We start from the raw sequence: 72,089 nt of genomic DNA, 5'->3' as shown, positions 1-72,089 counted from the left end.
GTGCTATTCTGAATATACTGTATCCTGAATCAGGATTCCTGGTGCTATTGACGTACGATTAAACAGAGACGTGGAATGTATTCTTTTAAACTTTACTACTTCTTTCTTCAGTTCTTTGTTGAGCACCTGCTTTATTTCAGCCCCCTATTTTCTCCATGGTACTTTCTTTCCAGCTTCCTTATTTGCTATTTCTAGTCCATAATTTGTAATTATTTTACAAGCCTAAACTGATCCCCCACCCACATCATGATTAACAAAATAAATGACTGAGAAAGGTGCTATTATCAGTTATCTTCGTCTCGAAAACACTACCGACTCTCAAAAGAAGGAAAATCCATCCAACTGTCATGTTTAAAAAGAAAGACAACTCACACTCGTAGGATTTGAGGAGGCCCCTGTCTATCAGTGACTGTCTGTCTGCCCGTACGGATAGTCTGTACTCCAACTCTGAAAATATCCGAATATGAGAATATGTGATGAGTAACTTAACGTTATAATATTGATATTTATTCAAACCAACAATTAAATATATCTATAACAGTGCTCTAATAAATATGGGAGGGGATTTTATTGATTCTCTGTGCAAAAAAAGGTGCAGTAGAACTTTATATGGACGATCCGTGAAAGAATATCGCCTGGTAGCATGCTATCCCTTAACTTTCAAGTGAGCCATCTCATACGTGTAATTTACGAAACTATTCGAACTATGTCTAGCTCGTAACTAATTGGACATATTATACGTCACACCTTGCGCAGACTTTTGCTTTTCCTTTAACAAATAAAGGAAACTGCAGGTTGACAGCATAGTACACATTCAATATGTAAAAATGTAATTTAATTGATAATTAAAACTTGCAACACTGCTAAATGACAAATGATGCGAGTGGCAGGGTTGATTACTGAGGGTAAATGTTGAAGTGAAATGAATGAGTCCCAACTCCCTTTGACCAACTTGGAACTTGTAAAGTTCTTTATATACAATTCTTTTATTACAATAATAACCACGGAGCATTTAAAGCATGCCGAGACAGTCGTTATAGAATGGTTATAAAATAATGGTCACAACTTAAATGACAACCTGCGTCCGGTGTGAAAACTCAGAGTATTTACGCAAGGTTCACATCTAAATTCTTTACAAAGTTTTAGAAGTAATGTCTCTTCAAATAAGAGGATATATCCAGATATCAGTAATGTCTCTTCCTTTAAAAAACGTTGATCTAAAAGAAAGGATGATAAAGAATCATGAGTGAATTCTTGTAGTGTCCAGAGAAAACTATTAATCCCCCACATTTTTATGAATTGTAAGTCATAATAAGGGTTTATTCATTGATTTTATTGAATTTTTTGCCTAGAAATCTATATGTTACTTATTTAATTAATCAAAAATATACTTCATTTAGTCCGAGTCTTGACATCTTCAAACCACTGCACTAGCCGTGCTAAATTAATCTATTTACTGAGTAATAAACCCCCTCTCTGCTTCAGACAGTTTAGGTTAAATACTTTAGCAGTGTCTCACAATTCAATAAAACTTCGTTGTTATCATTTCTTTGGAACGATTTCTACTACTGAGTACAGAGGGCTGGATATAACGAAGAAATGAAGAAACGAAAGATTTACAATGCATAACAAATGTTCGTCATACTTGGCTAGTTAACTTTAAACCCTTTAAAGCAATTATGTCAATGTAGCCAGCTAATTTATTAACGCGCTGGTAAGGGGCCAGCTACCCTATCTTCATTTTCTTATCTTATTATCTTGGAAAGTTATCAAAGCATTTTGATAACATTGTCTGAGACAATATCATAATTAAGTGAGATAATTTGTCTCGCTAAGATATGATATATCTTTACCAACCACGCTGGTAGTGCATTGCATCATAGCGCAAGATTCGCTGGTAGAGGTGATATGAATCTTATCTTACCTTATCGAATATCAGACCTTATCATTTTATATTACATAGTTGAAACCACGATATTGTCAGTGGACACATACCATCGTAATAAAGTCTACCTTCTGTGGTTACAAGGAGCCATCCATAATGATTAACACCTGTATTTGGGGATTAGCTACCAAGTAGTTGAACACTGACAGTAGATTAGGATAAAGTAAACTATATTAATTCAGTACACAGTCGGGTAACATTGTTGTTCATCTCGTGAATAAAAATATGTACTGGTGAAGAGTGGTGCTCATGCGAAGCACTAAATTATCGAATCTGACGTTCATTACATTTACTATTTTCAGTTATCATTCTACCATGAACATAATTACTGAAGGAACATTTTTAGTATGTTTTTATTTGAAAAACAGCTGCATAGTCTTTTTAAGACGTGTAAATTACAGCTGAATGAAGTTCAGTGAAGAAGGAAGAACAAGAGTAGCTAGTCAGTTAACCCTCTTTCAAGGAACAAGAGTAGCTAGTCAGTTAACCCTCGGTTAACCCTCAGTTAACCTTCAGTTAACCCTCAGTTAACCCTCAGTTAACCCTCAGTTAACCCTCAGTTAACCCTCAGTTAACCCTCAGTTAACCCTCAGTTAACCCTCAGTTAACCCTCGGTTAACCATCAGTTAACCATCAGTTAACCCTCAGTTAACCCTCAGTTAACCATCAGTTAACCCTCAGTTAACCCTCAGTTAACCATCAGTTAACCCTCAGTTAACCCTCAGTTAACCATCAGTTAACCCTCAGTTAACACTCAGTTAACCCTCAGTTAACCCTCAGTTAACCCTCAGTTAACCATCAGTTAACCTTCAGTTAACCCTCAGTTAACCCTCAGTTAACCCTCAGTTAACCCTCTGTCAACCTCCCCGTAATGGGACAGTATTTAGAGAGGTACATTGTACAAACACATATTCCAGCTAACTACTTCCTTTGTAAAGGAAGTGGGAAACATCAAGGTAAAGACGGGATAATTGTTAAATATGGAGGTAATGATCAATTTATACCGGGGGACGGGGGTGCAAATTTACAAAAAGTTACAAACATGTGACTTACTTATCAAGGACATATTCATCTGACTCTTGAATCCTGATATGGATTTATTTATTTACATCAAATTGAGTTGGGAGGTGCAATGTCCCTAATGTGCAGCGACAATAGGGGGGACTTGAAACAAAGTAAAGGTAAAGGTAAAGGTAACTTCCTTTAACTTTTGTTTGCGAGCATTGTTATGTTTAGTTTCTCTCAGCAAGCTGGAGAGCTGCTTTATTACTGTTTATTATTGGTGTCACACCAGCTCTGATCTTACTTTCTCCTGTTGTTATCTTCTCCTCAACTTGTTATTGATACGTACTCGTAATTGATACTTTACTAGTGAGATAACAGCTAATTTGTAATCGGTATGTCACTATTAGTAGTTTCTAACCGATATAAAAATATTTGACAAAGTAAACTTTACTTTTATCCCCAACAAGCCCTCACTCGTGGGCTGAATGAGTGAAAATGTATAATTACTCGAACCATCGAGCTCCTAATGTTCGTATATCGGCTTCATTTCTTTCCTAAGAAACCCAAATCTATCCCACATTACATCCTACATTACAGTCAATTCTATACAGATTTTCTCATTAGTGATTACTCCTCTCAAATCCAGCCAGCTGGCCCCAAAGTGATATATTACCGGTATACAATGTACTACTTTCATCAAACACACATTGCACCATTATATGTTAAAAAAACATACGTACACCACATTTTGAGATTTTTGCCATTTTAGACATCTCCGTAAGCCATTTTACACTAAGCTATTGTGTAGAAACTACAGGGGGAAGGGGCTAAAATCAGTACACATTTTGGTTTTGGTTTTGGTTTAGGGAGCAAACTCGCCACATAAGTAAACAGTCCCTAGTAACACAATAGGGCAGGGGGATTGGTTGGTATTTAGCTTTAACCAGTAAAGCAGTAATATTTAGTTATGCACACGTTTGTAGATTTGTATGTCTTCGTGAGTGTGAACCTTTTTTATGTACATAATTATCATCGATAAAACCTGCATAATCTATTATATCATACTGTCGTATTTATTACAAAAGGCTAAAGAGTGGGCTATACTAAAACAACAGTCTTTACTACAGGCTAGGCTATACTTTAGACTTTACTACAGGCTAGGCTATAATATAGACTTCACTAGGCTATAGTCTATACTGTTGACTTTACTACGCTTAAGGATATACTGTAGGTTATATGGTGGACTTTACTGTAAGCAAATGTTGCAATGAAATGCTAGTAATCATATAGAGGACTAATATAATACTTTAAGGTTCAATAAAACCGGCGCAAACTCTGAGAGTGGTTACGTTATTACACAATTTACCGTCGAGACTCTAAATGAGAATTAGAGAATTAACACATTTTGTTTGAAAGCTTGTGAACCAAACAATCAGTATTTTTCGCAGCTTTCTAAACAGATTCTGACTCTGATTGCATGAGACTGTGGATTCAGAGTTTTTAAAAACAAAATCCCATTTTCTCCTTCGCTAATGTCTCGAAGGGCAAAACTTAATGGCATGGAGAATATTTCTATGATATCATATTGTTCACACCATGAACAGTGCCAGCATTCCAAATTGAAGAGATTTGGTTCAAGAATAGGTATTTTTATACCATTAGTGACGACTGACGGACTAGGTCAAACATGCCGGGTCTGTATCGGATAGTACGCCAAAGAAGCATATTATGAGATACAAGAGAACCCCCACTTAAGGATAACTCCTCTGATTGTTCACAAGGTCCTTACACACCCCCCGGTCCCCCCGGCCCCCCCTCTCTCTCTCTCTCTCTATCTCTCTCTCTCTCTCTCTCTCTCTCTCTCTCTCTCTCTCTCTCTCTCTCTCTCTCTCTCTCTCTCTCTCTCTCTCTCTCTCTCTCTCTCTCTCTCTCTCTCTCTCTCTCTCTCTCTCTCTCTCTCTCTCTCTCTCTCTCTTTCTCTCTCCTCCTCTAGCCTGATAACACTAGAAGTACATCGAACCTCCAGTACATCGAAATTTAGTGTAAAAACACCCACAATTTGACACGTTTCACTTCACGGAGGTTACAATTTCAAGTTTTTAACAGGTAATTAAAGTAGTTATTATGGGGTACCTCAAGTAATGATAAACAGTATACCACTAGTTATATGTACACAGGGAACACTATCTCATGAGGTCGTCACAACACAGAACCTCCAACTCAAACTGTGCGGCATAGTGGAGCAGAGTTCCTTTCCTTCGTGTACAGTTGCTGCATGTGTGTGCGTTCGTGTGTGTATTACCTTCTATCTGTTTAATGCTTATCCACTTTCGCTTTTGGTGAACCATCAGCGCAGTACCCGCTCCGGTAAGATCGAGTCAACTATTTACAACTGCCGACAGTTCTACAGACATTTCCACCTTAGTTTCATAACCTCCGATAGTTGTTTAACTAGTGGCACACTTGTGAACTCAATATTGACTCATAATATGCACTTAGTTTGTCTTCAGTCTACATACTACATTGTTTGTACGGGATAAGTTAGAGTATCGAGCGTTTGTGTTCAGTTTTGTGCGTGTTTTGTATTCTTTGTCATGTTCTGATCAAAGTACGTGTGTCCCGAGTTTGTTTATATCCAGAAGATCTAATATATCCGATATATGTCATCAGACAACTGTTGTGTTACCCACATATTCTAATGTGTGCGTGGTTTGTGTGTGTGTAGGGCGCTAACTTTCCCTCTCCGTTTGGTCAGAGAGGTCACCTCCAAAAATAAGCTAACGTCTGTGACTCTATTATAGGAGTGTGGTTTGTGTGCTTACTACAGCGTTAAACCTTTAAATAGATGAATTTTTAACACATCTGTTTGTATTAGAGCTAGTAATTGTGGATCTGTTAAACATAGATTGGTTCCTGTTATTCATCGCTCGTCTCGTCGTTATATTTCTGTTGCTGATATCATTGTTGATCCTGACTGGCCATTTATATTTTATATGCTCGGCCCTGTTAGACTGACGAAAGCGGTGCAATTTTGGATTACAGTTTTGTCATATTATTGTGAAATTGGAATTTTATTTTGGTGTGAACGCTAATGTATCGATAATCTAATGCAACCAAAATAGAGTTAGACAAAAGAGTCACAAATTTAAAATGATTTTCAGAGATCTCTGAAGTCAACTCTATTTGACAACACTTTGTGTCACGTGCAAGGCCCCCCTAAAAGTAATTGCACGTGCAAGGCCCCTTAAAAGTAATAGCACGTGCAAGGCCCCTTAAAAGTAATGACAACTTGTACCAGTACCAGTACAGCTGTCATGTCTCAGAATTATTGCAATCTTTTGCCGGACCGTTTTAAATATCCTATGATAAAATTGCCTTTCTTAAAATGATGTAACCTTCAAACGCACATGTCACAATATTTCCATCACGAGAAGCCGTGGAAAGGTCCCAATAAACCCCTACACTGACACAATTTCCCTCACCAATAAACAACGTTACATGCCTCGGAAACTAGGTGACAATCTTTACTAATATAGGTCTGGGTATTATAAGTGGGCTACACCCCCCTGTTGAATGTTTAACTGTGTAATCGGCGAACTGTCGAGCAAGGCTACACGAATTTCTCAGGCTTGTGAAGTTCATCCCCTGCCTTGTTGCTGTCAGAGGTAGAGAATTACGAGTTTTGGGAATATTGAGTTGATTTTAAGTAGCCTCTACCTTTCGCAAACCATCTCAGTGTTATCATCGGAGTTTTAAAATTATTCCATGTAATGGAATAATGGGTAATATGTTAATACATTAATTAATAAATTAATTATTATTAATATGTTAATATGTTGATTCCATAGGTAATATGTCACAGTTGTCACGATATCAGATACGACCATGTAAAGTTTGAAGACTATTCAACACAGTTATCTCGTATTAAATCTTGGGAAGAGTTCAGCACACCCAAACAGTGTTTTGTAAAGAGTTAACAGAAATAAAATGGCGAGAATAAACGTGTCAACCCCAAGAACCGCCCTCCTACTTCTCATACTTATTGTAAGTAAATAACTTATTAAATAAAGTAAATTACTTATAGTAAGTAAATAATATAAGAGTAAGTGAATGATATAATGATATAATATAACGAGGTAAGTCGAGTATAAAAGCTGTTTCTATGTTGTTCATCCTGAGAAAAAACCTTCATAAATTATAATAATAAGAGAAGTCCTGATGACACCAGGAGTCATCACACAATTGTGACGTCATCACGTGTTAGAAATGACGTCATCACACATTTGTGACGTCATCACACCTCAGGTAGGTTGTGGTCTGATCCTGTCCCTGATCCGGATGAGTGAGATGCCGACCACCGCTTATTATACCTCCACCAGACAACATATTGCACACGTCCTGGACGAAGCAGAAGCTGAACTCAACACTGACCCGCTTCGTGCAGACGATGGTCCCACCAGATTTCAGGGTTAGTTCCCTTCTTCTTTCCTGTTTCCTTTTTCTTTCCTGTTTTGTTTTCTTTCCTTTTTCCCCTGCTTTTTTCAAGCTCCTTTTTGATTGTCGACGAATGACGGCTTTAAAGGAAAATATTTTAAATCCTGGTTTGAAAGATTTAAAATACTGTTAAACGGTTATAGTCTGGATTTTCTTATTGTCATACGTTAATTCTGTAACTGACACAAGGTTCCATCCAGATGACTCTATAATGAAGATGTACCAAGAGGATGAGAGCAGAGGAGAACATCATCGCCCTGAAGTTTCCGGATCAACTGTAGAGTCAGGAACTGAACAAGCCGCTGAACAGAGTACAGAACCACCTCCAACAGAAGAACAAAGTACAGAACCACCAACAACAGAAGAACAGAGTACAGAACCACCTCCAACAGAAGAACAAAGTTCAGAACCACCAACAACAGAAGAAGACAATTCTGAACAATCGGTAGAACCGAGCTCAGAGCAGACAACAGAAGAAGGAAATTCTGAGGAACCTCAATCAGAGGAGGAAAGTTCAGAACAATACGTAGAAGAACAAAGTTCAGAACAATCTGTCGAACAAGGGACTGAGCAAGAAACAGAAGAAAAAGTAACAGTAGAAGCAGGATCATCAGCCCTACCTTCCTCGTCTCCAGCACCAAGCTCATCTGAAGCACCAAGCTCATCTGAAGTACCAAGCTCATCTGACAAACCCACAGAGCCTTCAAATCCAGGGATAGAAATCGAAACAGAAACAAACAGGAAAAGGTTAAATTATTAATGATATTGAAACAGTTGACCTTACTAAATTATCTAGCAACTTTACATCGTCTACACTATACAGCTCTCTAAGTCTAAAACAGACGTCGATTCTCTTTATAAATCTGAATCTCAAATGAATCCTAATCTTATATTCCAACACCAGTTCCCGTCCAGTACACGTCCTCCTGCTGACAGAGGGCCGGTCAGGCTCCACTTGGCTCAGCTCGTACTTCTGGCACCGGGATGAAGCCTACTATACATTCGAGCCTCTCTATCAGACTGGCCCCTGGAAAAGGAACAGCTGCTCTGAAACTGAGGTCAGTTTCAGTAGGTTGGAGTTTTTCAATCAACCCTGCTCCTCCCAAAAATTATGTCTTCTTTTGACTGATCATTTTAGAATTTTGATTAGTCATCAAAATTATAGTTTCATATTTTCAAGATTTGAGGGGGTCTATTCCTGCTGTGATATAAACTTCTAAATTGAGCAGCCAGCTATACTAGTTACAAGTGATTTTATTCAATGGTATACAACAAGCTAATCGAGTTTGATCTACAGGAGAGGAAGAAGGAATGCGAAGTGGAGATACTGTCTAAGTTTTGGAAGTGCGACTTCCACTCCAGTGATCTTACCGTTTTAGGTAAGATACATAGTATAGAGGAAGTACTGAAATTAAAACACTTAGCAAGTTGTCAATTTAATAATAAATCATTTTATTGCAAAACAATAGGAACTCATTTCGCTGGATTCCACAGAAAAGGAGCCCAGCCCCCCCCCCCCCCCCCCCCCCCTCCCCGCCCCCCCCCTCCTCAGCAGTCTCTCTCCAATAAGTAATAACTCTGACAGAATATCTCACAGGACGGTACCCCACTTACCACCTAGACTGCAAACCTCACGAAGAACGATGTAGTGTTCTAGGAAAGGAGAACATGTGCAATACTGCTACTCACAGAGTCGCTAAAACGATAAGACTCTGGGATCTTACTCATATAGAGGAGATTGTAAGTCTGGAGCCGGATTATTTCTCTGAGTTTATAAATTATAATGTTCTATTAAGTTCTGTCAAATTCTATAATGTTCTTGTGATTACACGAAATTCTCAAATGTGCCTGTAATAAAAAGATTTAAACCTTTTGTAGTTTTATATTACATTACATAATGCAAGGCTACAAAGGAATAAAAGATCAAAGTACTAGAACAGAAGTTTGTAGTTCCAGTTCCATTTTAAATTAATTTATGACGTGGCGTCTTCAGACCGCCTAACAACCGACAAAATGCAGGTAATTATGGAGTATTGTGCCCCATATTAGGGGGTATTTTGGAGATACATTTACCAGGCATTATAGTTGAAGTCCAGTATAATAGCTACTGGTTACTGGTAACCAAGTCACCAACTTCCTCGAACTCGCACCTAACGAATACCTACTTCATTAATTCTTGCCCAAAATTGGAAATTTGCAACTCCTAAGATTCATGAGAATGTACACGTCATATTTGACATGAATTCAAGGGTAATGTTTAACCGTATGCCAACCCCCAGGCGAAGGACACAGCACACTACGATGTCAGGGTGATACACCTTGTCCGGGACCCACGTCCTCTGCTTAAGTCACGGAGCAAACCTGGCTTTGGTAGTCTGGACGGAACACACAAAACTAACGACTTCTCGGAAGAGGTATTGACTATCGAGGTAGAAAACTATCAGCACCGGTCTTTTTTTGTATTTCTGCTTTATTACTTAACCCTGGAGGCAATTACGCAATGATGGTTGCGAATGGTTATATAATAATGTTTTGACTTGTTTGTGTTTTGACTCAATATGACTTTAGATTGATGACAAAATACTCTTTAACGATCTGATAACCCTAGCAGAGTTTTGAAGAGCAATGTGCTACAGTTTGTAAGAGAATGTTAGAGACTTCTCAACTTGGGGACAATCCTCCAGACTGGCTTAAAAACAGGTGACCATCACGTGACCATCAAGTGACCATCACGTGACCATCACGTGATCAAGCCATTCATTAAACCAACTGGCTGTTCTGTAAATCACCATTACTAGAAATCCTTCATACTAAATGTGTTAGAGAGCATGTCTTAGAATTTCCTCAATCATAACCCCCCCCCCCCCCCCCCACCATAAACGTACCGCTGCAAAGCAACCCTCGTCTCATGATTTTACCAAAATATCATTGCTTAGTCCTACACATTCCCTTGCGTCAGGTACGTGCGGATATCACATGAGCAAATGTCGCTGCACCCAGTGGAGACCGCTAAAATGCTGTACAAGTTTACAGACCTCTCCTGGACTGCCGAGACTGAGGATTACATTTACAAAACTGCAACAGGTAAAGATTTCATAAAAACCGTGTGAAAAGTTGAAGATTATGAAGATTCCAGCTGTTTATTGACCATTTATTCTCATTATTAAATTCAAATTCACAGGTGGGATAGGTAAAGGTGGTATGTTTGGTATCGCTAAAATCTCAACCAAAGTGATTAACCAGTGGAAGATGATGAAGGAGGAACAGATAACTAAGATAACTAACACGTGCTTTGAGACTCTTAAATATTTGGGATATGAAACGGACCTGGAAACGATAAGACAATGGAAGTTAGATAATGTAGAATTGTTTACTGATGATGAATTAGTTGAGTTAGATGATAATAGTAAACTTCGGTAGTGCATGATTCAGTTTTAATTGATGTTATGTTATAATATTGATGGGAAGTTATTTAATTTTTCAAAATATGTCATCTTATTTAATGACGTTATTTTTGAGTAAAGTTTTAATTTAAGGGAAATTTGCAAGACTTTTTATTTGATAATTTGTTACCTAAGAATTCATTAATATATTATTTATCGTAGAATGCTACGAATTTTTAACTGTTTGACAATAATTGTACTTCTTTTTTCCAATTATGCTATCACAGTCAAACCATAATATGAACCCTAATTTACTGGCACCATTCGGGTAAAGTCCCTTTTAAAAATTGTGGAATGCAATGCCTTACCATCTGAATTGCATCAGCGACCGGGAGCATTTCAAATCGCAGCTTACCGAGTTTATGCTATCTCTTCCCAATACACCGCCCGTCAGGGCTACACTCCTCAGAACTCAAACTCACTGCTTTGCTGGAGGAATGCCGAATGACACAGAGATCTCCTCTCTGTGGGGTGGTCACACAATGTGATGGCCCTGTTTAACGAAAGCTTAACGAATCTCAGCATCGGTAACAAGGTAACTAATATCAGACTATTCTGCTCTGATATAGGTTTATGGTTTCACTACTACTGGTCACACCACCAGCACACACATGGCTGCTACTTGTGTGGCCACCATAAAGTGCAGTTACAAAACAGATTAATTAGTAACTCATACACACTGACAGATTCTGCGTGTGGGATTAATGAAGCGAATAAAATGTTGACATTCTGTGAGATGTTGAGGAGATGATGTTATTATATCCAGGGTGTGTAGATATTGTTCAACTGTGAATTTTCAAGCAGTGTTCAATAATGTTCAACAGTGTTCAATAATGTTCAACAGTGTTCAATAATGTTCAGCAGTGTTCAATAATGTTCAACAGTGTTCAATAATGTTCAGCAGTGTTCAATAATGTTCAACAGTGTTCAATAATGTTCAACAGTGTTCAATAATGTTCAACAGTGTTCAATAATGTTCAACAGTGAACTTTCAAGACAGTGTTGACTGCTCAACAATGTTCAACAATGAGCTTTCCAATATTCTACAGATTATTCTGTGCAAGAATAAACATTATCGACAACAAGTGCAGTTAATTAATTACCGTAGCAGTTTAATTTTAATTCAACAGTATTTGTGTCCATATCCTTATATCCTAGCAATCAGCATCTTGTCTTAACGATCGTTATATTTTTATTCTAAGACTTGGTATTATCTGTTAGGTAGGCACAAGGTCTGAGTCCCATCGTAAAATTACATAATTTAGCCACATAATTACATAATTTAGCCACTTAATTACATAATTTAGCCACATAATTACATAATTTAGCCACTTAATTACATAATTTAGCCACATCTCCCGAATCTGATCTAAAAATGTGAAGATAACGTGCTACAAAAGTGATATATTTCCAACCACATTTGGTAAAACCACATCTGGTAAAAGCTTCATTACACGAGGCAATGACCCCGTCCCACTGTTGTAACGTAATACTCGGTTAATGAATGGTAGGGTTGAATAACCTGTTCATTACATTTTACCATTGTTGGTTGATTAGTGACGTTCAACAATCACAAAAGCTATTTTATGAGATATCAAAACACAATGCAACCGCTTATTGGGACCGGAACTAAGATTGGAGTTTTGCCAAAAAACTGTAAACAAGCGAGTAAATGTATGAAATAAAGAATGCTTACTTTTTTGAGTAGCCTCAAAATGTTCACTCTTCTTCTTCCGCTTCCATTTCCAGGGCTTCATCATGTGCAGCAAGGACTTCTTCTTCTTCTTCTCCTGCGGAGAGCTACTACCCGTCGACTGAAACAAAAGCAACATTTCAGAACAAAATCTCTTAACATGATCACCAGCGATGGTAGTTAAAGTTACCATTACAATGTTAATAATTACTCCCACCAGTCCGTGGTAAACACATCATCTCCGACGTCTTTAAACAACCAGACCTATATTACGTAAGTACTCACACTCACACACATCACTTGGAGACCGTTCTAAAATCTTAAAAGTAGTCTGTAAAGACCCATTAACTGGCCTGTAAAAAACCTTACCGTCTCCGGACAGTCACATGACCACTAGAATGAGCATTCAGTGTTTTCAACTTGTACCATGACTTGACGTGTATTTGATGCTCGCCATCCCCAAACTCCATATTAGATGCGAATATGTCAGGTTAAAGTTTACCCTAGTTGGTATAATCGATTTAACTGATCGCCAAACGACACCGCAGTAACTCTCTTTTGAGTTTTAATAAGTTGATAACCTCAAGTCGCCGAGTATAAAGTGTCAAAATTTTGACGGGTAAAGACGAAGAAAATATTTATATAACCGCTTGAAGTGTTCGAGGTGTGTTAAAAATCATGGATTATTTGTGTTAAATGAGAAAACCTGTCAAGTTATATTAAAGGTTTAATATTAAAGAATTGTAATAATTTGAGACACGCCTGACGAATCAGGATAATGATTTTAGAAGATTATCATTTACAGTTTACATGCGACAGAACATTCATTTTAGACGACTGAGTAAAATATTTTGGACGGTGGACAAAATTTATTATCCTCAATCTGTTCTTTACATTATCAAATATTCTTCAATGTCAATGTACATCTATTAATTTAGAAAGTATAAGTTACTTGGTAAAGTATATCATATATTGTTAAAAGTATACCCATTAATATAAATACATTAAGTATTAATATTTAACAGTGTTGTAGTAGTGTAACTGTACAGTTGTGATAGTGTACTGTTGCCAATTCTTAAGCTGTTTGCAATTAGTTGATACTATCAGTTCCTCTAGTCCATCAGTTTCTTAACTAGCATCCTCGATGTGACACACCTTACTTATTACTATTGGTGTTTTCTCTTGTTCTAAAACGCAAGATCAACTCAGGAGAAATAATCACTCAGTTCTCATTTTCTAGCAGAGTAATTAGCTGGATATCTTGATAACAATATATAATTATAATATAATAATGTGTTAAGATGAAGAGGGCCCCTGGGATCAGTGCAGACTACACCCCCTTCCCTCGCTTATACTTTTGAGTGCAGCACAGCTGCAAGAATCATTACACCACTTCATCTGGTAACACTACAGTACTAATTGTATCCCAAATGTACTGTAAGCTATTACCCTGCAGCAGTACACTGCGTGTCCCACACTGTACTGCAATTCTTCTGTGCAGCTGTTCACAATTATAATGGAAACGTCTTTGATAGCGCAGTAATTTGCGTGATATGTTGTTAGCTTCTAGGCCAAGGAATAAAACAACTGTACGATTATAATTAAATAGTTGATTATATGAGTTGATTAAGCAACATTGTGCAATGGTCTTGTTGAATGAATTGAAGATTCAGTGAAATTACTAATTCGCTATGATTATAGTTGAGATGTGGACAAAATGTGGTCCATTGTCGAGAGTAATTAAATCTAATGTACGTTTTCGTGCATAACGCACACTGCGCACATGTTCACATGAATAGTTTATTTATGTTCATGAAATGGAAAAGTAGAAACAGTCATATAGTGGTTAAATACATTCATTTTAAATGGAGATGATTGGCGATTATTTTAGATTGAAGATCTAAAAATTGGGGTATTACTATCATTGGGAATCACTGCATCGTGTAACGAAACTACCAAATAAGGTTTATGGACACGTTCATTGAAGTTTGAGGAAATTGGTAAATTTCTAAAACAGCGTTTTTGACGATAGTGGTTTAATTTTAACATATATTAATCTAGCGTGTTCATAAGTTCTGAACATTAGCCACGTGACCCATACTCCCATATGCACTGCTCAAAAATAAAATGTATTGCTTTTAGGCACTATTATGTAAAAAATGTCACATTTTTGTGACATTGTTTACCATAGCTGCCCAATTAGCATTTTTTGGTCTTAGATATAGTAGATTAGGTGAATCTAACAATTATGATACAATGTAGGCCTAAAGGGCAGTGATCGAACGGCTTTAAGGCAACATTTCGTAAACTTTGTCACACTCAGAATACGAGACCTCTTTTCTACTGTGAGGTGTCCATAAAACCCTTTCAACTCATTATTTGATAGTTCTTCTGCTAATCATAGCCCTAAAATATGTTGTTTTGAAAAGTTAACTTGAAATACATGCACTTGGCTATTGGTAAATGATGTAAATTCTGTCACATTATATGGAATTTGAAATTCTGGGTGAATTTCCGAAATCATTTATATCTGATTTTGGTTTGGAAGGCGGGAAAACTCTATATAATGAGGACGATACACGGATACAGTTGATTGAAGTATAGCCCGGCAGTTGATGTAAACATCGTCACAAAATGATACAAAATCGTAAATGGACACGTTCATGTTGAAGTTTAAGGGTATTGGTAAACCAAAAAAAATAGCGTGTTCAGAAGTTCTGTACATTAGCCACGTGACCCATACTTCCATATACACGGCTCATGTCAGAAATACAATTTATTGTTTTTAGGCACTATAATGTAAAAAATGTCACATTTTTGTGACTGTGTTAACCATAGCTGCCCAATTAGCATTTTTTGGTTTAAAATATAGTAGATTAGGTCATTCTAACAATTATGATACAACATTTGGCTAAAGGGCAGGGATCGAACGGTTTTAAGGCAATATTCCGTAAACTTTGTCACACTCAGAATACGATACCTCTTTTCTACTGTGAGGTGTCCTCAAAACCCTTTCAACTCATTATTTGATGGTTTTTCTACTAATCATAGCCCTAAAATATGTTGTTTTGAAAAGTTAGCAAATACATGCACTTATTGGGAAATGATGTAAATTCTGTCACATTATATGGAATTTAAAATTTTGGGTGAATTGCCGAAATCATTTATATCTGATTTTGGTTTGGAAGGCGGGAAAACTGTATATAAGGACGATGCACGGATAGAGCTGATTCAAGTTAAGGGCAGTTGATGTAAAAATTGTCACAATAATAATAAGGGCAGTTGATATGAAAGAAAATCTATCTAACTAATGCAATGGCTGATGTGACGAAATTTACATTTCTTGACCCTATTTTGAAGAAACATGCCTCGATTAGAATTCAATATTCTTCCAGGAATTATTAGTAGGTTATTATTCAGCAAATCAGAACTCAAGTTTAACAATTCTGAGTTTAATTTTACTGAGTTACCGAAATGTGACGAAATTCACTTTTCCTGCCCCAACAGTATAATTTCAATGTGATGAAAAATGGGCATGGGTTTCTATATTTCCTTATCTCATTTCAAACTATAATTAGGACTGTTGATGTGAAAGAACGTGTATCTAAATTTTACAATGACGTATGTGACAAAATTTACATTTCTTGACCCTATTTTGAAGAACCATACCCCGATTAGAATTCAATATTCTTCCAGGAATTATTAGTAGGTTATTATTCAGCAGATCATCAGAACTCAAGTTTGACAATTCTGAGTTTAATTATACTAAGTTACCGAAATGTGACGAAATTTACTTTTCCTGCCCCAACAGTATAATTTCAATGTGATGAAAAATGGGCATGGGTTTCTATATTTCTTGTATAAATCCATTCCAACTATAATAAGGGCAATTGATATGAAAGAAAATCTATCTAACTAATGCAATGGCTGATGTGACGAAATTTACATTTCTTGCCCCTATTTTGAAGAATCATACCTCAATTAGTATATAATGTTACTTTATTACCATCACTATGTCGATAAATTAGTTATTTTGCCAACACGGAGCAAATAAAGTTATAATATTTTTTGTGACGAAATTTACAAATTTTTACCCTGTTCAGGTGTTGAAATTTATCCAATGTTAACATATCACTGCCATATAATAATTTATATGACCGGCGTATGGTTGAAATATTGTTAATTGATCCATAGTACGTAATATAGGGTGTTTAAGTTGGTACACTAATATTTACTCAATTTCACACATGTTGAGATATCATACAAATTTATGTGACTAAATTTACCTATTTCTGCCTTCTGTATTTGTATTTGCGTATAACAATGAAATATGTGAACAATTCCAAACACATTCAGCTCACAAAATAATGCTAGACTATTCGGCATTTCTTGTCAGGATGTCATAAACATCCCTCATATAAATTTATTAAATGTGTGACGGAGTTTACATGGTGCTACCATTTAAGAAAAAAAGTCGCTAAATATGTAGATAATAGTCATATACAGCTATTCTATGAATTGAAAATTCGAAAATTTGGTCAAACACGGCAACAAGGGGTCCATATAAACTCCGTCACGTTTTTATAGTGTGACAAAGTTTACAACTCACTGCCGGCCGCATTTAAGCGATATCTTATCGTCTGATAAAGATATCGTTATGCGACAAAGTTTATCTAAAGGATGAAACGATTATCTTAGGGTTAGAGGGTTTATATAGTTTCATAGTGTGACACATTTTACATCATCGTGCCATTCAGTAGGGTCACTAATATTTACCAATATCCTCAAACTTCAATGAACGTGTCCTTATATAGAAGGAGATGGTTTTGTAAATCAATCAACTTGTCCGGCAGTTTATTTATTACACTGTATGTCATTCAGTCACCAAATAAGGTGGCAAATCACATTTTTAAATTGTTAGAGCGACGTCGCAGAGTTGATCCAGTGGAGCAGTTCCGTACTATCAATAAAATCATTGATGTAATGAAATCAGACTGAATTATCAACAGACGATATCGCCTCCATCCAATTATTTTTCAATTTCTTCTTTTATCAATTTACTATTCTTCAGATTATAGAGCTTTAACAATAATTGGCTTTGAACATTACAAAAAATAGCATTACAAAAAAGTTTAATGTAAAACTAACACTGTCATGGTTTCTGTTGTGTAATCCCCCCTCTGAGTCGCTGACACTCCTTCGTAGGATTACCGAATCATTGATGTCAATCCTCTGGCGAAACTGTGGACTTGATGTCATAAACCTGTTTAAGAAATAATATTAAAAGTAATTTGATAAATTTATGAGACAAGTATTGCACGGAGAAACCATGTCATCTGGCAGGAACTCAAAGACCAAAACCCTAATTTTCAGTACACCTTGTAGCGCAATGTGCATTTATAAATATATAAAGTGGTATGGCGCGCTTTAAACAATTATTTTATCATGATCAACAAAACCTATATTTTAATCTGAAAAACAAATGACGGTACCTACATAATATATTATATAATAAAACAAAAGTTAATAAAACAAAAGTTAAATTTATTACCAATTATTCAATCAATACATATCATAAATTCTAATATTGGAAACACAATGCAAAATGGATGTCTTAAACTATAATTTTGTTGTGACTAATAATCTATTGACTTTCAAAGTTGAATTTTAGTTAAGTATGAAATGCCACCACATCATAGTTAGGGTAAAATGTTATTTTTAAATTTTAAAATTGAGAAGATTGCTCTATGGCTTACAATTTAAAATTCTAGCAAAAGATATCTTATTTTTAAATAGTTGGTTACAGTTTATGACAGTACTGGCATGACTAGTTTAATTGTGGCTGGTAAAAGGACCCAGTTGCCTGTAAGGGCTTTACCGAACCCCTGGGGACCACAATGTGATAAGATCAGGCCAGATGTTTCTATGTAGAGCAATTTAGTTATTTCGGAGCTATGGTTATATGATATTGCTGGTGGTCATGTTTAAAGGTCAGTTTATCCTTGTGTGTTAATTATCCATCCAGATGCTTGGTGGTGTGCGTAAATCATGCCCTTCTACGATATATAATGTTTAACCATAAATTTGTTTTTACCACAGAAACTGTGGCACTAATGTCAATTAACAATATTTACATTCATTGATATTTAAAGCGTGTTTTTCCCCAGCACTACTACACAACAAAAACCTGTCGGCCCACCGAGGAAACACGGTCGCAGAACAAAGAGCCCAATTGTGCTCTTCTATTCTGTGATCGTGTGTATCTACTATAAACTAGCTAAATGTACTAAGAAAATTTAATGGAATCATTACAGTCGTTTGATAAGTTCACGTGTCAAAGTAATGTTCATGGTGATCAAATTTTTGGATCCCCGGTGGGCAAACACCCGTCCCAAAGGTTAAGGCATACCTGTCGATGTTTCACCATACGAAGTAAGGCGATTTGAACATATACTCAGCTTACAACTCAACCCATGGGACGAGACGTCGTGAGCCTCAAAATTCTCCAAAATATATAGCACATACCTAGTTAGCAAACACTAAACACAACATACATAGGATACCAAATAATGTATAATGCCATTACTACATTCGCGTTCGAAAGAAAATATATCTGCTATCTAATTTAAAAAATTGAAGAATAAACCTGAAGAAAGGAGAAGGAGAGAGGGGTTTGGGAGAGGCAGAGTAGGAAAACAACAGGATCCTGTGCCGCAGGATTTTAAAATTTGTTGTATGATGATTCGTTTTGTTTCGTCTCTTAGATTAATATAGGTCTGATACCCTTGTCATGGTTCTTTGCAATAACACCGTGGTTTACTTATATGATTAAGTTTACTTAATTAACCTATTTCAATGATAATTCATTTGCATCAAAGTTGTAACTGCACCATAGTTGACTGTCATATTTAGATTGTAGTTCTAACAAAGCTTTCTTAATATTATTCTTGAATATACTGATAGGAGTGGAGAAGTCTATTTCACTCGTTGACTTACGGCAGTGATTCCAAATACTGGTTGATTGGTAGATGAATAGTGAGGATGGAGTGGGTGGGATGAAGTAGTTGTCTCGTCTTGGTGACCTGTTGAATAAAGAGAACATTGAGACTGGTGATTGGAACTTATTAATTTTAAACATTTCCAGTAAACAGTGCAACTTATGAAGATTGTGGACAGTCAGGAAGTTATACTCGTTACAGATTGGTTTACTGTGTTCTAGTTCAAAGAAATCTTTGCCTAACATCTGCTTGATAACTTTACCGGTCTTATCCCTAGTGATAGGCCTTACTCTGGCACATGTTTTGAACTTATTGAAGTACGCATCATTATCACCAAAGAGAATTCTTATGCATTTCTTTTGTGTTTTAAATATGGCTTCTAGTTTATTATTTGATACACCTCCCCAAACAGATATTCCATAACATAGGTGTGATTCAAAAAGGGTGTGGTACAGGTCCTTATATAGTTTTTTAGGTACACAGCGTCTAATTCCACATAGTCTACCAATCTCACATTTCAATTTACGATTTAACGCTCTTAAGTGAGCATCCCAGTTCAGTTTTTGGTCAATAATGACTCCAAGAAACTTAGTTTCCTCTACCTTTTTAATTATTATATTATTCAGTGTCAGTTCTAATTCATTGGTGTTTGAATCTGGTTCATTTCTACAGTTCGGTTTAAAGTGGATATAACAACATTTCTTTGTGTTGATATGCAGCAAGTTACTCTTCATATACTGATGAACAAGTTTAAGAATTTTGTTAGCTTTGCAGTAAAGTGTTTTTATACATTTATCTACAACAAATATGTTGGTGTCATCGGCAAAAAGTATAAACTTGCCTAGGTCTGATACTCTATATATTTCATTGATGTAGATAATGAAAAGCAAGGGACCTAATACTGACCCCTGAGGCACACCAAATATAACAGACAGTTTTTCGGATTCTTCTCCAAGTACTGAAACATATTGCTGTCTATAGCTATCGATGCATTATTATTGAAACAAAGAAGACAGTGAAGAATCATCAGCTCACATCTATGTACTCTCTCTAAAAGTTTGAGCTAAGAGATGACCAATTTGTAAAGGGGCAAATGGTATGATGCATACCACACAACGATCACGATGTCGCATGTATACCATTCAAAACAGTGAGGACCTAAAATTGGTATATTTTTTTGTGATTTGGTGATCAAATAAAATTTTCTTACCCATCTTTGTCTTAAACTCTTGTATTAGAAATAATAGCAAATAAATAATCCAGAACTCACTGTAGCTACTATAAGTGAAAATCCCATGGCACATTATCTTCCTAATATGACATTTTATACAAAAGTTTTTAGGATACAAATATTGGTAGAGTTTAATAATAGGAAATAAAGTCGCAACAATCCAAATGTCACTGTAGCTACTATAAGTAAGATTCTCACAGTGCATTATCTTCGTCAGAGATAATTTGATACAAAAGAGCAAGTTTTCTAGTATTTTTCCGCAGTTCATTTCGGATTGTATAGTTATGACTACCACAAACTCGCCTCTCAGTACCTCCATTGTTATTGACGGTCATTGGTTTGGCTTTCAGTATATATCCCCGATCAATATTTGCTCTTTATATCATTATCCAGAACTCTGTGATTGCAGCATGTTTAGAGATAGGACGAGGCTCAATATCACTACTGTGCTTGAAGGACCTTTCTATGAGGATGCATCCTTGGACATTTCTGGTCGTTCAAAAGTTTGGTGTACTCTGCTACGTTACTTCACGTCTTGTGTTCTTGTGCTAACGGTTGTGAGATAAAGAATCAACATGTGCACGATCTAGACAATAAGGCATGCAAAGATTAGGCCATAAACACTTTGAAATGGAGCATACAAAACCCATTTTTGATAGACTAAAATTTCTAACGGTCCAAAACTTGTTCAAGTACCACTGCATTTCAGAATTCTCTAAGATTAGCAAGTATCACTGCCCATACTCCCTTTATGTGGCCATCAACATTTCAAACCGTGCAACGAGTCTTAACAGTTATTCTTCTAAATGAATCAAAAATCAGGTTCCTCATATTAAGAAATCTGATTTTGGTAAATGTGTGCTGACTCCACCACATTTAACCTAATATTTAGTGTATTACAGGTTAGCTGCCTTTGACACTGTATCATGTAGGGACCTCCTTCTGCACAAAGTTACATGCCTTGGAATAACCGGTAACTTCTTCAACTGCTTAAGTGATATGTACAGAAACTCAATTGCCATATAAAACATCTCCAAACTCCTGTCCCCTAAAATTGATATTGGAAAACAAGGAGGTGTTCTTGCTCCGTTCCTTTGCCAATATCAATTTTAGGGGATTTTAAAAAGGTCTGGTGATAGTATAGGGGGTCCCCTTATGACCCACAGGGGGGGGGGGGCTGAAACCAGGTTTTCGATCAACCGCTGCCATTTATAGTCAAACTTCGCCAAAAGCAATTAACCTCATGATACAGTTGCTCTCGTCCAATGAAATTGCTGCATTTTTCAAGTCATTAAAGTAAGTAAGTAAAGATTATGACATAACATCATCACAAGTGTCTACAAAATAACATTGCACTAATTAAAAAAATAATTTAAAAAAATATATTTTTCCATCAACATTAATAATTTATCAAATTCAATTTTATTAATTAATTAATTTATTATTAAAGTGTCAGCTAACATAAATCAAATTGGCAAGGAAAGTAAAGAGATATTGGTGCTAGATAGTCCCTTTCCTTCTGCTGATATTTCATCTGCTCCAGATGTTCTATCTGAGTTGCTCTATGACACACGATTGATTGCTATGAAAACTAGCCTACTAGATTCACACAAGAAGATAACGCTAGTTTTTCCATCTTCATCTGATAGGCTGAAGGCTAAAAGTCTTATTGAAAACTCTGATGTCATTAAATTACTTGGTTTTCACATCACTCTTTCCCAGAAAGCTCTCCCTAAAGTCACTGTGTCTAATATTCCCAGTCAGATATTCGAAACCATTGAACGCTCTGGTTTGCCCGCTGAAGATTTCCGGTTACAGACTAAAAAAGCTCTTCTAGATATTATTCCCTTGAAAAATCCTGGACTTAAACACTTGCTAGATAATGCGCATTTCTTTGAAATTGTGTACATAAATGTTGGACTAAGGTACACTACTGCTGGGATCAAGGTCTCTCCTCAGATTAGGAACCTATTGACAGGAGACGGCAAAATCTTCATTCTGAATAGTGCTTGTCCTGTAAAGGATAGATTCATCATCAAGCAGTGCTATAATTGTCAGAAGCTCCACCATATTTCCCAAAATTGTCCTGAGAAAGAAACTCTGGTTTGTATGTATTGCAGCGGTAGGCATAGAACATCAGACTGTCATTACAAGGAAGACCCTAGCAGACATAGATGTCGCAATTGCAGTCTGTCAAAAGATCCAAGAGTCTCATCTCATTGTAACACTCACCATTCCAGCTCAGAGCAGTGCCCCATCATGCAACAGGCATTGAATCGGTATAAACAAAACATCCTTACTTCAAAAAACTAGCTACAAACTCTAAGTCAGAATGTCAGAGTATGAACTTTGCCCTGTTCAATTGCAGATCCATATGCAATAAAACTGCTGGAGTCATGCAATTGCTTGAAGACTTTGATACTGATATTTGCTGTGCTACAGAAACTTGGCTGAGAAAAGATGACAATGCTAAGTTTTCTGAGATGAAAGAACTTGGATATTCCATTCATAGCCAGCCAAGAGCTGGGCGGGGAGGAGGTGTTGCTGTTCTATATAAGAAAAGTCTTAAAGTGACTCCTCAGAAGTGCAAGCGATTCAAAACGTTTGAGTCTTGTGAATGTACCTTCAAATCATCTTCTGGAGATATACTACGAATTGTTTCAATTTACCGTTCTGGCACCTCCACATCTCAGAGTGCTAACATCCCCCAATTTCTAACTGACTTTGAGCAACTCTTGGTTGATTTAGTAGACAAACCTGGAAAGCCCTTGATCATGGGTGATTTTAATATCCACATTGAAGACGAAAATGATTCAGTTGCACAAAGGTTTAATTCACTACTTAAGTCTTGTGGGTGGGTGCAACAAATTTCAGCTGCAACACACAGAGATGGGGGCATATTAGATCTTGTAATTACCAGGGATGGTTCTTTTACTCACGATTGCATTGAAGTTCTAGATCCTGTCATTACTGATTCTGGCACATCGTCTGACCACTACTTTGTTGCTTTTAATTGCAATGTATCTCCAGCACCCATAGGCACTCTAGAACCAATTACTTACAGAAACATTGCTTGCATAGACCTAGATGCTTTTGTTGAGGACATTCTTAAGTCAAAACTATGTGACACTGATTGCTTCAATGACCTCGATAGTGCAGTTGATATCTATGAGTCTGAGTTGAGCAGTATTTTGGACAAGCATGCTAAAGAAAAAACTTTCATCCCAAGAAAAGATCATAACGCTGAATGGTGGTCTACACACTGTCAACAAGCAAAAGCAATGAGAAGAAAGATTGAGAGACTGTATCAAAAGAATCATGATTGCCCAGATTATAAACGACTGTACAGGAAAGCATCAGAGAGAGCATCCTCAGTCATTGTATCCACAAGAGATCACTTCTACAAAACAAGGTTACAAGATAGTGCAGGTGATGCTAAAAAGACTTATTCCATCGTTAATAAGTTGCTCAATAAAGAAAAAGTTAGTACTACTACACCTTCTTGCTCTTCAAATCTTGAGAGTGCTAACAACTTTGCACAGTTCTTTAAATCAAAGGTCGACAACATATACAACAACATTTATTTAGAACAACAATCCCTTGAAGATTCTCCTAACTCAGATGAATCTGTTCCTCTTTCTAATAGCCCAAAGATAGTACAATTCCGTCATGTGTCTGATGAGGAACTAGTAAGCATCATAAAGAATATGTCTAACAAATTCTGTGATCTTGACCCCATACCTACAAAGATTCTCATCAAGTGTCTCCCAGAACTCCTTCCTCTGATCTCATTTATAGTCAATGAATCATTAGTTAAAGGTGAGTTTCCTATAAAACTTAAGGAGGCTCTCATTCGTCCAAGTTTGAAGAAACGTGGCCTTGACGGTGAATTACTATCTAACTATAGGCCTATTAGCAATCTCTCATTCTTGTCAAAAATCATTGAGAAGTGTGTATCTATACAGCTCACCAGTTATCTTGAGGATAACAACTTGCTTTCTAAAGTTCAGTCCGGCTATAGGAAGTTTCATAGCTGTGAAACTGCAACAACCAGAATCCATAACGACATCTTGATAACTATTGACAAGAAAACTAAAGTTGTTCTTTTACTTCTAGATTTGAGTGCTGCCTTTGATACTGTCAATCACCCAAGATTAATCAAGAAGCTAAGATCTGCTTATGGCATTACAGGCATTGCTCTTACATGGATCAGGTCCTACTTGGCTAACCGTTCATTTTGTGTCAAAGTCAAGGATTCGTCTTCCTCATCAACTGTTCTTGAGATAGGTGTGCCACAAGGTTCAATCCTTGGCCCCCTGCTATTCATATTGTACACCAAAGATCTTGAGAACATTGCAAGTATGCATGGGTGCTGTATTCATTTGTATGCTGATGACACCCAGCTGTATTTCACTCTTGATTCTGATGACCCATCACAGCTAGAGCACAATATGGAACACTGTATGTCTGATATCAAGAAATGGATGACAAACAATTTCCTTCAACTGAATTCTTCTAAGACTGAAGTCATCGTTATATCCTCTAAATTTGACTCAAAAAATATCCCAGCCTCTCTACAGATTGTTAAGGATCAAGAGCCACATGTTGTTAGTGGAACTGTGAAGAGTCTTGGGCTGTATTTGGACAGTTATCTTTCAATGAGTGATCAGATTACGTCAGTGGTTCAAGCATGTAATATTCAGATCAGAAATATGTGGTTTATTGCATCAAAACTGTCTTTTAACCTTAAGATTCGGCTTGTTCATGCTCTAGTACTCTCTAGAATTGATTATTGCAATAGCGTATATTTTGGACTGAGCTCTTATGATTTAAGTCGTTTACAGAAGGTGCAAAATTCTGCTGTAAGATTTATTTTCGGGAGAGGAAGAAAGGCACACACTACTCCACTACTTAAGAAAGTTCATTTTCTACCAGTTAGATTTAGAATAGATTTTAAGATTGCCCTACTTGCCTACAAGTGTTTAAATAATATAGCTCCTCCTTACTTAAAAGAGTTGATATCTCCTAGGCAGCAAAGTTTTAAAAATGTACGTCTTGATAATGATTATTTTTACCTTAGTTTTCCGCCCTCTCCTAACTATGTAAACACAGAGAAAGCTTTTAGTCACTGTGCAGTTAAAGTATTTAATTCCTTGCCATACGACATAAGATCAGCTGAGTCAGTTACATCTTTCAAGACCAAACTTAAAACATACTTCTTTTCTCTAGCATTTGATTGATTTTGCATTTACATAGGTAAAATGAACTTGTCATGTCTAATTTTCAATTAAACTAAGCTCAGTTAATGTAAGAGCCGCTTTAGAAAGCACTGGAGTTTATCTCCAGGATTAAATTATATCGAGTTATATGATTTAGCTATAAGGCGGTTTATAAAAGTTGTATTTATTTATTTATTTATTATTATTAAAATCTAATACATTATCTATAAATAATTCATTAATACTTCCCAGTGGAATAAAGATTTATAAAACGCTTCTTTGCCACAAAAGGATGAAACCAAAGATATTCATTATGTGTCTCCTTATTGCTTAAATAACTGGGTCCTTCAATTTTCCCTAAAACTTCATTCAAAACATTCCAAAAATAAAATCATTTACACTGTTTTTAGAAATCATTTCTTTCTTAAATCCTTCCAATCTAACTTTAAAGCTTAAAACTGTCGAGCAGTTCTTGACATCTGAAGGGAGTTTGTTCCAGTAAGGAATGACTCGCTCCAAAGAGTAAAGTAGGTTTCCATTCAGTCAGTAGTAAACAGTGTCTAGCACTGGTCGTCCTAAGAGGGACTCCCCATTTATTACAGGCCTGGGTAAGGCCGCGTACATACCAATGGATAGAGCATTGGCCGTCTAATGTAGGGACTAGACTCCCCAGCTAGGCGTGGGTGGGCCCTGTAGAAATACAGATTTTCCTTCTTAGCTTGAGGTCATCATTATTCACACATTCACTGCAGAAGAGAGATTGGAGATTCTTAACTTTAGTTACACTCTTATTACACCTATTGGTTGAAACTAGATTAAGACCAGATCTGCTCATTCTGAACAAACTCGATCCATATTCAGTCAAACCACTAATTACTTTAAAAGCTTCGATAAGGTCCCCACGTAATCGCCGCTCTGCCAGCGTTGTCAAATTCAAGAAAACAACAATTTCAAGAAAACAACAATTTTATTTAGTATCAGTTAAAGCAGACAAAAACATATTTTATATATATAACTAGTGCAAACTTTAGACCATATATCTTAGGGGACTTGGAGTAGCAAGAGAGTGACCAGAAAGTATATGTATACTTTTACCAAAAATACGTCGAAATGAATCCAGGGTGATACAGGATCTGAGAGTGCAGACCATAAAGTTTACGCACCCACCCTTGCCTCCTGAATTCTTGGTTGGAAAGACAATTATGCAAAATTGGTCGTTTATACTCCAAGTCCCTTTGTTAATAGAAGTAGTATTATTTATGTCTGGAGTTAGCTTCATTCAATAATAACAATATCAATATAATCAATATTAATATCAATATCAGACTAAACTATCAAATAAATAAATTATCAAATATCAATTATTAATTCACTCTGATTAAAAAGTTATAAATTAGGATATCTAATATTTAAGAATTACAACTACAAGTTGTTAAAAACGCCCAAAATAGATCTGAGAATTGAGGATATCCAGTCTACGGCTGTTATGTATGGAAGAGTACCCACCTCATCAATATAATAATAAGACGGGTAAACCGCCTCTGGACGCTCTCCAGCTCCAAAACAGTCCCCCAACTTCCATGAGCCGCAACTGGATTCCACAATTGGACACAATACTCAAGATGAGGTCTTATCAAAGCTTTATAAATAGCTATCATTACAACCTTTTCTCTAATAACTGAGTTCCTTACAACATACAATCCAGCAGATCATACGATTTGCTTTAAAAATACATACTTTTATCTGTTCATTCCAAAGCAAGGAGCTATGGGTAATAACCCCCAAATCTTTTTCCTGTGCAGATACTTCTAGTTCTACTCCATTTGCAATATAATTCGAGTTAGGATTATTGTTCAGATTAATATGGACTACTTCGCAAGCCTGGGACCACTACTAGCATTGTCACAACATCTACAAAGCTGCCATATAGCCTGACTGACAATTTTCTCGACTGACTGACAATGTTTCTTCTTTTCCCCATTTAGAATACAAAGATTAGTACATTTTAGCTTATGATTAATATTATATTTTTACCTATAGTTTACCTAGATTACACTTGGCAGGATTGAAGTTTAAGTGCCAAATACTCTCCCAAATTTCTTGTATCACGTTGTGACACCCGGTCGTTTCACTTTATCGTCCTGACGATACAGGGGGAGCCGCGCTCTTCGTGCGCGGCGGGTCATACAACGTATGACAACAAATTTCTAGTTCTAAAATATCATCAGATACACTTTTATGGTTAGCTGCATTACAAACTAACTTGAGATCATCTGCAAATAAGTTAATCTTATTTTTAACATTATGCATAATTGAATTGCATATATTTGTATGCGGCGCTTGGTTTACATAATGCAGAAATTTCATTGGACGAAAGCAACTTTTATGGACGCTTGACTAATTATACATATGGCAGCGTTTGATCGGAAACCTGGTTTTCAGCCCCCCCCCCCCCCCCCCCCCCCAGCACCACACACCAGACCTTTTAAAAATCTATATTAATAACTTTTTATCCCTCCTGAACTCTGTTGGTGACTATCCGGTTCTTGTTAATGTTTTAATACCACATCTACTCTGGGCTGACTATTTTATCCTTTTTGCTCTAAGTCCCAAGGCCTTGTAAGTCAATATTAATATTTTATTTGATTTCTGTAACTCTAAAATCTTCATAATCAGATTTGGCTTTCCGTCTAACTGACTAGGCCATGAGATCACCACGTACTGCAATGTAATATTTATATATCCAGCACAAAAAGTAGCGCGGTAGAAGTAGCGGCTAAAAATAACTGGCTACTTTAAATTCTTATTGACAATGACCATTGTTTATGGTTTGGCCCGGCGCGCTACTAATTCGTAGTACTTGCCATTGAGTGAAAGTGGCGGCACTACTTCGAAGAAATTTAGACGAGTAACATCCGTCAACCGCGCCGCGCATCCAAAATGCTTTTCGTTAGATCGGCCACAGGGAGAATAATTATCAAGAAAACAACAAATTTTCAAGAAAACAACAAATTTTTATTTAAATCAATTATAGCAACAATTTGAAAAACTTTAAAGCTCTTCTATTACCATGGAATATACTACGGGTATGGTGACTTGGGCTATTGAGTTGTTAAGTAGATTAAGATTAGTAAACCTGCACTTGCATTGTATATTTTATAAAAACTAGAAATTAGGCTTCACGGTAAAATGAGGAAGCATGCTGATCTTGGAGAGAGCAGACCGTAAAGTTTACGCACCCACCAGGGCTACCTACCTACCCCAGTTGTTCTTTTTGGTTTATCAGCTTGTATTGTTATATTTATGGACCCCAAGTCACCACACAAAGAAGGAGTATGTAAAAAAAAAATAATAATAATAAATTAAATTAATATCATCATATCTGTTTAAATAGTAAAAGTCAAGTTGAGGATTGACTTTCCTAGTTAATTTAAAGGTTCAAACGTTTGGGAATATAATAATGTTGGTATTTGTATCTGCTGCAGCAATAATATCGAAATATCATTTGTCTAGAAAATTTTCGCCACTTCAATAGATATTGGGTCGGCAATTTGGTTGTATCACGTTGCGACCCCCACGGTCGTTTCACTATGTGAAAACGACCGTAGCGTCTTCGACGCTACAGGGGGAGCCGCGCACTTCGTGCGCGGCGGGTCATACAACGTATGACAACAATTTGGTGAGTGAGTGATGAGATGGTTTGGTCTGTGATTGAGTGAGGGGCGATGTGAAAGTTGTGGTAAGTCCAGGTGTTATTATTGTTGATGGATTGAGATCCCAGGATGATACTTTTACAGCGTAATTTAACCAAAGATACAGAAGTAGTGAGGATTTCCCCATTCTCATTTAGAATCCGTTTATGTATGCTATTCCACAATTTGGAGGCTATATAAAGAAAAGTGTTGGTTTTTCTTGGGAGGATTATGACATTGCTTGTATCACGTTTTGATGAGTCTATAGTACAATACAACGAGTATGGAGTGCGAAATTTCATAATTCGAAATATTTCGAAATATCTCAGATATACAGTGGTATTTGTACAAGTTTTGAACAGTAAGCAATTTTAGTCGATTAAAAATGGGCTTGGTGTGCTCTTTTTCGAAAAAAGCAGCTCCTAACCTCTGTTTTGTATAAGGTCTGGCTCGTGCACAAGTGGCATGTTTGTCGAGGTATGCATTTAGGTCTCCAAAAAGGATTCTTATACAACGTTTCTGAGTTATGAACAGCTTATCGTTTGGTTGGTCTTTGAGAGCTGAGCCCCAAACACTTATTCCGTAAGCAAGATGTGATTCCAATAATGCAGAGTATATTTTTTGGTAGTGTTCCCCTGGAACTGAATGTTTAATCCTGTTAAGTGCTCCTGTAGTGGATCTAATTTTTTTTCTTAGATATTCTATATGTGGGCCCCAGCTAAGTTTTTCATCAATTACTACACCAAGAAATTTGGTGTTGCTAACCTTGACAATTTTGTGTCCATTTATAAATATTCCTTGTGATTTGTCATGTTCATTGGCATACGGCCTAACCCTGGCGCAGGTTTCATCAGATTCGTATGCAGGTAGAAAATGTATGTAGCAGCATTTAGACATATTTATATGTAAGAGATTACTTCTCATGAATTTGCATACATAATCAAGAACTTTATTGGCCTTCAAGTATGTTGCTTCTTTGGACGGTCCAGTGATAAATATATTTGTGTCATCAGCATAGAGCACAAATTTGCATTCATCGCCTTTGTAACAGTTTATTATGTCGTTCATATATAATAAGAAAAGTAGAGGGCCTAGTATGGAACCTTGGGGAACTCCATATTTTACATTCATAGTCTCTGATGTAGTGTTGAGAAATGAAACATACTGTGATCTATCGGATAAATAGCTTTTTAGAAGTCCTAGAGCTAGACCTCTAACCCCATAATTTTCCAGTTTCCTCAGGAGAATGCCATGGTCAAGAGTATCAAAAGCTTTGTTTCGGTTCTAAATTATTTTAGGATTGTTGACATTTGTAAGATTGACATGTTTGATAATAATTTTTTCGGTATAGTGCCAACAAAAATATGAGGAAGCCAAATGGTAAAGGTTTTTAATCAGTCGGTGGTAAGTGGTTTTATTGATAGTTTTGTACCACAAATGTTACATAAAATGGCTCACATTTTCTCCCTCCTCGCTCGCTCTCCAATTACTGCATATTATGTAGATTGCTCCAAGTTCAAAATCAAAGATGTAATAATAATTGGTGACTTCAACAGTAGGCACATCTCCTGGGGAGATATCATCACAACCGACCGTGGAAGACAGCTGGATTCATTCATCGCTCAGCATAATCTGACATGCATCACTCCGAACACCAATACATTCGTCTCCCATAATGGTGGGAGTATCATTGACCTTGCTTTGTTGAAGGGTAAAGTATGTAGGCTATACCAATCGTCCAGCATTGACAGTGAAAGTGAACTCTTCACAGGTGCTCCAAATAGAGGTCACTTACCAATCATCCACCAATTCTGTCATGCACAAACTGCTCAATCTGCATCTCCTCTTCTTTACTGGGACATTGATAAAACAGACTGGAATGCTTGGTGTGGATCACTTAACAGGGCTCTTCTCCTTGGCATAACTGGCAGGATCAACTCTTACATAGACCCTCTAAAGCTGTGGCAAGACTTTAAAAACATTTTATCTGCGATTGGTAATGAATGGATTCCTCTCAAGAAAGTCAGTACCCACTCAAAACCTTTCTGGAACTCTCTCCTTACAGACCTTTCACGAACTCTTCAAGCTGCGCAGGAAACCATGAAAACCAGCTACACACCGTATAACGTCTCCCTCCACAAACAAGCAAAGGAGGAGTTTTCTAATACCTTGATATCCGAAAAAAACAAATGGATTCATCAGCAACTGGAAAATCTCAATGTTGCTCAGTCTCAAATATTCTGGAAAAATTATAAGAAGACATTGACCAATAAGCCTAACGAGTACATGGGAAATCTTATGGATGGTGGTATCCTCCACTCTGACAGAACTCAGAAAGAAAACATCTTGTACAAATCATTCTTCTCGGGTGAACACATGAATGGATGCAGTTTTGATCATGTCTTCGAACAAGAAATCAATAGCTGCTATGACAACATTATATCGACTCAGTTCCCTACCGACCAATTAGATCCAATCATTAATGATCATCTGAATGGGAAAATAGGTCTAGAGGAAGTTACTTTAGCACTGAAGGCTCAAAATAGCAATGCCAAAAGTTTTGACACTGATAATCTTCACCCAAAAATCCTGAAACATCTGCCTGTGTCAGCTCTTCAGATTCTAACAAAACTATATGACCTTGTCCTTGAGACTGGTGTATGGGTCTGGGAGGTATCCAATGTCACTTTCATCAAAAAGGATGGAAAGGATAACTACATGAACCCCTCTGCTTATAGACCAATATCGATATCATCATATGTTGGAAAGCTGCTAGAAAAGATCTTGGAACGAAGAATAAAGCTCCATTGCGAACTAGAGGGCTTACTCGACGAAGAGCAAGAAGGCTTTAGACCTCAAAGAAATACTGCAAGGTATCTTTATAAATTAGTAGCTACTCTAGATGAATGCAAGAGGAAAAAACTCACTACTTTCCTACTATGCATCGATTTTAGCAAAGCATTTGATAGTGTATGGGTGAAAGGCCTGATTTTCAAGCTCAGCAAATACCAAATACAAGGGAACATTTTGCGGATAATAAATAACTTCCTGTTATCCCGCAAAGTACGGCTGAGGGTTAACAACAGTCTCGGATTTCAACGCTCATGTGGATGGTTTGGGCTTCCCCAAGGCTCTGTCCTTGCACCCCTGCTATTTATCCTCTACATCTCGGATATGTTATGCAAGGACCAGCTCTCACTGGAATGCAGCTCTAACTCAAGTCTCTTCAAATATGCTGATGATGGAAGCATAGCAGTCTCTCACATAGATCCTATATGTGCTCATCGAATTATGCAGTTGATGTGCAAGTACCTTCATGTCTGGTGCAGTAAGTGGAAACTTATCCCAAACTGCGACAAAAACAAGACCGAGTGTATTATGATCACACCAACATCCTCATCTGCACCTGATGTCACAGCCTTTGGACCACTCATTATCGGCAGTAGACCCATAACATATACATGTCAATCAACTGTTCTTGGACTGAGGATAGACGACAAACTTACGTTCAAGAGTCATGCAAAATTTAAATTGAAACAATGCTGGTTTGCCTGGTACAGGATCACTCAAAACTCCACCCGCCACAGAGGCCTGAATGCAAGCTCACTCAAAATGCTCTTCAAAACAGTAGTACTCACAAAACTTCTATATGCTGCTCCAATATGGCTAAGAGATAACCTAGACACTTTCAAAGACTTCTATGCCAGGGTCCTCTTGAAAATAAGTGGATCCACTCACCATCCTCCCAAAGATTTGACATCTGTCGCGCTTGGAATTCCACCCCTTGAGATATCCTACAAGATGATCACTATAAAATTCATAATAAAAGCACTTACAAGTGACCCATTTATGCAAGGACTCATCTTACAGCTAGAGGAGGCAAAGGCCCATCGATATCAGCACCATATTGATGAGATACGTAAGTTCCTAACGTGGACAAGGGGGTCCAACGAGCTCAACAGAAGCAGAATAGACCTTCTGACTAGTGTCCACAACGGTGTTGTCAGCTATTCAAAAGACGAAATAACCCGCTTTATGGACTTCACTTGGAATAAACATCTCCTACTGAACCCTAGAATAAATCCGGGTGAGATACTGGATAACATCGATGAAAGGAGCAAAAAGTTGTTTCCTCGCTATTCAAGCAGGAGCACAGACACTAAAGTAATGTCTCTCTTGCATGGCCATGACATCACCTTCACAGCATTCAAGGCAAGGGTTGCCAACAACTGCGACCCTCAGTGTCCGAATTGTCAGATGTTGGACAACAATTACCATCGAATCTTCTCTTGTCCACTGTACCGCTGTTCCTACAGAGAAACCATTCAAGAGCACTCCACTAGTGACCAACCATGCTGGTCTATCTTAAGAGATGGTAGTGATGGCAGCATAACTGCCTTCCGATCTTTAGCACAGATCGCCATCGATGAACTATCATAGAATTGATACTTATACTTATAGTGCTCTTTCACCTCCATCCCCCTTCATGTCCTACATCTCCTTATGACATCACTCCCCCTTCAGCCTCTACTACTCCTTTACTACTCCATCTACTGCCTCATCATCATTATCTTCTAGTTTAGTTGAGAATTCTCAACACCCACTTCCAAGTCGAGTACTCTCGACCCACTTAGTCCACATACCTTGCACACTTACAGCAGGGTATTTGTAATGGTCTAAGTCCCTAATACACGCCAAAGATGGTTCCTCTATACTCAACCGTAGGAGAAGAGAATTAGGTGACTGTATTTTGTTCTAATGTTGATATTAATATAAGTATGTTCTAGTTGTTACTCCTTTTGTTTTAACGTTTTTATGGTACTCTCCTTAAATTATTTCAATGCAGTCACTCAGATGATTTTTAAATCAGGACACTTAAATAAAGACACATACTCTGCCCACAATAAGGGGCCATAATTTTTAAATTATGTAACAGTATAGAATTATTATTATTATTATTAGATTGTAGCGTTGGTACATATTACACTGTCAGGTAATACTTTCAACTTATTAAGGGAGGGAGAGCTCATAGCGGTCTGTTTGGACTGAAGAGAGAGTTCATACTTTCATAATAATAATAATAACAATAAATTGATGTTATTTAAACATCAATTTATTGTTATTATTATTATTATGAAAGTATGAACTCTCTCTTCAGTCCAAACAGACCGCTATGAGCTCTCCCTCCCTTAATAAGTTGAAAGTATTACCTGACAGTGTAATATGTACCAACGCTACAATCTAATAATAATAATAATAATTCTATACTGTTACATAATTTAAAAATTATGGCCCCTTATTGTGGGCAGAGTATGTGTCTTTATTTAAGTGTCCTGATTTAAAAATCATCTGAGTGACTGCATTGAAATAATTTAAGGAGAGTACCATAAAAACGTTAAAACAAAAGGAGTAACAACTAGAACATACTTATATTAATATCAACATTAGAACAAAATACAGTCACCTAATTCTCTTCTCCTACGGTTGAGTATAGAGGAACCATCTTTGGCGTGTATTAGGGACTTAGACCATTACAAATACCCTGCTGTAAGTGTGCAAGGTATGTGGACTAAGTGGGTCGAGAGTACTCGACTTGGAAGTGGGTGTTGAGAATTCTCAACTAAACTAGAAGATAATGATGATGAGGCAGTAGATGGAGTAGTAAAGGAGTAGTAGAGGCTGAAGGGGGAGTGATGTCATAAGGAGATGTAGGACATGAAGGGGGATGGAGGTGAAAGAGCACTATAAGTATAAGTATCAATTCTATGATAGTTCATCGATGGCGATCTGTGCTAAAGATCGGAAGGCAGTTATGCTGCCATCACTACCATCTCTTAAGATAGACCAGCATGGTTGGTCACTAGTGGAGTGCTCTTGAATGGTTTCTCTGTAGGAACAGCGGTACAGTGGACAAGAGAAGATTCGATGGTAATTGTTGTCCAACATCTGACAATTCGGACACTGAGGGTCGCAGTTGTTGGCAACCCTTGCCTTGAATGCTGTGAAGGTGATGTCATGGCCATGCAAGAGAGACATTACTTTAGTGTCTGTGCTCCTGCTTGAATAGCGAGGAAACAACTTTTTGCTCCTTTCATCGATGTTATCCAGTATCTCACCCGGATTTATTCTAGGGTTCAGTAGGAGATGTTTATTCCAAGTGAAGTCCATAAAGCGGGTTATTTCGTCTTTTGAATAGCTGACAACACCGTTGTGGACACTAGTCAGAAGGTCTATTCTGCTTCTGTTGAGCTCGTTGGACCCCCTTGTCCACGTTAGGAACTTACGTATCTCATCAATATGGTGCTGATATCGATGGGCCTTTGCCTCCTCTAGCTGTAAGATGAGTCCTTGCATAAATGGGTCACTTGTAAGTGCTTTTATTATGAATTTTATAGTGATCATCTTGTAGGATATCTCAAGGGGTGGAATTCCAAGCGCGACAGATGTCAAATCTTTGGGAGGATGGTGAGTGGATCCACTTATTTTCAAGAGGACCCTGGCATAGAAGTCTTTGAAAGTGTCTAGGTTATCTCTTAGCCATATTGGAGCAGCATATAGAAGTTTTGTGAGTACTACTGTTTTGAAGAGCATTTTGAGTGAGCTTGCATTCAGGCCTCTGTGGCGGGTGGAGTTTTGAGTGATCCTGTACCAGGCAAACCAGCATTGTTTCAATTTAAATTTTGCATGACTCTTGAACGTAAGTTTGTCGTCTATCCTCAGTCCAAGAACAGTTGATTGACATGTATATGTTATGGGTCTACTGCCGATAATGAGTGGTCCAAAGGCTGTGACATCAGGTGCAGATGAGGATGTTGGTGTGATCATAATACACTCGGTCTTGTTTTTGTCGCAGTTTGGGATAAGTTTCCACTTACTGCACCAGACATGAAGGTACTTGCACATCAACTGCATAATTCGATGAGCACATATAGGATCTATGTGAGAGACTGCTATGCTTCCATCATCAGCATATTTGAAGAGACTTGAGTTAGAGCTGCATTCCAGTGAGAGCTGGTCCTTGCATAACATATCCGAGATGTAGAGGATAAATAGCAGGGGTGCAAGGACAGAGCCTTGGGGAAGCCCAAACCATCCACATGAGCGTTGAAATCCGAGACTGTTGTTAACCCTCAGCCGTACTTTGCGGGATAACAGGAAGTTATTTATTATCCGCAAAATGTTCCCTTGTATTTGGTATTTGCTGAGCTTGAAAATCAGGCCTTTCACCCATACACTATCAAATGCTTTGCTAAAATCGATGCATAGTAGGAAAGTAGTGAGTTTTTTCCTCTTGCATTCATCTAGAGTAGCTACTAATTTATAAAGATACCTTGCAGTATTTCTTTGAGGTCTAAAGCCTTCTTGCTCTTCGTCGAGTAAGCCCTCTAGTTCGCAATGGAGCTTTATTCTTCGTTCCAAGATCTTTTCTAGCAGCTTTCCAACATATGATGATATCGATATTGGTCTATAAGCAGAGGGGTTCATGTAGTTATCCTTTCCATCCTTTTTGATGAAAGTGACATTGGATACCTCCCAGACCCATACACCAGTCTCAAGGACAAGGTCATATAGTTTTGTTAGAATCTGAAGAGCTGACACAGGCAGATGTTTCAGGATTTTTGGGTGAAGATTATCAGTGTCAAAACTTTTGGCATTGCTATTTTGAGCCTTCAGTGCTAAAGTAACTTCCTCTAGACCTATTTTCCCATTCAGATGATCATTAATGATTGGATCTAATTGGTCGGTAGGGAACTGAGTCGATATAATGTTGTCATAGCAGCTATTGATTTCTTGTTCGAAGACATGATCAAAACTGCATCCATTCATGTGTTCACCCGAGAAGAATGATTTGTACAAGATGTTTTCTTTCTGAGTTCTGTCAGAGTGGAGGATACCACCATCCATAAGATTTCCCATGTACTCGTTAGGCTTATTGGTCAATGTCTTCTTATAATTTTTCCAGAATATTTGAGACTGAGCAACATTGAGATTTTCCAGTTGCTGATGAATCCATTTGTTTTTTTCGGATATCAAGGTATTAGAAAACTCCTCCTTTGCTTGTTTGTGGAGGGAGACGTTATACGGTGTGTAGCTGGTTTTCATGGTTTCCTGCTCAGCTTGAAGAGTTCGTGAAAGGTCTGTAAGGAGAGAGTTCCAGAAAGGTTTTGAGTGGGTACTGACTTTCTTGAGAGGAATCCATTCATTACCAATCGCAGATAAAATGTTTTTAAAGTCTTGCCACAGCTTTAGAGGGTCTATGTAAGAGTTGATCCTGCCAGTTATGCCAAGGAGAAGAGCCCTGTTAAGTGATCCACACCAAGCATTCCAGTCTGTTTTATCAATGTCCCAGTAAAGAAGAGGAGATGCAGATTGAGCAGTTTGTGCATGACAGAATTGGTGGATGATTGGTAAGTGACCTCTATTTGGAGCACCTGTGAAGAGTTCACTTTCACTGTCAATGCTGGACGATTGGTATAGCCTACATACTTTACCCTTCAACAAAGCAAGGTCAATGATACTCCCACCATTATGGGAGACGAATGTATTGGTGTTCGGAGTGATGCATGTCAGATTATGCTGAGCGATGAATGAATCCAGCTGTCTTCCACGGTCGGTTGTGATGATATCTCCCCAGGAGATGTGCCTACTGTTGAAGTCACCAATTATTATTACATCTTTGATTTTGAACTTGGAGCAATCTACATAATATGCAGTAATTGGAGAGCGAGCGAGGAGGGAGAAAATGTGAGCCATTTTATGTAACATTTGTGGTACAAAACTATCAATAAAACCACTTACCACCGACTGATTAAAAACCTTTACCATTTGGCTTCCTCATATTTTTGTTGGCACTATACCGAAAAAATTATTATCAAACATGTCAATCTTACAAATGTCAACAATCCTAAAATAATTTAGAACCGAAACGTGATCCTTTGTAAAATTATATGTCCCAATAGTCAAATTGACTTGTACTCAAGTATAAAGTTAAACAATTTACTCCAATAACCACGGTCACTAGCAAGTTCTCTCAAATGGAGAATATCATCATACGACTCCAGCAAGATGAAACGCTTCCAGAGGTCAACCTTCAGGTGGTGTAGGAGGTTACGTCTGTGAGCCCCGAGTCTACCAACTTCACTACACATCTCGACAGCAAAACACAGCGCAGCTTGAGCTGGTGATCTTTCATCGCTCCTCAGTATGTGTCCTAGCATCTTCCACCTAGATAACTCAGCACGCTCAGACATAGGGGTAGAGTTACTCTGTTTGTAGAGGGTATCTTTGGACATCATACTGCGTGGCCAGCTGACATTCATGATCTTTCTGAGGTGGTTACGGTGACATGCATCTAGTTTGTCCCAGTACGATTTAGGCATTCCCCAGCAACTAGAGTTATACATGAGGATAGATACTACTTGGGCCTCATAGACCTTCAGCTTCTTCTGTAGGGGGATCTTACTCTGGCACCAGACCTTCTTGAAGTTCTGGAATGCTACATTGGCTAACATGATTCTTCTGGTGACATCTTTCCTACTTTCTAGCAGAGAACCCAACAACTTGCTACTGCACCATTCTTCATTCATTCTAAGGGGTTTACCATCATCCATGACCTCATCTTTCCCAGCTATGTAGATGTGTACAAACTCTGTCTTTGATTCATTAATATTAAGATTCCACTCTTTGAACACCTTAGTAGCGATAGGGAGGAGGGCTTCTAGAGCATCTTTCTCTTCACCAAGATAGTCGATGTCATCAGAGTAGGCATCTTCTTCAGGCATGCCGCTAGGGCTTATAGGGGGGGGGTTGGTCGCAGCGTCACGGCACGCAGGTGGTAGCAGGCACCAGCTAGAGTGATTGTGAAACAGAGGCCTGAAACACTATCACCTTGGGGTCCTCCATTGGTGCTGATGAATACAAGGGAGGTAGCGTCGTTGACTCGCACCTTGATCTTGGTGTTGCTCAGGAGGAATCTCACTAGTCTGATCTCATCTCTTGTGCACCCTGCGTCGTCTAGGAGGTTGAGCATAGTCTGCCTACTGATAGTATCGAAAAAATAAGCCCCGTTACTCTTAAATTACACACGCACGTCAGTGGCGTAACAACCGATCCTGCTAACCCTGCTAGCAGGGGGCGGCACATTAGGGGGGCGGCATTTTCCTGGATTGTAGGTCTGATTTCACGGAAAAAGCGCCTTATTGGTGTACTACCCTGTCGAATTTAGCGTTCGGTCGACGTGAAAAAAATATTTGGGGTACCATTGTTGCTTTAGGGGGCAGCAAAAAGGTGTAGTGGGCGGCAAAAAAAGTACCCAACCTTATTTTTTTTTTTTTTTAGGGACACAAAATTTTAGGGGCGGAAAAGGGGCGGCAAATTTCAATCAGCAGGGGGGCGGCACAAAGTAACGTTACGCCACTGACGCACGTGCACACAAAAAACACACAGAAAACACACATTCTGAGATTATTGTTTAAGATACTAAATGGGGCTAGTAGTAGGCATAGTTGGGAATTTCACATGCTACAGATGGAAATATATCAATTTATCACGCAATGCCCCCAAGACCCAGTATGCATAGGTAAAAATCACTTTTGATAGTTCAATTTACTTACTTTGTGCTTCATATAATCTATTGGGTCATCAGAATTGCTGACCACCAGAGTTGCTGACCACCTGGACTGCGAGGTCACTGCCTTAATTCCACTCCAATCTAATAACGAGTTTCTGCCACCAGAGGCTCATCCAAGAATAATTTAACAAACGTCATAAGCATTTCTTTAAAGTGCAGGGGATCTTCGATAGTATGCAGGTTTGGTGTAATTAAGTTCCACAATCAAAGTCCGATAATTGCAAACGAATTGTCATAGAGGGTTTGGTTGCGCTGCCTGGTGAACAACACAGGAAGAATCTAAATTGAGGATTTAAGACTCCCTTTTATTACAATTTGGATCATGTTTTCATGTTTTCTTGACATGTATCTCATTCATACTGTCAAATAATACAAGGATTATGCTTTATTTTATTAATACTATTAGGTAGCTGGAAATTGTTCAAATATGAGTCTTGATGTGTTATTGGAAGCCGCTGATGTTCTTGAAAAACAGAAAGTTGGTAAGTGCCACTATTTTCCTAATATCATTATCAAAATATTAAGCGTTGTAAATATAAAATGTTGGGGGGGAGGGTGGGGTGCACACCATGCTCATTTTTCCACCAACTTCTGTTCAAATGGGCATTGATGGGCAAAGCCTCAAAAACAGCTTATTACTTAAAGGGGCCGCGGCCGGGGGGGGGGGGGGGGTCTTCATCAAAATTTTCTCGAAATTGATTTTATAGTTGTTTCTGATCTAAGAGGGGAGTGATATCTATCAGCTGCTTTTGGTCCCATTGAAAAATTTTGCTCCTATCCGAAATTATCACTGGCCAAAGGTCAGCGCTTATGTGTAATTGTATTGCGCGAGCGATTTTCAATCGCGCCATGAAAATCGATGAAGACCCCCCGGCCCCCTTAAGTTTTTATTAAACATCACCGTTGTGTTTGCCGTCCTCTAATTATTGATTGAATTAAAAAGTTCCTCCTGAAAATTAAAATGACCCCTAAGAATTAATTGTGACTTAAATGAAACCACTGCAATCTCGAGTGAAAGTGCACATGCTTTGGTTAAAAAAAATACATACTACCTTTGAGAAACATCTAACAGAACATTTTCAGCATCAATTTTGACGTCTATGCACGAGTATGACAAGAACTTCAATAATAATAAGAGCAACCATGAGGGATCAGATGATGACACCTATTCACTTCAGAGAGAGGGTGTCCACCACACCCACTACCGTGACCGGTAAGTTTTACCTCACATTCCATGACTTTCCTTCTGTTATCTTTATTTTATGTACATAATTTCTGCACTTCTTCTTTTTTTTTCTCTTTTATAGGAAACAATTTTTGTTTTAACTGCTCATTGGGTGCATAGTGTAATATCTTAAACGTACCATTTTCTTATTTTGTTCATGTTATTTATGCATTATTCTTTGCAATTTGGGTAATGTATCTTTATATCTGCTTTAAGTCGATTAATAGGGCATTTAAAATAGTTTCTAGAATTATATCACCACGGTGATGGTGATATTTATAGGTCGGTTGAAGGTGAGAGTGCTGGACCGAGTAATCCTCCTATCTCCGAGGAAGCTATTAACAGATCGTCCAGGTAATTGAAGGTGTATTTTAAAATTTTGGACAAGTTTTAATTTGTTTGCGCTGTAATTTATAAAATTGATACGGGATTTTAAAATATAATTAATAATCATCAAGTCGAATAAAAAGTTAATTATCAATTCAATGCAAAAGTTTCTGACCACCTGCACGTAAGTCAGTAAACAACTTGTAAAAAAGTAATTATATTGTGCAAAAACATGGGAATTGGAAACCTAGGTCTGACCGAGTTATATTCCAACAACTTGAACCATCGCATCGGCACCATGAAAATCTTCATATCATAAAAAATTAACATCTTATGATCTTATCTGAAACATCCGTAGATTAATTGTCTTGTTCCCATAGATCCTGGCTAGCTTTACACACGGAACTATTTTCAGTCCAATAAACAATAATCAGCGACGTAGACCGCAACCCAAAATGACCATGACGGGAAATTACCACCTTCTGAAAAGGTCCAGATTATCTGATTCAAATGAAACATCCAACATGAACAATAATCCAGACGCGTCTGAGGACAAGTTTAATAAGTATGTATAATGCGTGCGTAATAATTTATAATCTCAATTTTCTAGTTGAAAAGTTAAACTGAAAAAACAAACCGTCTTTCACGTTATGATAGGACAATCTCGATTCTGTTTTGTATTGAATCACAATGATTTTTTTAAAAATTCGGTTCGTATCACCAGTTTTTCTGAAAGACTCAGCTACAGTTGAAATGTCGGATCTTTTGGGTCCTCTGGTCGATAGGAAACGCTGAAATTGTCATTAAACTTTATCAGCTACACTGAAGAAAACGGTGCAATTTCCCAATCGTATTCAACACTGTGCTAAGATTATTATTATATAACACCAGGTCGACACCTTCAAGCAAAGAGTTGTACACATTTGAAGTCGAAAATGAACATCCTCGAGGCTCTAGGTAAAGAATGTTGGAGCATTCTCGTAATTCTTATGTCATGTGTTAATCCTTGGGTGCTGTTTTTTCTGCTGATCTGTTGATTCTAATTTTACAAGATGATTTGCTTCTATGTTCGCATTAATTTTTTGCTGATTTATGGCGCTTGACAGTTGATGTTTAATTAATAAGCACGGTATAGGGCAACTTGTTGCAAAACAACGGCAAAATTGCTGAATACTTTTAATCTTTTCGCTAAAATTTCCTGAATTCCAATCTTTTAATATATTAACAGAAAACTGGATGAAATACTATTTAAAGTTGGAGGTTGAGAAAAATGTGTGGAAATTTATTCTTTGATCACACAATAGGAAGACAGTGTAATCTTAATAGTTTAAATATCTTATGCCGCGAGCTTTTATTCGTACTGCTTTTAAGTCGGATGTTGAAACTTTGAAGTTTGTAACAAATAAAAGTTGTTGTATTGGGGTAAGCATGCTCACACTTCTTATTATCATTTAGCCTGTCGTTCTTCGATCCACCAGTTCTATCTGCTCACTATGTAAACTGACTGAATAAAATATTCTGGCACATTAAATTTTGTGAAAAATAAAGCTGCTGATACTCATTTACACCTTTCTTCGCCTATTTTTAACTATTAAGCTACACTCAAGCATTAATAAACACCGTACATCTGGTCGCACTATATTGTACACTATTCTTTGTGTCAGATGTCCACTTTGGACGATTCAACAACAAGATTATCACTCTGCACATAGCATGAATATTGAATATGCTTTAAAAAGCAACTTAGTTATAACACTTCTTGTAACACTGCCTGTAACACTGCCTGTAACACTGCCTGTAACACTGCCTGTAACACTGCCTGTATCACTGCCTGTATCACTGCCTGTAACACTGCCTGTATCACTGCCTGTAACACTGCCTGTAACACTGCCTGTATGACTGCCTGTAACACTGCCTGTAACACTGCCTGTAACACTGCCTGTATCACTGCCTGTAACACTGCCTGTAACACTGCCTGTAACACTGCCTGTAACACTGCCTGTATCACTGTGTGTAACACTGCCTGTATCACCATAAAATACAAGTTGTTACAGCCCATCCCCCTTCCACACCCCCTCCTCACGCCTCCTCCACAGGGGATCCAGCTCCCAGTCAGGAGGAGAGACTTGGCACACACGCTCCATTCACAACCAGATGGAGAAGAACCGCCGCGCACAGCTCCGTGTTTACATGAACAACCTCCGAGACGTGATACCCTCGGGTCCCAACAGACGCAAGCTGACCACGCTTACTTTGCTGCAGAACGCACGCGCATACATTGAGGTTAGTTTATTGTCCATGTATGTCTCAGCTTTTTGAGTTTAAAAATAACCTTTTATTAGCATAATTTAATACAGTGAAACCCCAATTTACCGCGGAGTTTGGAAAAAATAAATATCCGCGGTTGATCCCAATTCGCAGTCAATCGGGGATTCTTTAAAGCACGTGAACAATAAATGGAGTCTCAATTCTCACTTTAGTTACAGTATGTTATTTAACATTACCATTATATTACCATTACCCAGGATCAACTTTAGAGAACTAAAAAATGCAAAATATTCTTCTCCCTCAGTCTTGCCCCAATTTGTTCGGATCTAAACATGTTATCTAGAGAGCTCTTGGCGCCTCATTAACCTGAAATTCACAGTAAATCAGGGATCCATTTACATGTATTATGAACCTCGTTATACTTATTATGGATATAATAACTTTTGAGAGGGGAAAATTACTCCCAGACAGACGTTGTAAATCAAGATTTGGTTCGCATAATTAAGAAATTATGATCCTAACTGGAAAAATACAACAATTTCGAATTTTGTCCTTAAAACTCTACAAAAAATCTAGCTTTAATGATAACTGTAAACTGGTAAACTTAGCAATTCATTCTTTACCAAAACTCTCTATTCCGTATCTGTGCAAGGGTCTGTTGGGTTGATCTAATCAGGGAGACATTATGTCTGTAAAACGTTTTAAACATTTAAAGGAGCAGGGGTAAAATTAGTCTCGTCTGAAAGTCGCGGGTATTTGATTCGCCTGTAACATTTGCTGATAAGACATTGTCTATGATAATTAGGATAATTATTAGGTAATTAATGAGATAATTAATTACAGTCGCTGAAGGAACACGAGGATGAGTATGAACATGACAAACAGAAGTTGTGGAGACGACACTTGAGACTGCGAGACTTCCTCTGCCAGCTTAACGGTTCAACAGTTCTAACAGTACCTGGTATTCCTATCACACCTGGGATTCGCAAGTTCGCAGGTTAGAGAGCGAGTTACTTAGGGGCCATCTACTAAGGACGTCCGGCAAATAGGGAGGGGATGGTTTTGGAATTTCGGACAAATCCGGATAGGGGGAGGGGGGGTTTCTGAAAATCCGGACGTCCGGAAATTTTGGCAGAATTAACGAAAAAGTCCTGGATTTATTTCAACCCTTTGAATTCTATTTCAACTCTTTGAATATTATTAACAATGAATTTGAGTTGATTTTATTTGTACTCTTAAAAGTAGCTGGAAATCCGGACGTCCGGGGGGGGGGGGGGGGGGGGGGGGGGGTGATCTGAAAATCTGCGATTTTGGCGGACGTCCTAAGTAGATGGCCCTTTAGTGGAACTGGTAACTACTTGGGGGGGGGGGGGGGGGGGAGCCAAGTGGATATTTGTAGATATTTGGATAATGTCATCCACTTTTTTCGTGAATTATCCATTACAATAATCTACAAATATCTACATTTATCTACAAAAAATGTATATCTCAAATATGTGCCCAGAAATTCTACTGAATTTTTGGAGATAAATTTGTAGAATTTGTAGAATTTTCGTGAATTATCCATTGACAATAATCTACAAATATCTACATTTATCTACAAAAAATTTAATCTCAAATATGTGCCCAGAAATTCTACTGAATTTTTGGAGATAAATGTATAAATTTGTAGAATGTCATCCACTTTTTTCGTGGATTATCCATTCTACATTAATCTACAAATATCTACAAATATCCACTTGGCTCCCCCCCTACTTATATGGACACGTTCATAAAAAGGTGGCACTAGAGATTGATTTTTCACTGCCAAAATTGTGTGAAGCATTTTAAAATACTTGTATCTCAAGGAGTATGCTATGAAATTTAACAAAATTTTAATATGTGGTCCAAAAAGATTCAAATGTCACATAATTAAGTCATTCATTTCTCTATATCTGTTAATTGTGCAGATATGAGCCAGAAATCACAAAATATTCATTTCTTGCACCTCTAATGATGAATTTACATTCTGTGAGTGTGTCCTGCTTCTCAATGTGATTATTGAACCTTTTTGAGATAGTTGAGTGTTAAAAGTGCGAAGAGTCACCGGTTAAATGTGGAGTTACGATGCAATTATCACACACAGGGTTAATTCTGACTAATTATTTTAGAATGATGAATGTGATATGAATTTCAACGGAATGATTGTAACAATGAACTCTATAGATCACAATTATAGCATGCTATCTAATATTTAGAGAATTTAGATGGTTAAAAGTGCCATAATGATTCAAAAATCACGTAGATGAGCATGTATTGAAATGATGTTATATCAGGGGAATGTATCACTTTTTGGCTCTATATCAGGTTGGTATCTATAGTAAATCTGCAGTAATCTGTCGTGACACTTGTTTATGGTCATGGAGAAGTTCGTTATTGGAGTAATAGTGGAAGGGGGGGTACCAATGGCATAAAATGGCATAAATGGCATACGTTTTATGGCATAAATGGAAATTTTTATTGGCCAATTCTCCATTTATGCCATGAATTTAGGTCTTCATATTTGACCTTTAGGATGACTTTAAATTCGCAAATTATTATTAGTACTTGAATAAGAGACATGTTTCATGCTTTATAACGCTTGGAATGATCGTTAAAGATTCATATGACAAATAAAGAAAATAGAAATGTATTATATCAAACGGGGGAGGGTACCAATGGCATAGAATGTCATAAAATGGCATAAATGGCATACGTTTTATGGCATAAATGGAAATTTTTATTGGCCAATTCTCCATTATGCCATTTATGCCATTGGTACCCCCCCTAGTGGAATCAATAATCACAAAACACTGATTTTAAACTGAATAAACAAGGCAAGTACTTTTACTACTCAAGCCATGATAATTTTGTCTCCATAATGTGACAAATGAATCAATCAGTAACGTATAATACTTAATTGAATTTTTGAAATGTGATTATCGATTCATTACCTTTCCTTTCAAAGTGTCATTACAACTTGAACATTACATATGATTCAATTGTCACACTTTAAAGAAAATTACATATAATTCGGTAGCTAGATTTATGTGATTTTTGAATCATTTAAGCACCCAGATCAAAAATTATCGCTCAAATGCCTTCAATATGGTATAAGCTTAGACATGGATTCAAAAATCACATAATAGGAATCATAGAATGATTATAAATTGTCATATCGTGCACTTAATTTAAGCCTTACTATAGTGTAATAACGAAAATGTGACTTTTGAATCATATTAACTGGTTATCTTGATCTAGTATCTTTGTTTCACACAATAGAGCATAAGTTTTGTGGTTTATCCACTGGGCTTAGAGTTTGTGTTTAAGCTACCAAATTTTATTATTATTATTTATTTTTAATACTATTTAATACTATTTTGTACCCTAATAAATGATAGATAGCCAATAAAAACGTTAGATGATTCAATAATCACTGCTAAAAATAGGCTTATTTCCAACGTTTAAGTTGTGATTATTGACTCATTTTAGCACCAATAACAATTTCAGATAAGACATTCCATTCCTTGCATGCATTATAGCCACCATATCAATTTTGGTGTCTTTGTGAATAGTACTTTTCAGATTATCTAGTGTTGATTCATCTTGCATTTCTAATTGTGTGACTTTTGACTCCTTGGCACTAAAATAACGATAACTCCTGTGATATTTAAAGGAATAGAGACTCCGTGATTTCAGAATCATGAAATTTAATCGAATTTCTAAAGGTATAGATCTAGATGGCTGCACGACAAAGGGGGGCCCTCCATTATTAGGGGTCAGATCATATGACGTATAATTAGTGATGTGACGTATAATTAGTGATGTGATCCACCAGCTATGATTTTTTTTTTTTTTTTTTTTTTTTTAATTTTTAAATGAGGAACCTGCCAAACCCCAGGACACCAGGAGGATACCACCGGCAAAGCGGCTAATAGTACCCTCCGGTCTGTGTTGTACCGAAGAAGCTGAGTTAATCGATCATGACTCGGCTTACCAGCCAAGAGGCAAAATCTGAGCGGCACCAAGGGTTCAGAGAGTGTCATTTCAGCTTCTCCGGTGCTGGATGCCCTGGGGTTTCACATGCGCCGTAGCAAAATAAATATAAAAACACACGCACACAATTTTTTTAAATTCTTTTAGATAATACGTCGAATAAAGTCAGTGGATATAGAGTAATAAATTGCACATAAGATGGAGAGAAAAAGGAGAGATATTACTGGTTTTAAATGTGACTCTATATCAATACTAGTAGTGGAGATAACTCCACTGGCTACAACTTGTGAAATAAAGGGTAAAGGTAAGGCACGGCTGTAATTTCGAGAAAATAAATAAACAAGAGTGTATAGTGGATCCAGAACTTTGGGTATAAAATGGTCATCAAGGTGTAACGTCTTTAAGGCACCGTATAATATCCGATTTTTCACCTAATAAGAAAAGCTTAAGATGTTTAAGATATCGCTCCCAGAATAGGGGTTCCTTGTTCTGGAAACTCCTTCCAATAAACCAACAGCAAACCGAATTTATGAAGTTAACACTTTTATCTCTGTGATTTAAGCAAATCAAATAGTGGCGATATGGGTCGTCATAATTTGCGTCAATATTCGATCTAATAAACAGATTTACTCCCTGTAGGAAAGAGCTTGTGGCTGGACAGTCAATAAATATGTGAGAGATAGTTTCGAGGTTGTGATTACATAACGAGCAATTTGGACTATCTTTTTCAATCTTCATTTTATATCTCATGTACCGACAAGTACTAATCCGGTGAAGGAGCTTATATTGGTACTGAATAAGTTTGAAGTTATTTGAGAAAGAAGTAAAAATATCCGTAAAAATACTAATCCAATCAATATCCGTTAAGGAGAGGTTAGCACTCCAGTTCCTCATTGGAGGAAGGGTGCTGGGATCTAAACGCTTAGACATGGTATCTCTAATGTTTCTACCTTTGATAGTGAGAGGAGTATCTCTAGAGTTGGGAGTATTCCTACCTCCCCAAAAGCGAAGTGAAAGTTGGGTATCGATAAATGTAATGTTACTTGTAAACGTATCGGTATTATTAAATCGACGTATTCCCAATTTTATACTCGCATATTGAGTCGAAGAGATTGTACTACTTGTTTGGCCCCACTTTCTCAGAAATTGCTGAAAACTTAAGAGGTTACCTTCCTCTGAAACGAAATCAGAAAGATAGATGATATTTCTATCAATAAGAATATCGTTCCAGAGCTTGGAGCCAATGTCCGTTATTACGTCGCTTCCCCACACACAGTGGTTGACTGTACTCTTACTTGACTGTGAAGTAGTACTTTTCAGATTATCTAGTGTTGATTCATCTTGCATTTCTAATTGTGTGACTTTTGACTCCTTGGCACTAAAATAACGATAACTCCTGTGATATAAGGAATAGAGACTCCGTGATTTCAGAATCATGAAATTTAATCGAATTTCTAAAGGTATAGATCTAGATGGCTGCACGACAAAGGGGGGCCCTCCATTATTAGGGGTCAGATCATATGACGTATAATTAGTGATGTGACGTATAATTAGTGATGTGATCCACCAGCTATGATTTACAGAACATGTGAACTCTACCCTATATCTAGCCCAGTTTAACTCCGTACTTGATTTAAATTAACAAGTCAATAGACATTTTTTCGTAGGATAATTAATCAAATTTACTGAATACTGAATACTGAATACTGTATACTGTATACTGAATACTGAATACTGAATACTGAATACTGAATACTGAATACTGAATACATTAATTATAATTTACTACATATCGTGCCCAAAAACTGAGGCTACAGAAAACAAATACTCGATCTTGCTAGAGTATGTGGAGTAAAATGAACAGATATCGTGGAGTTGGGTATGGCAATTCCTTCGCCTCTTAGCGGGTGTCTTGCCAACACTCGACCTGTCGATGTGAAAGTCAGTAATGACTTGCTCTCACATACTCTTGAACAGAGGGCTTTGGGCGATGCACTCGGGATTTAAATCCTCTGTGAAAGCCCTCAACCATGTTCGAGGTTCGAGGGAACTCCGGATCCCGAATGATTCTGGCGAAATGGTTCCAGAATCCTAAGGGATATGCAGGGAGAATCCTCACCTCACTGTCCACAATGACTGACCCAAGGTAAGTCTTCTCAAAATAATTCACTATAGACATTAGCTTAGGATAGTTTGTCTGTATATAGTAAGTTATTTCGTAGAACACTTCCTCGACATCAGCCACTGGAACAAAAGCAAGAAATACAACAAGACTTGCAGCTCTGGCAAACAGTTTATCTGTAAAGTAAATCTTCTTAAAATTCTTCTGAATGTTCTTTTCAACAGCTTGACAGAGGTGAAAGTAGCAATTGCTCACATCCCATCCTGGCAAACTCTTCATAAAAGCATTCATAACTGCTTTCTCGAAATCTACTAAAATGGTACCAGTGTCCACCGGACAATGCTGGTCAAAATAGTGCTTAATAACATCTAAAACAAATTCATAAGTGTCCCCTTTCTTGTCACCACTTAAAATATAAACTAAAGGCACAAATTTGTTGTCTACAACTGAGTGGATGGTGTAAGACTGAGGAAAGATCTTCGGTGATACATAGAAAGTGCCGTCTGCTATCCAGTCTGAGTGCTCCGACAGTGTCTTCATGTTCCTGCTCTGACTCCCCGATCTGTAGAACCATCAAAGAGGACAAAGGGTTCATCTCTTCTGGTTGAAGTACATGTAGGAGGGAGAGTAAAGTCTTCTGAGGTAGTAGCCTCCTGGTGTTGGGAGGATCCTGACGCTGCAGCTCTGGAACGTTGAATCACTCTGACCAAGGACATGATGTTAGGGAGAGTCTGGTTCACTGCAGTCGACGTCTCTACCAGGGCTTCTGATATGAGGTTCTGCGTCGCCGAAAGAGGTTGATCTTCAGCTTTCCTCTTCAGGGATGTTAGGACTTCTCTTCGTTCTGGGGCTGCGAGGTCTGCTTCGTGGTTGTGGGTTTTCGTACTCAATCTGAGAGAATCGTCTGAGAGGGATAGATAGCAGAGACACGCGGACACTTCGTAGGGAGTTTGTGCTTGCAGCACCGCCAGGAAGATGTGAGGGCTGAATCCTTGTTCTTCTTCCGACAGTAGATGAATCCATCAGAGTCAAGTAGCTGTTGAGATCCTGTCCGACCAGAGATGAATTTGGGGAAGGTAGGCATGTTGATAGAATGTAAGAATGCGATACTATTGTCTTTCATCTTTCAGTATATATATACCTAAGAACACTTGATCGGCTCACTCTCCTTGCATGCCTTTAGCACGTACGTCTCACATCCCTTGATACGAGAACCCCCTTTAGCAAGAGCTCCCGTCCCTTATGTGATCTACGAGTCGAGCAGTCAGATCATGTTTACTTCTTAATGTACAGCTATGATTTACAGAATTGACATGTGAACTCTACCCTATATCTAGCTCATTTCTGGGTCAATTAAATTCTACTGATGGATCACATCACTAATTATACGTCATATGATCTAACCCTAATAATGGAGGGCCCCCCTTTGTCGGCCTCCCGATCTAGATATATCAAACAACAAAGGGCAATGACTATTTTTAAAACGCATTTAAAAAAATCAATCTCTAGTGCCACCTTTTTTTTAACGTGTCTATATAGCTCTGGTTACTTAGTGTAACTGGTAACTACTTGTTGAAAGTTCCAGTATTTAGTAAGTATCGGTTAGTAACGGGTTAGTAACCCAAATATTTCAAATTATTGGACCACACAGCACACTGAGATACTGACTTACTACAGCTTGTTAATAACACTACACATCCTTATCAAACGATATTCCTCGTTAGACCACATTTAAACAACTACACGCATTTCATTCAATTTCTGTGGAAAACCGGTCCACTAATATTATCATGACGGTCATGAAAGGGTCGCCTTTATCGTTTCAGATTCACGCCAATTAAACTTATAAACTAGTAATAATAACGTACACTCTCACAGCTATTTGGTTTTGGTTTTGGTTTATAGAGCTACACGCCACATATGTCCAGGTTCATTATAATATATAATGTAGGACTTCTAGGCAATGTGCTTGGTTGTGAATCCTTGTTCTTCTTCCGACAGTAGATGAATCCATCAGAGTCAAGTAGCTGTTGAGATCCTGTCCGACCAGAGATGAATTTGGGGAAGGTAGGCATGTTGATAGAATGTAAGAATGCGATACTATTGTCTTTCATCTTTCAGTATATATATACCTAAGAACACTTGATCGGCTCACTCTCCTTGCATGCCTTTAGCACGTACGTCTCACATCCCTTGATACGAGAACCCCCTTTAGCAAGAGCTCCCGTCCCTTATGTGATCTACGAGTCGAGCAGTCAGATCATGTTTACTTCTTAATGTACAGCTATGATTTACAGAATTGACATGTGAACTCTACCCTATATCTAGCTCATTTCTGGGTCAATTAAATTCTACTGATGGATCACATCACTAATTATACGTCATATGATCTAACCCTTAATAATGGAGGGCCCCCCTTTGTCGGCCTCCCGATCTAGATATATCAAACAACAAAGGGCAATGACTATTTTTAAAACGCATTTAAAAAAATCAATCTCTAGTGCCACCTTTTTTTTTAACGTGTCTATATAGCTCTGGTTACTTAGTGTAACTGGTAACTACTTGTTGAAAGTTCCAGTATTTAGTAAGTATCGGTTAGTGACGGGTTAGTAACCCAAATATTTCAAATTATTGGACCACACAGCACACTGAGATACTGACTTACTACAGCTTGTTAATAACACTACACATCCTTATCAAACGATATTCCTCGTTAGACCACATTTAAACAACTACACGCATTTCATTCAATTTCTGTGGAAAACCGGTCCACTAATATTATCATGACGGTCATGAAAGGGTCGCCTTTATCGTTTCAGATTCACGCCAATTAAACTTATAAACTAGTAATAATAACGTACACTCTCACAGCTATTTGGTTTTGGTTTTGGTTTATAGAGCTACACGCCACATATGTCCAGGTTCATTATAATATATAATGTAGGACTTCTAGGCAATGTGCTTGGTTGTGGGACGCACTCAACTAGGGAAGTTGAGAGGCCTCAAATCAAGTCTCATTAAAGAGATATCAACAGAGTGTGAGCCACTGCCAGACTAACCTGTAGCTGTGATTAGAGTTTGCCAGGCTCTATGAGTGTGGCAGAGAGTGTCTTCTTTGTCCTATCCTTTGTTCGTGATGCTGATAACAGACTCTTGTTGTAGGTGGCATGGTGGTGACAAAAACTCATTTGCATGATTGGGTCTAGAGATGGGTCGATTGTTAACTGTGAAGTGTGCTATAAATAAGTGATAAAGATGCCACCAGTGGCAAAAGTAAGGGTAACAAAGATGTGGTTAAATAATTAAACGTACTGCTCAGTACCGTAATTATAAAACCAACTATACTTGTAAACTGTATTAAGGGCTGTGTTTTGTCGAGTGCTGCTTTGTAATGGACCCCACCCTCCATTATTGTTCTTTGTTAGCAGCAGCATTATTCTTGACAGTTGACTCATCATGTATCGAGATATTGGGTAATTTAAACAGTTAGTTTATATCTGTTCCCGCTATACAATACATCGCACTATATACATTGGCACGTGTCCAGTTCACGGCATTCTGATTGGCTGACGCGTCAAATCAAGCTCTGTGATTGGTCCACAGCCTGCATACATTGTACTAAGTGCAGGAAACCATCGGGCACGAGCTCCTTATTGGTCAATACACAATCACGTGACAAAATGAAGTCTTCTGATTGGTGGTGCTATTTTTAGCTGTCACATCCTGCTCCCAGCGTGCTTGCAGCGTGCTGCTCAGATGCTTGCGGAGTGTACATTCTACACACGTGTATTACACATTACAGTGCCCAACACGTACAGTACCAGGTTACCAGACCAAAGTTACAAAACTTGGAACTACACGAATATATTGCACCATATCCAGAAAGGCGGCAGATCGGCAGATATTCTGTGAGGAAATTTGGTGTCAAAAAGGAAATTCTTAGAAGACCTGATATTTTTTAGGGCATGAGAAATATTTTAGGGGGGGTGGGTATTTTGTTAAACCTGATGTAGACCGTATCTGAGTGTGTCCCAAGTACCACCAATAACTAATTAGCACGTTCTGTAAACACACTAATTGTATACAACAGTACATTACATTGGTGTCGTGTTACATGTACAGCAATAATATTACAAATATGTGGAGAATGTAGGATCATTCAGCGGCTTGGTCTAATGTAATGTTTCGTGTGTGGGTGTTGGTGAGGTCAGGAACGAGTTTAGAAAAACTCTCCATTTGTAAACACGAATTTGTTTGACAAATTCAGTGTTGCCTGTCTGATTGCACGTGTTAGGGGCGGTAATTAGTTACATGAGGTTAATGACACGTGACAGGTAATTACACTGTGTACAATGTACTGACTACACATAGTTTACATTCCACAGCAGTGGAGTTGTTGATGTAGCTCTACTAGGTACAATGTACCGAACTAGCTACAATGTACCGAACTAGCTACTTACTTTAGACTTCGCTTCTATGTATAAGTTGAGTTATGACGTGATACAATATTAAAAGCGAACAAACAGTAATGAACTGCGTTTTATTCCATCTTTATGTTAAAATAACCTAGTTTCATTTAAATACAATGTTACTGTTCCCATAATACATTAAAGTTAAAAAGGTAAATATCACACTGAATGTTATCACCACTGTAATGCTATCGTATACGTTTCCCAGTGCATGTGCCAGGAGATGCAGATATAACCATGACTCATGAGTGACCACACATTTAAATTAGACTTCTGGCAACTCTACAAAACTGAAAATGTTTCCGTGCCGTATTTAAGAGACAGTGAAACTAGCAAGCTGCGATGAATGGGGACTCGCCACCCCATGGTAACATTAAATATATTGGTTCGGTTAAATCGCTTTTTCAAATTATTTTTTGTACAGTAGTGTTGAAAGTATTATAAGTAATAGTGTTACGCGCGTAGTTATGGAGTGAAATACATAGTAAGTAAGTAATAATAATCACGTACAGTAAAACTACTTTTTCTAAAACAGTTTTTTATACGGCTTTTAGTGGGTGTGGGCAGTGTAAGAAAAAACATTCCGATCCTACTCTACGGTACATGTTAGTGGTTATGACAAATATGCTAATAATTTCAGTAGACACGCCCCAAGCAATGGACACCAGCACCAGCCCGCCCTCCGACCAGTTATACTTAGAGGACGAGTACGCGTCACGTGAGGCTCGAGAGAACAACACGCGTAGTACCCGGAGTGGGGGGGACAGAGCGGACACTGTTTCTGAGATGTCTGATGAGAGTGATTCTATCGGCACCTTCAGGTAATTAATTAATTAATTGATAAGGTGAGAGCTATTGTCAGCCAGAGTGATTGATATGTCTCTTTATTTTTCCTTGTTGTCACTCTCTGATGTGATCGTGTTATAACGTATAATTTTTATTTTTACTGATCTTCAAAGTTTAAAATAATAGGTTTCCTAGATAGTTTTATTGATGGCCGTAATTTTATTTAATCAACCTAACACTGTCCGTAATTGCAGTCTAAGTGGATTTATCAGCCTTCAATTAAAATTATACACTTACACATAACACAATGTAGAGCATATTAAGCAGCCAATTACATTAATTAGTGCATTATATTAATCAGTTAATGAGGTAATTAACTATAATTAATTTCAGTAACAGTGACGGAGGTGAAACAGTCGTCAGCCCGGACAAGGAGTTGTGACAGAAGAGACATTTTAATACCCCTCCTTTTCCCTTCCACCCAGAAAACAGTTCCTCTCCAAATTACAAAAGTAGTTGCTGACTAGTAGTGACTTTGAACCAAGTCTGCAAAAATTGTTTTACCAAAATTTAGGACAAAAGCATGAAACATTTTGTTAGTTAACATCTAATTGTACAGTGTAACGTCTAACGTTAGATCAGATTATCGTAAAGAAAGAAATCTAGCAAAAAAATAAGTCCCAAACGCGATACTCAATATTGTTCTAGTAGTACATATGATATAAATCTGGTCTGGTGTTCGACGTTTCACTGTAAAATCTTTTGGTCGAACCTGAAAACAACATTCCGGACCCCTAACATTGAATCCTCTTTTGCTTTAGATCTTAAAGTTCATACTCGATTCTATTATAGTAAAAGTTAGACTGCAGCCGGCTGCATGCCCTTAATGCCATTTGTTACTGCTCTTGAAATTGTAACGTTTTATAACCACTATGTGGGTAAGTTTCTCAGTAGAATAAACTAGGTTTCTATTTGCTGTTTTTTTATTCTACCAGGTTACATTATGATACGGTTCGCAATTTGTCTTTTTCTGATTACCACAGGTCTAGGTCTTTTATGCCAATATCTATCTCCGATTCGAATAAGTTAATTCTACTAACATCTATGTAGTATGGTTATTTTGCGTTCGAATACAGTGTAATCTTAACGATGTTTTTGGAAATATGACGGAGTGTTGCTTTTTATCAATACAAACAAATTTGTGTGAATCTAGTTCTGTTTACATTTTCCACTCAATTCTCCCTTTCAGTTTTGACTGGAAATTGAGTATTGACATTTCGGTTCTATGGTATTCAAATATTTTGTCTTTTGAAGGAACCTAATATTCTTTATCCTGGATTTATACCCTTTCCCTATTTGATTCAAATTTTGTATTTCACCTTATCGATTAGAATTTGGGCTGATTTTGATTTTGATGTTTTTTGTTTTTTTTTGATGAATTAGGAAATGGCAATAAGTTTTTTTTTTTCTGTGCAAATTTTGCATATGATATTGCACGATATGAAGAAGTGGCCGGAGGGCGTTTCGTGATACGCATATTTTTCCGATAACTCAACGTCTCAGTTCGGAAAATCACTTTATTCTGTTTTTAAATGAGAAGAAAGAGTGATGATAAGATTAAGTCCTTCTGTCGACGTCGGGAAGAGCTGGAAATGTAAAATTTACCACCGATTACATCTTTTCTTAAGCTGTGACATTTTCCAGTCAACCAAGATACTGTATGTACATATTTATTCTGCAAGTATGCTGTTTATTTATTGTACATATAAGAATTTGAAGAATTTCGTGTTCATGAATGCTTCGTTACTGTTCTAGAACCTTGCGGCAGTTGCCACGCGAGACAAAACACGTGGGTTCCATGTTTTAAAGCACATTTTTGCTGCTCAAGACCCATAAAGAAAGTGTTGCTTTCAGCATTTAAGAGCGTAATTTGCGCGCTAAATAAGCGCGCTTTTTGAAATCCGCGTGCGCTGCATGCGTGCGTGTAGCGCACGCCGCTTTGCTGTTTGTGCTTTTGGCTTTCAAGAATAAAAAATAAATTATTGACCAGTAGTTCATATAATAGTTACGTATTATATTTAATGACTGTCAGATCATAAAGATGTAACTAGGACTGGTCCGAGCACATAGCAAATCGGAATTTGAGAATCGCTGTGATGGAACCGGACCATGAGTTCAGTCGATCGTGAGTTAACTATTGACTTTGGACTTGCAATTGCACCTTGATGTCTCAGTTATAAGTGAATATCTAGCAGTAGTGCAATGTTTAACGGGTGATACTCGTAAAATATTTGTTCCAAAAATTATACCGTCGACAATCCCCTTAATTTGCGTTTCTCACTATTTATGGTGCGGGGTTCTGAATTTTAAATGCCCTAGAATAAATAAAATTGTGAATTAAGTGATTCTTCGACTGTCGACACATTTTGTGGCTCCAAGCAGCCAAGCTCAGCTCAAGATTATTTTCAATTTTTATTATTTGATAACCAAAGTCGTGAACTCGTGAAATACCTTTTGTAAAATACGGTTTTAAAAACTAAATCGGATTAATTTAATACATTATATTATATTACACATTAGTTAGTGCAATAAGTGCCAAGCGCGAGCACAGAACGTTTTTCTCCGATTTCGATAAATTTGGTACCAAAGGTTGTCTAAATGTTAAAAATGTGATCATAAAATAAATCCGCGCCGTGTAGCAATTTTCGCTAAAAATGCTACACGGCGCTTGGATTAAACAGGATTAAACAGGATTAAACATGAAATTACCAGAGAGAACACTAACGGACTCGTCTTGGCTATACAAGAATGAATAAATGAATAAATGAATAAATGAATAAATAAAATTATCAAAACTGAATCATTTAAAAATAGTAAAATTTAACCGTTTACAATTTCACGAAAATAAAAGAAAATCGTCTATAATAATTTAAGGTAATACAGTAAATAAAGTTCGAGTACTACATCTGTTTGCGAGGGTTAAGGGACGTTTTAGGAGGATTACGTAGATTTGAGGAGTCTGTAAGGTACTTCCCGAACTCTTTTATATGGGGTGAGTTCATTATTGCTCCATATTCTTTTAGCATCAACAGGCTTTTGAGGTTGTCAGAGAGGTTGGACCTGAGTTGATGGTAGTAGGGGCACTCAGTTAGGACGTGGTCTTCGGTTTCTAGAATAGGAGTTTCAAAGAAGGGGAGCTCCTCTAAAAAACGTATGACATCCGTTTCTGAGGAGCAGCAGAAGCGACACGTTTTAAGAGCTGTGTTGAGTTGATCTTTGGTGTAGCGACCTTTTTCTATCCTAAGATCGTGACTGCTAGATCGGAGTTTGCTGCGCCATGCGCGTGCTTTTGCGCGCAATTTTTTCCTTTTCACCCTTTTGAAAAAAGGCAATAGTGAAAGGTTACAAATGGAGGTTTTTGCAGAAAAACGTAGATTTTGGAGAACGAGATAGGTGGGTTTAAATATGTCGTGTGTCCTTCCTTCCTTCCTTCCGTTCGTTACCATGCAACGAAAAAGTTACTGGACCGCGCTCAGCCTGTCATTCCGCCAAATCTTTATTCGGGTCCTCAGGTAACGAAAAAGTTGGGCGCGCGCGAGGATTGCTTGCGGAGATGTGATGTATAGATAGCCTGTGATCTATGAATGCGCGGCGCGACTGTGTTTTAATGTATATGATGCATGTAATGTATAATATTACTATTAGGTAATACGCCCAATTTTTACGTGGCACGCGTAGTGTATTGATGTGTACACGAGTATAGTTTAAATTTGCTGATAATTTCTTGAATTACAGATACAAGTTAAGTTCTACGGCAATTGAACTGAATTTCAAGTGTTTCCCGTATTTGATGCATAATTTATCAATATTATTATCATGAAGATTGAAGTGAGCTGATTGGAGCTTATACTTAAATTTATAGTAAATGTGAAATGGAAATCTAGCGTCCGCCAAAACGAAACAACGGGCGCAATTCTTGTTAAGTTTTTGATACATGTTTCGTATCCCAATATCAGTTTGTTTTTGGTCTATGACTTTCATGTCTCACATTTTCAGTTATTATCACTTCATTATTATGATATCGTAATCAGGAGGACTAATCGAGTTGGAGGACTTCGACGCGCCGCGCGAACTAGCATTCTTGCTTCGCATCGTCGATCGTCAATGGGTTGACATCGTCAATCAACTCATCGAGACCAGAAACGAAACTTTTGCTATAACTAATATTTTAAAATTTAAAGGAAAATTATTTTTAAATTTGTTAATGTGAACACAAGGGTCCCCCCTTGCGTGAAATTTTGAACAAATATTTTAGGAGTTATTGGCATTTTAAGTAATAAATTAGCCATTTTTCGTCCTTTGTACACTCTTGCTTGCTTGCTACACGTTGCACATTACCTGGGGACCTCAGGCTATTATGTTCATAAACATAACGAATAGAGATTAGGCGGAATGACAGGCTGAGCGCGGCCCAGTAAGTTGCACACCTCTCGTGCACGCGGCGCGCGCGATCAAAAGGGGTTTCAGCGTGTGTCAAACTTTTGCAATGAACAGAAGTACAGCTCGACGTTATCTATACGTTGTATCCCGTTGCGACCCCCACGGTCGTTTCACTATGGTGGGTTTCAAGTAATTTGCGAGCCGCGCGAGAAATCTCAGGTGCAACTGTACGAGAAGAACTAGCGTGCGCGAAACGATCATTTCAGTGCACTGTGAAGTCACATTTAGAAAGTTCCATACTATTTGATGTTATGTGTTAACTTTTTTGATGGTGTGATCGCTATGTTGACAAAAAGCTTATCTCTGGGCTCTGGCTTTTTAAATTTTTTGACGATACAGGGGGATAGAGTGGCGGGTTTTTTTTTCGATTTTGTTGAGGAAAATACTGTTGTAATGCTTATTTAATAAAAATAAGGATGGTTGAAGTTTTACCGAAAATGGACTTGACCCATCAACGAAAATCGCTAATAAAAAACTAACAAATTACAACAATCCAGTGTGTTAGGGAGCCGCTCAAACTGTTTACTAATTGATCTTCCAAGCCTAAGGGGCGCCCTGTTGTTCCCGTGATCATGTATGCAAAAATGTACGACCGAGGTCATCACTAATGAAGCCCCAAACAGAACTGCGGGCCTAATTGCCTGTTACGATTTAATGAGGTTACACCACTTTCGAGCAGCTTATGTTTTGAGATAAATGTGATCGGTTTACTATATGTTATATTATACTCTACACATTTAAAGTTTAAACATCTGGTCAGCCCTTAACCTGTTAGAATTATGTGGAGATATATCAAATGCAGAATGCCAAAAGGTTTACGACGAGAAAGATTGTACAACTATGATACACTGTTGGTAAAGAGAAACGTAAATTAAATTAATGCTTATCATGCAAACAAGTGAAAACGACACTTATATGTCATGTATCCATATTCCATAAAGAAAATATAAAGCTGATAATATATTATCTAGTCAAACCGTCAACAATAAACGATAACGCTATCCGCGCAAAATATAAATGTTCGATAATTTGTCGCCATCCAGCGCTAGTTGTTCGCTATCCAGCGCTAGTTGTCGCCATCCAGCGCTAGTGTCGAATCCAGCGCTAGTTGTCGCTGGGCATCGTCACTGTCGCACTCGATAGTTTGTGATGGCCATCGCAACTGGACCATCGCAGAAAACAGTTCGATAACTAGTGCTGGATAGCGACAACTATCGCTGGATAGCGAAACTAGCGCTTGATAAAGCGACAACTACGCTGTATATGACAACTAAATCGCTGGATAGCGACAACTAGCGTGATGGCGACATTAGCGCGGGCCAGCGCTAGGGTGTCGCTATTAATATCCAAGCGCTAAATATAAATTGTATTGATAAATTTTCGATAATTGTCGCGACAACTAGCGCTGATATAATAGCCGACAACTAGCGCTGGCCAGCGCTTGGGCCAGCGCTAAGCGATAGCATCGATGGCCAGCGCAAAATGGCAGCGATATTAGTATTACCTTCAGCGAGCGCTGGCCAGCGCAATGTATCGAAATCATATACTTGCGATATTATTCGTCAGCAAAGCGCTGCCAAGCGCAATATAGTTGCGATATTACTCGTCACTAATTAGCTGTCAGAGTCAATTGCAATGCTATTAATGGACCAGCTATAATAAATCGAAACTACGCTGGTAAGGTATAGTGCTGACTGGCGCAATCTACCCAATTCCAAAATCAAATCTATATATTTACGATATTATTATATAATATTAATCGTCAGCTGACGCTTACCAGCGCAATATGTTGCGATTCATTATCACATGATCGCTTTAACGGGTGAAACCCATAAATTGAAATTATTCGTTTCAAATCCTTAATTCCACTCTGTGTGCGTCTTGGTACTCCATGGTAAATATAAACCTACAATCGTCACTAGCGTTGCTGACGAGTATTGAGTAATAGCGGCAAATATGATTTTTTATATTTTGCCGCTGTTTAGCGCTGACTAGCGCAGGCTCAGGCTTAGCTTCGCTGGCAGCGCTAGTTGTCGCTATCCAGCGCTGTTATCCGTATCGAACTAGTTTTTCTGCGATGGCCAGTTGCCGCTGGCCCTCACCAACTATCGGGTGCGACAGTGGTCGAATAAGCCAGCGACAACTAGCTGCTGGATAGCGACAACTAAGCGCTGGATCACTGATGGCGCCAACTAGGCGATAGCGACGCGACAATTATCGAACATTTCTATTTTGCGCTGGATAGCGTTATCCAGCGCTGATCTCTGGATAGCGACAACTAGCGCTGATAGCGCTAGTTGTCGCCATCCAGCCTAGTTGTCGCGTTATGTTGACTATCGGCAACGCAAAAGAACCAATAAATTTTTTTGGAAACAATTAAAAATCTTTTATGACTGTTAAATAATCAATTATCACATACTTTGAAATAAATTTAAAAATGACAAACTTCTTTCTTACATTTCTACATCAAACTAAGGTGTGTACTTTTAGATGCATTGATATTACCGAAATTACGTGATATAACAAGTTGCATGCTACAATATTCATAATACAAATAATATATATAATAATTTTCATATTATGTTATTGCAATATCAATTGATAGTATTAAAAAACAATTTCAGTGCTCCAAAATGCGGGAACGTAAATTTTGAGAAGAATACAATAATAATTGAATTTGAAGATAGAAAATAAAAGTTATAAAATCGTAGTTCTTTAATTGCTAGTTCCGTTACCATACAAAATCATTTTATGAGTAAACTCGGCCACTTAGATTCTTCTGGCCGCTGCAGTCTGGCAGCATAATGGCCAGTTGATATCTTCCGACCGTATCTCTTCGTTGAACCAGTGACAAAGAGCGACCGAGTGTCCACTGACTGGTGTGACAGGGAATAACAACAACTTAGAGGAGAATTATAATAATCATCCAACTCCACAGAGCATAGTTTTGTCTGATTAAAAAGGAGGGGTAGTGATCGCTCCCAGGATCCCAGCTTGGTCTTAAACATAAGCCGTCTCGGGGGTTTCTCATTGATACGCTTTTCGGTCAGCATGACGCAAGGTAGGAACCGTCCTTGAAATCGATGGTTCCTCTGGTTTTTTTGACACCTGAGTGGAAAATTTTGAAAAGCTTGTAAGTTATATTCTATCTGTCCGGTATACGAGCCATATTAAGAGCACATGACAGTTTCCATAACCTTATCGTATGAGTTTGACTTATCAGAGAACGTGTATTAATTAGACCCGCCGCTAGAAATCTAATTATAAATCTGAATTCACCTTGCTAACTTGGAGTTAGAAATTTTTGGACAGTAAAATCATAAATTGTATTTATTACTGTTAAACTCAATATAACCGACAAAATTTACCTGGTAAACCGACACAAACATATCGATAAAGCTTTTGCAATCAAAGTTAATCTGAGTGAGATGTACTGTCTAAACTTTTTGGGTAGTCGAGATACCCAGATTCAGTTTCGTGTAGCGTCGTAGGCCTTCTGAAAGCACGGATATACGTCCACGATAGAGATACCCCCCTGACGCATCACTCCTTTCTCATCCGCTGAAGAAACCGAACGTTAAAACGATGTAGTTATATCATATAGCTTAAAGTTAAAGCATCTATAACAAGTAAACACAAAATAAGCACGTCTAGCAAAATATCGCAATGTAGTACAGAAAGGGTCAGATAAATTTATACTCATTACTGGCCTATCAAACTAACCTAGCATCGCCAAGATGACCCTCAAGGATGGGCCAAGAAAGCGTTTTTGCTTAATCGATTAAATCCGATTTCTTCTCACTCCGGTTGACAGTTCCTCCCTTGCAACCTTATTTCGTTCAACTAAATGCACGGCTGCATCTGTCAACATGGCTTTAGCTTTATCAATGCAAATACCTGAACGCATAGTATTAATAAACTAATGATAACAAAATTACCTTGCAAGATTTGAGAAGGGATTCTCTATTACTGGATATCTGTTTCTGCTGGTAGCTCTTCACAACATTTACAGGGTATATCAGAGTACTATTTGCACCACCTGAATTTACTCATTAAATCAAATTGTTCAGCAATGTAATGTGATCGTTATGATCGATTATAAATAAAAGAATACTGTGCAACATTGAACTAACAATACTTATTCTTTAGTTGAAAGTTGAAATGCAATGATACTGTTTCATTAAGGTTATAGCATGAGCAATAGATTGAAATCTAAAATTGAAATGTTTTCTATACCTAAACAAGCACCACAAACAAAGTTTAACGCAAATTGCCCCTGCCGGGTCTGTGAAGAGGGCAGCGCATTACGCAGAGGGTTCCGACAAACAAAGAAAAGACAGTTTGTGGAGCAGTTTCTGATGAGAATTGCACTGAAACCTCTGTACCACTGCTGGATTGATCTCAGGTGGTGCCTGTGAGATTTATTTTAAGAAGGATCAGTCGATAAAATCCAGTGATTTAAAAATTAAATTAATATGGAAGTACAATTAATTAAAGACAACATCACATCTTCAGTTAGTTCTAATCAGTAATCACCTGAGATCCAATGTATTTTTAATTTTCCCATGGAATGCAGGAGTCTGCAGTAAACTTTGACCACGTTCAAAGGGGGTGGCAACAAGAGCTTCACTTATGCCAGTTAGTGTTGCTGCAACTACAGTTCTACTTGTGTTGTCTGCAATCACATTTGTTGGAAGGCCCTGGTAAACATTCATTGTTATAAAAAGCATTTCAATTCAATTATAAATTTGAATAATTAAGATTTCCTTCACAATAATGAGTTTTTCACTTAAAACCCGAAATTTTGATTTGCCTGGAGAATTTGGTAACAGGAGTTAAATTTTGGTTATCCTCAAGTTCTATAAGTTACCTTATAGAACGTCTCGAATAATCCATACATTAACCCCACTTGAACAGACTTTTGACAAAGCGGGAGAGCCATTCCACGATAAAGCATAAGTAATCCTTCTTTGTGAACCTGAAAATTAAATTTACAAAATTGAGGAAGTGCCTAGCTGTCTAGATCAGTCTTAGGTTTAAAATGTTGTTTGCACATAACATAGGAAATGAATCATATATTACATATTCGACTAAATTATTAACAATTAGCCAGTGGTCGACCGGGATCGAAATTTAGTCCCGGCCGGGACCGGGCCGGGATGACCTTCATCCCGGCCGGGACCGGGACCGGGATCGAAATGAAAACCCGGCCGGGACCGGGATTAGCCTCATCCCGGCCGGGACCGGGATTTTTCCAATATTTCTCAATCTCAGTTAAAATGAAACAGTGTTATATGTTAAATAAAATCTTCCAGAACAAACTGAGGTATGTCAAGTTAAAATTGACAGTAAGTAGTACAGGGTGGCCCATAAGTGACTACCCACACGCAACCTCTTAATAACTCACGTAATTCGTCTCCAAATTGCACCAAAATTTCAGAGATTATAGATATGGGTCAAACTTAGATTTCCTGAAAGTTTCGTAAGCCACGCCCAATTACAGTGGGCGTGGCGAGACACTCCCTCTTTTTCACTATTGTCTTCATAAAATGAGAACGCTTTAAGCTAAGAACTCAAAATTTTTTGCACACATTTGGCTTGATAATTGAAAACCTTTCCCAAAGTTTCAAGTTCATTGGTTAAAATATGGCTAAGTTATGACCATTTCAAAATTCATCGGATACGTGATCCGAGCACTCAGTCAGTGATCTCGTCACTTGGTTAATGGCCTGTTTGGCTCACATGCACCGCTTGATTGGTTGCAGCCTGCTTATGGGCCGGCCTATACAGCTGACAGCACCTAAAACGCTATCACACGAATTTATGGTGGTGTCACCATTTCAGGGCTTGTTAGCCCTGCTAGTCACAGGTTCAAATTATTGAATTGTTTTTGTGTGGGAATTTTTATTAGTTGATTTCATTTATTGATTTATCCTAAAAATTTGTGTTTTCCTTTCTAGCAAAGTCATCATCGGTATCCAATCAAAGCCTAATGAACCTCATTAATACACGCTAACGCCTTACTCTTGATCAGATTGGGTGACGAGATCACTAATTGAGTGCAAATATCACTGACTGAGTGCTCGGATCACATATCCGATGGATTTTAAAATGGTCATAACTCAGCCATATTTTAACCAATGAACTTGAAACTTTTGGAAAAGTTTTCAATTATCAAGCCAAATGTGTGCAAAAAATTTTGAGTTCTTAGCTTAAAGCGTTCTCATTTTATGAAGACAATAGTGAAAAAGAGGGAGTGTCACGCCACGCCCACTGTAATTGGGCGTGGCTTACGAAACTTTCAGGAAATCTAAGTTTGACCCATATATATAATCTCTGAAATTTTGGTGCAATTTGGAGACGAATTACGTGAGTTATTAAGAGGTTGCGTGTGGGTAGTCACTTATGGGCCACCCTGTAGTAACTACTCTATCTCTCTCTAATCGCTATCTCTCTCTATCTTTCTCTATCTCTCTCTCTCTATCTCTCTCTATCTCTCTCTCTCTATCTCTCTCTCTATCTCTCTCTTTATATCTGAGATAGAGAGCGCGAAATGAATGTGGACATAGTTATTTCATCAGATGAAGAAGCTGATGAGGGCGAGGCCCCTGACTCTTGAGTATTTCTAAGTTTGTTCGGACTTCAGCTTTCTTCTAACATTTTGTAATTTGTTACTCATGAAGTGAACAGTTGAACATATAATTAATTTTGAACATTAGTAAATTTTGTTTGACTTGAAATTTGCCAACTACCATTGATCAAAATTCATAGAATTTTGATCATGTAACATAAACATTTCACATAAGACTTGAAAGTTGAATTTTCAATTAACTTTTGGCGACGAGAAAGTGAAATGATCTAACTATTAAGAAGCACTGTAGAGCACTGTTGTAGTAAAACTTTTCGGAAAATGTTCACAGGTTCGTGAAATTTGGGCTCAAATATACGCTCAAAAACCGACTTTATTTTGGAAAAATCCCGGCTAAAATCCCGGCTAAAAACAAAATCCCGGCCGGGACCGGGACCGGGACAAAATCGCCAAATCCCGGCCGGGATCCCGGCTGCGCCGGGATCCCGGTCGAGCTCTGCAATTAGCACAGAATGGGACAGATTTGGAAGTAGAGCTACAATTTTACAACTAGATACCTCTTTGACAGCTGCAGTAAATCTGGAACTATTGATTTGTTGCCTGAAGATGACTTTATTGATAGGAAATGTTGCAGCCACATTCACCACACCAGCAAGTAACCCAGATGTATAGTTTGGCCATAGTTGACAAGTATCAGCCGATTGGCTCCGACTTGCCATTTTCATGTGTTAAGCATAGGATGTTTCAAGACTGGTCTGTGCAGTGTGCATAGTCCACTAGCCTATAAATTGATAAAGTGATTAAGGGGGCAGGGGGGGTCTTCATGGAAATTTTCTCAAAATCGACTTTTTAGTTGTTTCTGATAGAGGGGAGTGATATCTATCAGATGCTTTTGATCCGATAGAAAAATATTGTTCCTAGCCGAAATTATCGCCGGTAAAAGGTCAGCGGTTGTGTGTAATTGTATTGCGCAAGCGATTTTTGATCGCGTGCCCTGAAAATCGAGTCTAAAAATCTATCTTCTCCTACGTTTTTTGAGCAATCACCCTCAAACTTTCAGAATATGTTCTAAGGATCATTTAGAAGAGATTGTCGAGGCAAACTTTTGAGATAGGCCTTAGAACATTTTTTATTCGATTTTTAAAATCTTGAACCTCGAAAAATCGTCAAAAAACCAGGTCCAAGATTTTTTTAAAGAGCATATTATGACCTACTTGAAGGGAACAGTTAATAATTAGTTGGTTTGTTTTGGCTATCTTAGATTTGATAATAATAATATAAAGTAACCAAGAGATAACACTAGTTAGAACCTTTTACAACATACAACCTGCAACTCAGAAAATAAAATCCCAGTCCTTTGAATAACGGCTACATCGGCAGAATTAGCTGTAGGGTGTCGTAGTGTAAGTATAATATTTTTTGAGTTACGAAAAGACCAGAGATAACCTTCACATATTACGTTATAAGCCGAAGGGGAGGGGGTTTTCAAATGATTGTAATTGTGACACAATAGCTATATGTAATTTAGTGCTTGCGGAAATGTAAACAGTGTCTACCACGCCCTTGATTGTAAACTAGGTGGATACGTTTCCATGCGCCACAATGCCATAAGAGACATTGCTGCTTTCTACCTACAAGAAGCAAAGTGTAAAGACGTATGGATAGAACCAGCACTCTTGACAGTCCAACCAAGCTCATTCTCGAGGAAGATCAACACCCAGGATGAAGTCCGTCTTGATGTTGCAGCTGTCGGATTGTATGCACCCTTTGAAAGAACATTCTTTGACATCAGGGTCACACATCCTTACTGTGACACAAATACATTTAAGCCACTAGATAAGATCTATAGAGATCATGAGAAAGAAAGGAAAGATTTGTATGAAGAGAGAGTACTTCAGTCAGAGAAAGGATCATTTGTCCCTCTAGTCTTCACAACCTCCGGAGGTATGGGACCGCTCTTCACTGTATTTGTGGATCGTGTCTCTGGGATGATAACTGACCACAAAAAAGAAGCCAAGAGCCAAGTCAAAAATCATATCAGAACACGATTCAGATTTGATCTGTTAAGAAGTACACTCATTGCACTGAGGGGAATCAGAGGAAAATCGACAGCCCAGCATCTTGAACTACAAGACGTTTCCTTCAACCTCATTCCCCAGAAGACGAGCTTTGAGGTCTCCTAGATTTGCTTATGTCAATTTTGTAGAAATGATCCCAGGGGGGACTCCCAACCTACCGCTTCGGCGGGTAGTTGATGCAACGTTCACAAGCAAGAGTCACTTTGGTCTACTTTCTGTGAGGTGACTCAGCTACATGGGTTGCGGTCCCCACTTTTTTCTCTTTTAAAATAGCTATATGTAAAGCTGATTACGGAGAGGGGGGGGCAAAAATGTTTCAAAAAGCGATTACTTGATATGTGAACGACTCCATATTACATCTGCAAGGAGATAACCTGCAAAATAGAAAACTGCTTAACAAATTTTCTAAGATCTGTGTTTAAGTGAGAAAATTTTTGGGTAGCGCTCGATTCTAAAACATTCTTAGAGATTGGATATGCGCGGCCCTATTTATCATTCAAAAACGATAGAATATTGTTAATTGTGCAATTATAGCCTGTTTACTATTTCACTTCACTTATTAATTTGAAATTCAAAACCAGAAGTAAAGTAAAGTAAAGTAAAGTAAAGTAAAATTTATGACATCACATTAGTGTGTAGTCAGTGTAGCTTACGTTGCAATTATCGAGCTCTCTTATCTTTTGTAAATTGCGATAAGTTCAGTTTGCTGCTACCGCGTAGTTAGCCTTTGCGTGTGTACTTGTACATTCCTATACAAGTACATTATGGAGGATGATCGTAAGGTGACCCAATCTCTGGACCAAATTCAAGGATTCGAGTATGATGAACAGACAAAATTGAAGGACAGTGTTACTAAGTGGTTCATTACGCTGGGAAAAGAACTGAAAATCGACGACAGAGATATTTGTGGAGATATGGAGAGAGAAATATTTATGGCTCCAACTGTCTATAAAAAGCATCTGGCACTTCGGCTTGTGGAAGCAATAGACCTCGTTCAACGGCATGAATGCCAGATGGGTAAAATGGAGGAGATCATATATTTCTTGAAGACGGAAGCGTTAGAAGACAAGGATAAGTTGATCAGGCTGCAGGGCCAGCTGCTTGTGCAGAAGGACAAAGAACTAGAGTTGTTTAAGACGTCGGTTAAGAAGACAGTGCAAACAACGGTGGAGTCAGGGATTAAGAGCTACAGTGCAACTGTACAACAGAACAGTGCAAGTGGTACGGTCTGCAACAGTAACATCCTGAAGAAGATGATGAAGAGTGTGGCTGCAGAGGAGGACAGGAGCAAGAACCTGATCGTGTTTGGGTTGAAAGAAGAAGAGGGAGAACAGCTTCCAGCGCTAGTAACCGCAGTTCTGGGGGAGATTGGGGAGAAACCTCACTTCGAAGCGACTAGAGTCGGCAGGAAGAGGCCAGGTAGTACGACTATCCGACCAGTAAAGATCACTGTCCCAAGCTCTACAGCGGTTCAACAGATTCTGACGAAAACAGGAAGACTGAGGCTAGTTGAGACCCACAAAAGTGTATGGATCTGTCCAGATAGATCTAGCGAAGAACGAGCAACGAGGAAACATCTGGTTACCGACCTGAAGAAGAAGAGGGTTGAACAGACTCATCTCGACCACTATATCCGGTACGGGAAAGTCTGTAGCCGTGATAAGAAACCACCGTGAAGCAGTTCATGTCTCTCGGACACTGATCAGTATTTGAATGAGTATTGTGTATCTTAATAGTTTTCGGACGTTATCTGTATTTGAGAGACAATTTTATAATTTATATACGAGCTATTTCTTGATTGTTTCACACTTCATATTTCATAATTTGTTTCACACTTCATATTTCATAATTTTATTACTAGGTGGAGGTGACGTTATTGAGACTTTGGGCGGCCATAAACCTTGTGTTTTAAAAGTTGTCCTCTGAACTTGTTTCACTGACCCACGCTTTATAGCATTTATACATTTCGGCCCATTTTATATGTTTGTTCGATTTGCTGTACATTTGTATATTTGCAGTTTGCTATTTTGTAAAAGTTTCAAATCAAATCATCATCACACATGTTTACAAACTATCATCGCACTGTGTGAAAAAATATATAATAAATATTTCCCCACCAACATTAATTAATTATCAAATACAATATTTAAAAAACAATTTCATCAAAAACATTATCCTATTTTAAATAATAAAGTAATATCTGGTAATTTTTGACAAGATCAAGATATTTTAATTTTGTTTTGACGTATAGTATATGTATGATGTAATATATAAGCGCCATGAGTTGGCACAACATTTTTTGTTAAATTTTGTACCAAAAGTTGCCTCTATAAAAAGGTATTATTACTGTGAATAATGAAAATTCACTGTGTAGCACGATAACGTCGAGCTGTATTATATGCGGGCATTCTGTGCAAAGGACGAAGTATGGCTAATTTATTACTTAAAATGCCTATAACTCCTAAAATATTTGTTCAAAATTTGTTCAAAATTTCACACAAGGGGGGAGCCTTGTGTTCACATTAACAAATTTTAAAAATAAGCGAAGCAATAATGCTAGTTCGCGCGGCGCGTCGAAGCAGCGACATGACAAGCGAAGTCCTCCAACTCGATGAGCTTATTACGATATTATAATAATGAAGTGATAATAACTGAAAATGTGAGACATGAAAGTCATAGGCCAAAAACTTAAAAATTGCGCGAAAAAAGCACGCGCAGCAAACAAGCGCCGTGTAGCATTTTTAGCAAAATTGCTACACGGTGGATTTATTTTATTTACATTTTTAGACAACCTTTGGTACCAAATTTATCGAAATCGGAGAAAAAAAGTTCTGTGCTCGCTCGCGTATTTCATTGCATTGACATACGTTGCATGCCCGCCACTTCAAATAATAAAAATTGAAAATAATCTTGAGCTGAGCTTGGGGCCACAAAATGTGTCGAAGAATCACTTAATTCATAATTGCATTTATTCTAGGGCATTTAAAATTTAGAACCCTGCACCATAATAGTAAGAAACGCAAATTGAGGGGATTGTTGTAGGTTTACAACCTACCAGGACGCGCGCCGAGTTGGACTCGTCGACGGTCCAATATATGGAACAGATATTTTACGAGTATCACCCGTTAAGGGGATTGTTGACGGTATAATAATTTTTGGAACAAATATTTTACGAGTATCACCCGTTAAACATTGCACTACTGCTAGATATTCACTTATAACTGAGACATCTAGCTCTGTAATGAGACATCGAGGTGCAATTGCAAGTCAATAGTTTGTAGCGCGATGCACTACTGGGTCGCGCGCGCATCAAATAATGCTTCTCGCAACCACCTTCGGTAGATCGGCAACCACCTTCGGT

At 37.9% G+C, this 72,089-nt stretch overlaps 3 protein-coding genes across 8 annotated transcripts; 2 read left to right on the top strand and 1 right to left on the bottom strand.

Moving 5' to 3' along the window:
* The first annotated feature begins 6,796 nt into the window (after window positions 1-6,796).
* On the top strand, window positions 6,797-11,077 carry LOC134823025 (carbohydrate sulfotransferase 3-like). 4 transcript variants are annotated; one of them, XM_063834342.1, is made up of 10 exons: window positions 6,797-6,994; window positions 7,256-7,418; window positions 7,645-8,191; window positions 8,349-8,502; window positions 8,742-8,823; window positions 9,042-9,184; window positions 9,724-9,858; window positions 10,053-10,144; window positions 10,404-10,528; window positions 10,626-11,077. In XM_063834342.1, the coding sequence occupies exons 1-10, from the start codon at window positions 6,938-6,940 to the stop codon at window positions 10,862-10,864; spliced, it is 1,737 nt and encodes a 578-aa protein (XP_063690412.1). In that variant the 5' UTR covers window positions 6,797-6,937; the 3' UTR covers window positions 10,865-11,077. The 4 variants fall into 4 exon arrangements, with proteins under 4 accessions (XP_063690412.1, XP_063690413.1, XP_063690411.1 ...); XM_063834343.1 differs by having other exon boundaries at window positions 10,056-10,144; window positions 10,626-11,076; XM_063834341.1 differs by having other exon boundaries at window positions 9,724-9,873; window positions 10,056-10,144; window positions 10,626-11,076.
* Window positions 11,078-40,742: 29,665 nt separating this feature from the next.
* Window positions 40,743-57,357, top strand: LOC134822856 (max-interacting protein 1-like). Of its 3 annotated transcripts, XM_063834122.1 has the most exons (9): window positions 40,743-40,832; window positions 41,434-41,563; window positions 41,858-41,929; window positions 42,318-42,467; window positions 42,794-42,859; window positions 43,999-44,185; window positions 45,014-45,167; window positions 55,416-55,596; window positions 55,955-57,357. In XM_063834122.1, the coding sequence occupies exons 1-9, from the start codon at window positions 40,778-40,780 to the stop codon at window positions 56,001-56,003; spliced, it is 1,044 nt and encodes a 347-aa protein (XP_063690192.1). In that variant the 5' UTR covers window positions 40,743-40,777; the 3' UTR covers window positions 56,004-57,357. The 3 variants fall into 3 exon arrangements, with proteins under 3 accessions (XP_063690192.1, XP_063690193.1, XP_063690194.1); XM_063834123.1 differs by lacking the exon at window positions 42,318-42,467; XM_063834124.1 differs by lacking the exons at window positions 42,318-42,467; window positions 42,794-42,859.
* Window positions 57,358-63,972: 6,615 nt separating this feature from the next.
* LOC134823602 (mitochondrial nicotinamide adenine dinucleotide transporter SLC25A51-like) lies at window positions 63,973-67,440 on the bottom strand. The gene is made up of 5 exons (XM_063835135.1): window positions 67,208-67,440; window positions 64,932-65,039; window positions 64,598-64,761; window positions 64,298-64,473; window positions 63,973-64,100 (listed from the first exon to the last, which is right to left on the bottom strand). Exons 1-5 carry the CDS (start codon window positions 67,373-67,375, stop codon window positions 63,973-63,975), a joined length of 744 nt encoding a protein of 247 aa, XP_063691205.1. The 5' UTR covers window positions 67,376-67,440.
* Between the last annotated feature and the right edge of the window lie 4,649 nt (window positions 67,441-72,089).

Source organism: Bolinopsis microptera, chromosome 11, assembly GCF_026151205.1.
Source record: "Bolinopsis microptera isolate Bmic1 chromosome 11, MBARI_Bmic_1.0, whole genome shotgun sequence".
Lineage (NCBI taxonomy): Eukaryota > Metazoa > Ctenophora > Tentaculata > Lobata > Bolinopsidae > Bolinopsis > Bolinopsis microptera.
The sequence above is the reverse complement of the archived record's forward strand: the minus strand, read 5'-3'. Positions and strand labels throughout refer to the sequence as shown.

Coding starts and splice junctions, on each gene's coding strand:
- LOC134823025 (XM_063834340.1), top strand. CDS start 6,938: ATGGCGAGAATAAACGTGTCAACCCCAAGAACCGCCCTCCTACTTCTC. Junction 8,192..8,348: donor ACAGAAACAAACAGGAAAAG/GTTAAATTATTA, acceptor TTCCAACACCAG/TTCCCGTCCAGTACACGTCC. Junction 9,185..9,723: donor TTACTCATATAGAGGAGATT/GTAAGTCTGGAG, acceptor GCCAACCCCCAG/GCGAAGGACACAGCACACTA.
- LOC134823602 (XM_063835135.1), bottom strand. CDS start 67,375: ATGAAAATGGCAAGTCGGAGCCAATCGGCTGATACTTGTCAACTATGG. Junction 64,762..64,931: donor TATTCGAGACGTTCTATAAG/GTAACTTATAGA, acceptor AATGTTTACCAG/GGCCTTCCAACAAATGTGAT. Junction 64,474..64,597: donor AAAAATACATTGGATCTCAG/GTGATTACTGAT, acceptor TAAATCTCACAG/GCACCACCTGAGATCAATCC.
- LOC134822856 (XM_063834122.1), top strand. CDS start 40,778: ATGAGTCTTGATGTGTTATTGGAAGCCGCTGATGTTCTTGAAAAACAG. Junction 42,860..43,998: donor GAACATCCTCGAGGCTCTAG/GTAAAGAATGTT, acceptor CCTCCTCCACAG/GGGATCCAGCTCCCAGTCAG. Junction 44,186..45,013: donor ACGCACGCGCATACATTGAG/GTTAGTTTATTG, acceptor AATTAATTACAG/TCGCTGAAGGAACACGAGGA.